This window comes from Centruroides sculpturatus, unplaced genomic scaffold (assembly GCF_000671375.1).
Source record: "Centruroides sculpturatus isolate CEXI.00-Female unplaced genomic scaffold, Cexi_2.0 scaffold139, whole genome shotgun sequence".
NCBI lineage: Eukaryota > Metazoa > Arthropoda > Arachnida > Scorpiones > Buthidae > Centruroides > Centruroides sculpturatus.
This window is the reverse complement of record NW_019384370.1, coordinates 56,259-127,788: the sequence shown is the minus strand read 5'-3', so window position 1 is coordinate 127,788 and position 71,530 is coordinate 56,259. Positions and strand designations below refer to the sequence as shown.

General features: G+C 27.7%; 3 protein-coding genes and 2 non-coding genes across 7 annotated transcripts; all 5 read left to right on the top strand.

Moving 5' to 3' along the window:
• Positions 1–1,962: 1,962 nt before the first annotated feature.
• On the top strand, positions 1,963–2,035 carry Trnar-ucg. The gene has a single exon. It is a non-coding gene; the product is annotated as a tRNA-Arg (tRNA).
• Positions 2,036–11,430: 9,395 nt separating this feature from the next.
• Trnas-uga lies at positions 11,431–11,512 on the top strand. The gene has a single exon. It is a non-coding gene; the product is annotated as a tRNA-Ser (tRNA).
• A 9,136-nt stretch (positions 11,513–20,648) lies between these two features.
• LOC111614187 lies at positions 20,649–22,314 on the top strand. The gene is made up of 2 exons (XM_023355571.1): positions 20,649–21,058; positions 21,236–22,314. The coding sequence occupies exons 1-2, from the start codon at positions 20,731–20,733 to the stop codon at positions 21,793–21,795; spliced, it is 888 nt and encodes a 295-aa protein (XP_023211339.1). The 5' UTR covers positions 20,649–20,730; the 3' UTR covers positions 21,796–22,314.
• A 2,408-nt stretch (positions 22,315–24,722) lies between these two features.
• LOC111614194 lies at positions 24,723–26,485 on the top strand. Of its 3 annotated transcripts, none has more exons than XM_023355578.1 (2): positions 24,723–24,843; positions 25,884–26,485. In XM_023355578.1, exon 2 carries the CDS (start codon positions 25,900–25,902, stop codon positions 26,404–26,406), a length of 507 nt encoding a protein of 168 aa, XP_023211346.1. In that variant the 5' UTR covers positions 24,723–24,843; positions 25,884–25,899; the 3' UTR covers positions 26,407–26,485. The 3 variants fall into 3 exon arrangements, with proteins under 3 accessions (XP_023211346.1, XP_023211354.1, XP_023211350.1); XM_023355586.1 differs by having other exon boundaries at positions 24,723–24,847; XM_023355582.1 differs by lacking the exon at positions 24,723–24,843 and adding an exon at positions 24,995–25,065.
• Positions 26,486–41,579: 15,094 nt separating this feature from the next.
• LOC111614331 (breast cancer anti-estrogen resistance protein 1-like) lies at positions 41,580–53,746 on the top strand. Its single transcript, XM_023355699.1, has 4 exons — positions 41,580–42,155; positions 46,445–46,702; positions 50,958–51,081; positions 51,176–53,746. The coding sequence occupies exons 1-4, from the start codon at positions 42,090–42,092 to the stop codon at positions 53,206–53,208; spliced, it is 2,481 nt and encodes an 826-aa protein (XP_023211467.1). The 5' UTR covers positions 41,580–42,089; the 3' UTR covers positions 53,209–53,746.
• Positions 53,747–71,530: the final 17,784 nt, after the last annotated feature.

Sequence of the window (71,530 nt, the reverse complement as noted above, 5' to 3'; positions counted from 1 at the left end):
TGAAATATGTGTAGATCTCGAAGCTAAAGCGTTGTTTAAAAATAAAAACCTCAGTGAATTTTGGAGCAATAACAATATTGCTACTAAATATCCCAAGCTCAGAGCAGAAGCCGAACCTTTCTTACTTGCATTCCCAACTTCATACATGGCTGAAGCTGATTTTAGCCAAGCGAACACAATTTTGACAAAACAGAGGAACAGATTGAACTTGGAAAACCGTGGTGATTTGTGACTAAAACTTACCAATTTTCAACCGAATATCAATAATCTTTCCGCTTCTCTTCAGAGACATCCATCCCACTAATATTTTACTATTTTAATAAAAAGGTATGTTTACATATTTTTAAGGCATTCAGTAGTAGTCGCAAAATGACAATAAGAGGTTTTTTCATCCAATATAACTAATGTTGTGTTTTCAAAGATAAGTGTGTATCTTACGTATTATGACATGTTGTACGGTTTAAGAACTGTAGGCAAATTTCCATCTATCCATAATTTTGCTATTATTTTTTAAGATTATAAATCAGTGGAAAATATCTCCTTTTTCTGTTAATGTTATTGGGTGAATTTTATAAAATATGGGAACTATAAATTATTTATTTGGGTTGTTATGCTGGTCTCCTTATCGCTTAACATTATAAATGCAAAAATAATTTAATGTTTTTGTTAAATACTTAACTGGGGGTCGATAAGAAGGCAAATATTCTATAAAGGAGTCGACGGGATAAAAAGTTTGGGGACCCCTAATCTAGTCTAACAAGCTAAACTTTCTATAATATTAAATACATTAGAAATACAATCTTATTTACCAAAGAAAGAAGTTTTTCGATAAATTAACTTTATCCACGTTGAATTTATCACCGATAAACCAACTTTCAAGGAAAAACCCTCTTATAGGAGTTTCATTTGTTATTTCCTCCAAAAATTTCACGTTTTCTCTTATAAAAGACGACGAAGCTCACCGAAAAATTAACATTTCCAGCTGCACCAATATAAAAGCAACATGCATATTGTACTCGTAATTTTATTCTTTTCAATTTTTACAGCCCACGCTTTTGTATTAGACAATTCTAATAATAAAAGATTCCTATTCGAGTAAGTGTTATTTTCTAAATATAGTAATTCTATATTAATTAACTAATTTTAATTCTGCTTACATGATTATATTATAATTGTTTTCTTTATTATTTTTTATAGCATTGACGATTTTGGCCAAGAATATATATTGGGTTCTAACGCTCAGTTTCGATTAAATAAAGACTTGGCCTGCAATAGTCAATATCCAGAAATTCTTGTCAGCAAAGATCAATGGAATTATCTGATTGCGGCTTTTTCCCAACAACCGAGTTGCGACGAAATTGTTGGATTTACGCATTCTCTACCACACGAAATCCACGAGAGGAATATCAAATTTTCTGCTTATTGTCCAACCGTTTTCGAAATAGTTAGAGACTCTTCCAATGATCAGTTTCGTCTAAAAGGATCGTGTTTGTATGAATGGTTAAGATGTAAAACCGAATATAAATGTCGGCTTCGGCAAGATGTTTGTTACTTTTCGAAAAGAATGACGAAAGTGTCTATTCCTGTAATTAGAGAAGAATAATCTGTGTGTTAAAATAACTAAATGAAAATTATATTTGTTTTTACTATTTTTTTTATGTTGACATTTTTAATTTAATTCTTATCAATGTTTAGATTTATTTATATTTAATTTTAAAATAAATGAAGTTTTTGAAAATTCATTTATTTAACTTGAACTTACTTGTTAGCTGGAAAAGTAAAAATAGTTAGAATTTATACGAATGAATATCACGCATCGAAAAGAAAAAAAAATCGTGTTTGTAAAAATCTAATGACCCAGAAACTAAACGCATTTTCCTCCTATTTTTATCTAATAGCGTTAACAATAAAGTAAAACGGCCATTATATTGTAATTAGGAAGAGAATTAAAGAACTTACGTGGTCCGCGTGGCCTAACGGATAAGGCGTCTGACTTCGAATCAGAAGATTGCAGGTTCGAATCCTGTCGCGGACGAATTTTCGTTTTTTTAATTTCACAAGAAAGAGACTAATACATTTTTAAAAATTTCTATCTTAAATGTTTTGCTTACGAAGTAGACCGATAATTTAAATTTAATTAAAATCCCATTGTATTTATGTCTGCTAAATAAGTAAATAAGTAAATTCCTAAAAAAATAAGTATAAATTTTCAGGAAGACTATAATATCATTCCCGAAAGAAGCTTTATGCACGCGTTTATTATTATGCTTGTGTTTAAATTAGTATCGGCTAGGAGTAAGCTTTATAAAAATTGTAAATGCTAATAACGAGTAAAATCATCATTAAGTCTGACCCTATTCGAGATATGACACGACCCTCTTTATCTCCCCACCCTTCGACCTTTAACCACCAAAATTTAATATCATCACTCTTCCTACAAAATTTTAGAAATTTTTGACAAAAAGCACAGCTTCAAACAAGGTGAACTAAATCACGCCACAAATACACACTAAAAACATCCATTCATACAGAAATAACCCCCGAATTGTTTTGCATTTCTCGACGTTTCAAGGTGTCCCGAGTCCATAAATGTAGCTTCACAGACCGCACGCCATCAGTGGGAACTGTCTGCTACTGAACAGTAAAAGCAAGATTGAAACACTCATCAGTGGTCTCCACACTGAAACGTTTATTATTCATTCCCAAGCAGAACAAAGATTCGTCGCTGCCAATCCGTGCCAATTTATTCAGCCACTTCAAACGAAGCCGACGATGTTGATTTGCTAATGACAGACGCTTAGCGGGTCACAGTGCATGCAAACTAGTTTCTATCGGTCTCCCACTAAAATTACGAGAAGGTTCTGTAGCATGGCTTTCTGCTGCTTCTGTATGATGAACAAAGATGCCATTTCAGCTGTTTCAACCGAGCTATTTGTCGAACCACTAGTCTAGATGACAAACAATTCGTCGAAACATTCATCCTGCTTCCCTCAGTCCTGTAATGCTGCCTTTGTCAAACTTCATCATTTGTGTGTAATGTCTTTATCTGCGTCATACGGGCATACTTGGCGTTTGAAAATCTTCAAACAACATGCATGCAACAATAAAAATTCTCAACACAGTAAACCACTGCGACCCACCCACTGGAATAATAATTTTAAGACATTTTGGTTATATTACTTGGCATGAAATCGGTCCACAACTGTAATTATTTACATACCTGTCTGATACATAGCTATAAGCCGCGCTATTGGGTAATAGGACAACTATATCTAGATACGAAATCTTTTTGTCAGTGATTATTTCATAAATCCCTCAAGTGGCAGTGGGCTGGACATATTGCAAGAAGAACTGACCATCGTTGGACATCTGAAGTTCTTGATTGGATACCAAGAGATCGGAAACAACCAAGAAGACGTCCTCACACTCGGTGGGTTGATGAGATCAAGAGGCATCTTGGCACAACATGGAAGCGAAGTGCTCAAAACCAAAGATTGTGGAAGAGGCTTGGGGAGACCTTCATCCTGCAGTGGATTGATAACGGTTGATGATGATGATGATGATGATGATGATGATGATGTAAATATTACAATAAATCTGTATAAAATCGAACAATTTTTCAAGATTTTGTGTTGATTTCAAATATATATATATATATGTTACTGTGAATGACCGATATCTGGCGAATGTCAACATTCTCTGGTGAATGTCAGCATTCACACAGTCGTTACGTGTATGTACGAAATATTTGCTAAATATCATTATTTCTCACTTACACCGGCAAATGTCGACATTCAGCATGCACTGACGGTGAATGTTGAATAAAAATATTTTTATTACGTTAAGACAAAAATGCATCATTTTAATATGTGAAAATAGGAGAAAGCTTAAGTAACAGCACATGTAAATAAACTGTTGAACCTAAAATTAACAGTACATTCTTAATCATTAAAGAAAACAATACAATAATAAACTTACGCATAAATTATGTGATTAACGTTATATAATGTTATTTATTTCAACAACTTAACTTGTTATGGCACTTTGAATTGCACAAGAGTCTTTTTCTTTTACAACTACACTTATTCGTGGAACACTTCTTTTGGCAATGACAGCGTGTATAGCCTTGCCCTCCACTTTTCGAATTAGCTGCAGCTGCTTCTCTCAGCGATATTTCTTGAGAAGAAATCTCATCTATGGAAAGTAACTTTTCTTTACAAATTACGAACTGATTACGTTATTACGTGATTACGAACTGATCTGTTAATGATGTCTTTTATTCGGATATCGCCGACGCCTTACCGACGACCCCTCTCATCCTCCGCCACTCGATCTGACAAATCGATCCTCATCTCACGGAATCAAAAGAACAAAAACGCCATCCAGTGACAAAGTGGTTTTCACCAAACCGTTGCCGGGGAAAAGAGGTACGACCTTGTCCTACCTCCGGCTTCGTTTCGACCTCCACCAAAGCTTATCTGTGCTTGTCGACATACACCGGCGATTGTTCGAATGTATAATAATATAACCAAATATTCGGACTTTCACCGACGTATTTTGTATGTGTCGACATTCTCTAATTTCGGTCTTTCACAGTAACATAATATATATATATATATTTCAAACTCATAATAAATACACAATGCAAGTAAATAGCCTTTTAAAGATTATCATAAATACTGTATAACCTTCAATAATATAAAAATTGGTTACTATTGCTCATTTACTGTTATAATTTTATAAAATATAATAATGACTTAATAATACTGACGTCAAAATTATCTGTTTTAAGAATTCCAAAAATACTAAAGAAAATTTTATTAAAATAAAAACGAATCATTAAATATACATTGACATAAGTAAAATTATTCATGTAAAATTACATACAAATAGCACTAACAAGTAAGTACAGAGTTTCAATGGGCAACTTCAACGTATCTTTTTCCATAGATTTCTTACAATTGGCAGACAAAGAGTACAATTCTTTCAGTAAAATAACAAAATTAATGACAGAAAGCATTAAAAACGTGGTGTTGATATTCAGATCAGCATGATTTTTTACTCTCATAAATATAACATTTTAGTCATTGTAATCTTGGATCTTGAAATTCACATCATACATTATATATATCCTCATCATCACGATTATCTTTCAAATTAGAAAACATTAAAGACTAGTAGTCCGGGACGCCCCCTAGTGGGCGTTCTTTACAAATTTCCATGAGGCACGGTTCCTTTGACTTTTTTGTTCCTATCAATATTGTGAGATCTGAATAGACCCTGTGACTAATTAATAATTTAATTATAAAGTTAAAATTTTAAAGAAAAATATTCTTTAATTTTGGTGAGAAAATATCGTTTTTCTAAACGTGGGAAATTGATAAAAAGTCACCTCCTTCCACGGAAGTTGAAACATCCTTTTGTTTTACCCTTATCTACTAACAATCTCAGCACCATGGGAATTGTGCACCTCGATACATCCCCTTTTCATCTGTTCACGTGAGGGAATTCGAAAGGCTGATTGGAGAACAATCGTGAGAAATAGGAAGAATTTTGCATGATTCGGGGAGTACGCCACGAAATTTCATATAAGGAATACGTATTCCATATTGGTTCCCTAAGGCCTTAGTTAGGAGTACGCCGAGGAAGCTCATAGAAGACAGACATATTCCATACCATCTCCTGAAGGCCAACGCCCAAAGTCGTATCCCTCAGAAGTGAATAATGAGTTTTAGAGAATAGAGAAGAAAGTATAATTATGTGCCTCTCAAGACCTCTCCATGAACTGAAGTATATGAACTGCAGGAATTAAAGTATAAAGAAACTAAATATAAAGAAGAAGAGGAAACCTATAGAGGTAGTATGATCATAGTAGAAAATTGTGAGCTCTCTCTCTCTCGAAATGTTTAGATTAATTATTCCATTGTGTATAGTTTTATTCATTTTGTCTTATTAAATTTTGTTTTATTATTGTTAAAGGAATGTCTCAACTGTCTGAATCAAACCTATTCCCTCTACGAAGCAAAACGCGTGTTAATCCGCGTACCGAAATTTGATTAACTGGTGTCAAGGATCCTGACGAGATCTAGAATTTATCCTCTAGATCGTTCTTTATATTAACAGCCCTCCTAGAAAAGTTAGTGAGCCAATCTTGAGATTGTGTGCTCGTAAGCTGCGTCCCTGGCTTCTCACAATATGCTCTACAGCTCCGTTAAAGTCCCAATGGTAAGATTTACCCTCCGAATGAAGGGGTGGCGACCCCTCAAACTGTAGCCCCCTGTGCGAACAATAAAATCAAAGGAACCATATCCCTACGCGCGACCCTTCGCGAGATATAAACCCTTGAAAATTCGTCTACGTCATTTCCGGTCGTGACACCGCGGTCAAAAGGGCGCCTACTGCGCGAAAAAAAATTAACGCGCGCTCGCGTACACTCGGGGGGTCGCCGATCCGCTCATTCGCGGGGTAAATTGTGGCAAACAAGCGGTCACGTGACCCGTAGAATAATTTTCGGAAGGCTATATCTCGGGAAAGGTCGCGCGTAGGGGTATGGCTCATTAGACATTTATTGTTCGCACAGAGCCACCCTTCATTCGGAGGGTAAATCTTACCGTCTCAATCGCGTCATACGGATCTATATTTCTACCTATTAAACATTCTATAAATAAAATTGAAGACAAAACTGTCCAAAAAGGATCACCATTTATTTTTTGTGTTCCAAGACTAACACATTTTCGGCGACTGACCTTTCTTTGTAGGCTGCTTGTCGCTGGAAAATTACAAAGAGTCCTTTTAAAAAACACAAACCACATCCAATTAAAATTATAAAAGTTTCTGATAAAGGAACTGGTGACATACAGTTGTCCTACTTACATTCATCTATACCTTCTTTTGGGGTTTTTGGCTGCTTTTTATCTACTAGAAATTGGCGCTGGAAAATGTAGATTTTTAGAAAAGCTGCCACCTGGTGACGATACATGTATAAATTTCTTTGTAAATGTTCGTCCCATGGAGAAATATTTTTAATAAAATTGAAGACAAAACTGTCCAAAAACAAAGGAGTAGGCTGCTTGTCGCCGGAAAATTACAGAGAGTCCTTTTGACTCTTTGTAATTTTCCGGCGACAAGCAGTCTACAAAGAAAGGCCAGTCGCCAAAAATGTGTTAGTCTTGGAACATAAAAAATAAATGGTGATCCTTTTTGGATAGTTTTGTCTTCAATTTTATTAAAAATATTTCTCTATCGGACAAACATTTACAGAATTCTATAAATACTTTAAAATAGTTTACAGTAGATCCCCCTATAAGACGGCTTCCTATAATTACGATTCCTATAAGACGGCGAAAAAATCGTGGTGGTATCCGTAAACAACGGTAAAAAACTCCTATAATTACGTAAAACGTCATCGGGCAGCCAAAGTACTTTCCGCCATCCAGCGCCACGCTACGGAGAGTTTAGGTGAGTAAGTTGAGTTTACTATCATCTGTACAGTATGTAAATTAGGTACCGTAAGTCTAATACAGCACTGTAATTTTATACATTTCTTGTGAAAGAAACATTTCTTATTCAACGACTATAAAAATTATTTCTATTAATGATGTCTCCAAAGTTCAACGAAGTTTTCGCAGAAAAATAACATCAGAAATCGCGGCCGCGGTTTGCTGCGCTGTTTCGCGACGAAAACAAGCTTGAGCAACGGCGATGTCGAATGGTGCACACTCGGTAAGTAATCCTACAATTTTTTGTTTATAGCGTAGTTTATACGGATTATTTCCAAAAAATATACGTATTTTGGAAATGTTGAGTCGAATTATTCTAGAATCGATTAATTTTATGGAAGAAAACCTTTCAAACAGCCATAGTCCGTAAACTTCACACGTGTCAGCCTGTGATTGGCTGTGATTCCTACAAAATTGATTCATAAAGAACGGAACGTATCTGGCGTCTTATAAGGGGATCGACTGTAATTTGTTTATTTACCTTTGCTTGTAAACCTCGATTTTAAATGTATCCGCCATTTTTTCAACAAATTTCCTGTGAGTCAATGCGCGACGTTCACTGAGTCACGGGATGTTGTAAACGTGCGGCGCAAGGTTAATCGAGGCATATAATAAGGCAAGGCATATAATAATTATTTATACTATTCCGTGGTATAAATAATAAATTCATATCAGTAATAAATTCCTATTACAAATAAAAATAATTTATTGTTAATTTAAAATCTTCGCTAGGACGCCTCTAGTGCCCGTTTTTGGCATACCGTTATACTACGTTCTCACACAATCCACGACTCACTTCGATCTCGATTTGCCTACAATCTGGATTGTGACTGTCGCTAGTCGAACGTCGTGCTGTTCGCACAGGCAGTCCGCTCGAGAAGAACCTGCCTATTACACGCGATCATAAAACTGACGTAACTACGCGGTAAGTCACAAACACCAACAAACAAAATGAAAGTTTTGGTTAGAAATAAATATTTTTTCTTGCTATACATCTAATAATAGACAGATGTCATCGTCTCTCCAGATGTCTTTTTTATTTCTCTGTCGATAGCCCGACATGTGTCCCGCAGCCATCTTGTATTTTCTCGCGCGCGTGGGATTGTGGGATCTCTCTTATGACTGGATCTAGTTTCGAGAACTCTCTCCAGTCGATCGCGATAGAACCTCGTTTCAGTCGAGAACTTCTTGTCTTTTGTACACAGTTGAATGAAGTATGAGTAGATAATGACAATTTTCCTAAGAAATAATTAACCTATAATACAGTAGTTGTCCTGCCAGATTTAAAGAAACTGTGGAAAATGTTTCATATATAACTTTTTAGAAAAATTTAGTAAAAAGTAGTTACCTGTTTCTGAGTATAACGTGGTGAATCAAATTTTTCTTTATGTTCCTTCACTAACGATATTAAATTCAATATCGCCCAATGAGGCCATTGAAAGGTGCTACGGTCATAATCGTCTATTTCTATTATTAAAAAAATATATATATGTCAATGATTTGAAACTGTCATATTAAAATATTAAATAAACATTTAAATTATTCTCTTAATACATATATATCTACATATAATACCTGGATTTACTGTAACAGATACGTTTTTGGTAACCATGTTTTCTTTTTCTTTGTTCTTTTCAATTGAATCAAACTTAATTTTTTTCAAATTGACATCTGCTGGTAATCTGAGTTCTTCCTCCATACCATATTCATATATCAATTTCTGGAAGAAGGCATCTACCGCTATTGAACCTTATAAAAAAAAGTGTAAAGATCATTTCAAACCTTTCATACAATAAATAATTAAAATTTACCATTAGAAATATTTTCTGCCGTGTCTTTTTCCATTAACAGTTGTAATTTCATTTGTTCGTACGAGAAACACACTTTTGTCATGGGAGCAGCCATGTTGAATCAACGCCAAGCTCGACAACGAACTAGCTAGCACTCCGAGCTTACCAATTTCGCTAAACATGACGTCACATAACTCTAAAGTAAACGCCAATGAGCACTTGGACGAAAGTATACAGGCTGAGCATGCTGATAGCAAATTAGCTCAGAAGTAAACGCACCCTGAAACGGTCGAGAGCGTTCGCACCACGGAACATTCTCCGACCTTAGTCACAATCTAGATCGAAATGCGTACGAACGGGGTATTACGCGGACGGATACCCGTTCAATGGGTTATATATATAAATGATGAATTTTTAATATTTATTTATTTTTTGCATATACTAAAGGAAATGTAACAAGACAATTGATATCTTCCCCGAAAATAACGCTCGTAACAAAAGATTAAAATATAAATAAAAAAGGATAACAATCAATAAGCATGATAAAGAATATACATAAAAACAAATGATTATGTATTATAAAGTAACCCTTTACAAATGTGTTTCACACAGCCCATATTCTGAACAGACCGATAGAAAAATGATCTGAAAGAAATGGAAAGCCTAAAAGATGGGGTAAAACGACAAGTTTGGTTACGAATAACTTGTAGATGAACTCTTAGGCACAGCTAATCAGAACGAATGATACAGTACCATGGAAGTCTTTGTATAAAAGTAAACACTCAAAGTATTTAATACATTCGGTAAAACTGGGAATTCCCAATCTGGACCTAGCAACATTAGCATTGGGAGTAAAAGAAAGATTAGAGAATCATAAAGTTCATTTGCATAACAGCATACATGATAAAATGAATAACCCAGGATATTTTCAATTAAAAATTGAATTATGACTATTTACAAAAACATTTTTTTTTTTTTTTCTGTAAATAGTCACTTTCTTTGTAAATAGTCGAGTCCATTTTTCATCCTTTTAACACACTATAAATGGTGTGTTAAAAGGATGAAAGATGGACTCGAAAAATTAAAAAATTTTTTGTAAATAGTCATAATTCAATTTTTAATTAAAAATATCCTGGGTTGTTCATGTTATCATGTATGCTGTTATGCAAATAAACTTTATGATTACCCAAAATCGCCACCAGAGGGCCTGAACCAGTTATATATTGTGCTAAAGACCATGGTAGTTATGGACAGAAATTGTAAACATTGTATTTAATGTTAAAGGACGCCGAATCCTCAAATAAAAGGTTGGCGTTTCGATCGTTTTTAACTTTGTGTTTTTTTTCGTTATAATTTATCACGTGTTCTGTGGAAGGCCATCCAAGCCAATATACTGTTACTTCTGTGGTGTGTTAAAAGGATGAAAGATAGACTCGAAAAATTAAAAAATTTTTTGTAAAGATTAGAGAGTTTATTTAGAATAAGAAATATTTTATTTAACTCTTTTAATATTTTTCGTAATTGGGAAGAGACAGCCATAGCCCATATTGACAAACAACAATCGAATATATAAAAAAAAATATTTAAAAATTTACTTAAAACTGTAATAAAATATAAGTAAATTTATATATTGGCATATATCTTACAATGTTTACGAATTGTATTCTCTCTAGTTCTGTCAAACCTGTAACAATCGAAATCATTTTTCGTTTCTAGAAAATTAAATGAACTAGATTGAATACCATCGATCCATAATCAGTTCAGATATTTTATAAAATCATTTAGTCGATTTATCTGTACAAAAAATTAAAAAAAATAACCAAAAGTACAAATTACGTACAGTATTTCCGTATCAAACCGGAAGTAAAATAGGCCTACAGTTTCAACAACAGATCGTTCCGTTGATGATCACAAGATGTATTTACTTCAATGGTTAAGTCAGCTTCATGGATTTCCGCCCAACCTTCTATCGTCAAGACAAGTCAGCTTTATGAACAGATCTATCAAACTACTGTATCTGGTTCAATATTTTAAAGTAATGTTTGGGTAGCTTGAATATAAAAAAAAATCATTATTAAAATAAACGTGACGAAATTTATTGGCATATCTTATAAGAATTGTCATAGAAATGTCTTTCGTAAGCAGTCGTGGCCGAGTGGTTAAGGCGATGGACTTGAAATCCATTGGGTTCTTCCCGCGTAGGTTCGAATCCTGCCGACTGCGAATAATTGCAGTTTTTTTTTAACTTTCATTAAACGTAATTAGTGTATTCACTATGATTTCTAGTCATCAAATAATAAGCCAAAAACGACGTCGAAAATGAAAATTTAAGTATAATTGAGGTTTCAGTCAAAGCAATAACATACTGCTAAATCTACTGGACGGCGTCAATAAATATAATTATATTCACTGAAATACTATTTATGAACTATCCTATAAGATTTAATTAAATGATACAATGTTTAAAGAACTGTTTGCGAACAAAATTATCTTCTTCTATACATATAAATATGAATGTGTGTGTGTGTGTGTCCTTCATGCATTACCACACCGTTTATCCGATTGCCGTGAAACTTTGAGAAGTTGTTTAATATACTCCTGTGAAGGTTTCTGGCGTAGTACGATTGCCACGAAGCTTTGGGAAGTTTTTAATACACTCCAGCAAAGGTTTCTGGCATTTATCCTAAGATAGATGGCGCGCGTTTACACGATCATTCGAGCAGTGTGTGTTCGATCGATTTCAAATTGTGAAGACCATTTCCCCCTTCAAAAAATATCAAAAAATATCTCTATATATGCATTTGTGAACTGTTATTTACGATATTTGTAATAATTTTTGTTTAATCACTTTATTTCAACTTTTTTTTGCTAATTATGTACTCGCTCGAACATCGTTAAAACCTTAACTGTACCCCGAACAACAACTGAAGTTGTAGGAAGAAATTTGCGTATTTTACCGATCTAGGTATCTCCCCTTTTCCAAATTTTAATATTGACTCAAAATAATTTAAAAAGACAAATTACAATAAAACGGTTTATTATCCAACTATCAGAAATTTCACAACACGCCAAGGAAGAGAGGAAGGAGCAATTAAATAATTAAAATTATAAAGGATTAAAAAATATATTTATAAAAATGGGGAATATCGCGCTTCTGACAATCGCTGCGAGTGTGTGGGCTAAATTTGGAGAATCCGTGCTTCTCACGAGTACAACTGTATGTGGCCGGCTCACGCGTCGGAAAACCTGATTTATTCGTGTACGCACCAGACGGAAAAACAAAAAATATCGTGTATCTACAAACACTCCAATAAATAAATAGAATTGAAACGACACTTTGAAATGTTTTCCCCCATGAAAATGAATAACAATAATAATAAGTTTCAATAAAAATGATAAAATGTAAATTGAATTTTATCATAACGAGTTTGCTTGAATTTCCTTTCTTCTGAGATCGCAGCAATGCGCGACGGATAAGCTAGTATTGAATAAGATCTCTTCTCTTTGATAATCAAAAACTTCACCGATATAATAAGTCTTATAATAAACAAGGTCCGAGCAGACAATATATACACAGAAAAGTAAAACAATAAGGACAAAGAGGCAAAAAAATTAAAAATTATATCCAATTCTTCACAGTAAGGATCGTTAACTCGGCTGTTCAACCAAGAAATAGTATAAACATACATCCAGTAAAATAATCAAAATACTATTCCACTTGTCTGTAAGTGGCAAGCAGGAAATTCCTTCTGGAGTTACACAGCAACAAATGCTAGGAAAACAATTCAACCAAAACGAAAATTATTCAATAAGCGCCCCATCTGCAACGGGTGGGAAATTCGGAGTCGTGTATACAACATGAGCGTACAAATATGCTATAGAATTGAATTAAAAAGCATGGTAAATTGAAGATACTAATAATATTAATGAAGTTCAACAGAAAGATGAAAATTGTTAAACTCAATCAATAATAAAATCTTAATAACGATAATAAATGCAATATGGAGAAGTTTGGTTACTTCGAACGTTTCTTCATTATATATTACTGTATTAATTAAAGATAAATGAAGATTCAATATAAACACATTAATAATTGTTTATTATTAATGCCATTTTTCAAAATATTGACATAAATATGTTATATACAGTACATAAAGAATGTATGGGTTGAATATTTCAAAAGGAGACGTAAGAATTCAGAATTTTACAGATAATATTATGTATCAATAGTAAGTAAATCATCGCGATCATATTACAGCGGATTGGTTCAACTGTTGGATCCCGAGTTCGAGTATCGACGGTAGAACATTTAAGTAAAACAAACAAAATTTTATTTATTATAATTCATTTGTGTGTGTGTGTGTGTGTGTGTGTGTGTGTGTGTGTGTGTATGGATAGCGCATTATGCGTCATTATTTAACTATAATTAACTTTTTATCTTATCAATATATTCATTACATTTCTCGAGTTAATGGTGGCTGATTAGGTTAGTTAAATTATAAATAATAAAGGACGAAAACACATGAAAAAACAATAATTTAATAAAAATTATTTTAATATATAGATCATTCTTCTCTAATTACAGGAATAGACACTTTCGTCATTCTTTTCGAAAAGTAACAAACATCTTGCCGAAGCCGACATTTATATTCGGATTTACATCTTAACCATTTATACAAACACGAACCTTTTAGACGAAACTGATCATTGGAAGAGTCTCTAACTATTTCGTAAACGGTTGGACAATAAGCAGAAAATGTGATGTTCCTCTCGTGGATTTCGTGTGGTAGAGAATGCGTAAATCCAACAATTTCGTCGCAACTCGGTTGTTGTGAAAAGGCCGCAATCAGGTAATTCCATTGATCTTTGCTGACAAGAATTTCTGGATATTGACTATTGCAGGCCAAGTCTTTATTTAATCGAAACTGAGTGTTAGAACCCAATATATATTCTTGACGTAAACCTTCTATGCTATAGAATAAATGAATTTTAAATAATTAGATGCTTATAAATCATTTTCATTAAAATTAATTTTAAATTTATTAATGTTATTATTAACTGTATCATTACTACTACTAAAAGCATTAGCAACATTTCATATGAAATCTAAATAAGTTACTTACTTGAATAAAGGTGTGTCGTTAATATTATCTAATACGAAACCGTAAGATATAAAAAATGAACAAAATAAAACTATTATATGCATGTTGTTCTAATGTTCTTACAGCTTCAAATGTTAATATTTCAATAATTATTTCACCTTTTATAAGAGATGACAGAAAATTTTATAAGAAAATTACAAGTAAAATACTCCTATAAAAATTTATTACGTAGAATTTATCAATTTGATTTTTTGTAGTGTTTACTAATTAAACTTTACTGCTTATCTACGTACTTTCATTTTGAATCTCCCTTGAAAAATAACGTTTGTTTTTTTGATAGACAAAATACAATACGTAACAAACACAAAGTAGCAATACGTTTATATATCATATTTATATATTTTAAAAAATATATAATTAAAAATTGTCAACATATCAATACTATATTTTTATAATAACAATTCGGATGTTACTAAATGATTTCCAAATTGAAAAATATATTACTTTTTTAACCAGAGGTTATGGGGCGTGTTTTACAATACAAACTTAAAAAACATTATGTTAGTATCGTTTGCTTTATCCGCATTAATATGAGACTCAGACTCATAGACAAGGAAAAATTCAGAAAAATTTTTATTTACACCACTATACATTTCGGGTGACAACTATATTGTTCACCTCTTTTCAGGCTTTTTTTTTTTTTATCTTACAAACATTCTTAAACCGTCGACAGGTTTTGACATTTCCATTCGACTGACATTGGCTGTCACGTTTCGTATTTCGTATTATATCCACCACCTATATGAAAATATATTTTTCTAGATTCCAAAAGAACTAAGACAAAATAAAAATTTTTGAAGAAAAAAAATCCCCATCTCTACAAATCCCAAGATTAAACTACCCAACAAAACATTTTTTTGTTACACCCTCGGCATTTAAATCGGTGATTTCCGCAGAAAAAATCCACCCGATTTCAAAAATCGCATTCAAATTTTCGTAGCACGCGAGGATGAAAAGATATCGCCACACTTTTATTTAATGATATTCATACAAAATAGCATATGAAACAGCATACATATGCTGTTTCATATGCTATTTTGTTTCATATGCTAAAATGATTTTCACATGTATGAAATACAGCATACATATGCTGTATTTCATACATGTGAAAATCATTTTAATGTGGTTTTGTTTGTTTATTTACATCGTTTTAAACTTTGACAGATAGATCAGAATGGGATCAAATTTTTATGTGAATATGGACCACGTTTCGATTTCGCAGGATATCAAAAGCCTTGCACTAAAAGCGACTGTTCTGTATGTTGATTTGCAATAACTTTAAGCTGTGACATGTACTGTACAGTACAGTATATTGTTAAGCACCTTAAAACGTTAAAGGTATGCAAATGTTTTAAATGCATATATTGGTTGAATTATTTGTATACAGCAACGCATTTGGTCATTGGTAGGCCAAAAACGTACATAAACTTATTGAAGATTTATTTTAATCAAATGTCATATGTCGGAAAAAATCTTAACAAAATGTCCTAGAACCTAGCAGCAAAAATCAGTTCCGGTTTAAAAAGATTTAAACACGACATTTAATTTAGAAACTCAGGGTATTAGTTTCGAGTTTCAATTGCTTGTTTTTCTTCACTAAAATACTTTCTGTGGCATTAATTCCTAATATTGGTGGTGCTAAGCCTATAGCATCTACTTTACATTGACAAATGTGCAGATACCTAATGCAGCCTACTGGCTTCATTATCTGAAAACTGTGACTTATGTGACATTTCCTTTCTGATTTTTGAAGTGCATTGGAATTGAAAATAAACTAATTTTATTTCTTCGGAGGTAAACATCAAGTTTGGTAATGTTATTAACAGATTTACGACTCTAGCTCACCATTGATCGAATGGATAAAACCACTAAACACTGGTAATTGGTCATATGGGTTGGCCAACTACTAGTGTTCAATGATTTTATTCATTTAGTCACTGACCAACAGGATGGTCGCAGGAAAGTTTTCCGGCCTTCTTCACGTATTTTCAATAGGGGACAGTTTTCCATAGTTCGTCTCCTCGGAAGTCATCTCTCCCTTGGAAAATCTCCTACATTACGTTGCCTTATCCTATCATATTCTAATTATTTCACATACAATGTGTTATATTGATATAGAAATCATTATCGATGTTATCAAGAAAACTTCAGTTACACTCTATGCATTAATAACAGTGATGAATCATTAACTACAATTTTGCTCATTACATTCAAACCTTGCTCTCAATAGAGTCAACTAACATAATGAGGAATGAGGAAAGACAGATACTTTCGGATCGAATCTCTACAATGACGGATACTTTAGAACATGTTAGCTGAACTACTTCGCATAGTTATGCTATAGAATAAATGAATTTTAAATAATTAGAAGCTTATAAATCATTTTCATTAAAATTAATTTTAAATTTATTAATGTTATTATTAACTGTATCATTACTACTACTAAAAGCATTAGCAACATTTCATATGAAATCTAAATAAGTTACTTACTTGAATAAAGGTGTGTCGTTAATATTATCTAATACGAAACCGTAAGATATAAAAAATGAACAAAATAAAACTATTATATGCATGTTGTTCTAATGTTCTTACAGCTTCAAATGTTAATATTTCAATAATTATTTCACCTTTTATAAGAGATGACAGAAAATTTTATAAGAAAATTACAAGTAAAATACTCCTATAAAAATTTATTACGTAGAATTTATCAATTTGATTTTTTGTAGTGTTTACTAATTAAACTTTACTGCTTATCTACGTACTTTCATTTTGAATCTCCCTTGAAAAATAACGTTTGTTTTTTTGATAGACAAAATACAATACGTAACAAACACAAAGTAGCAATACGTTTATATATCATATTTATATATTTTAAAAAATATATAATTAAAAATTGTCAACATATCAATACTATATTTTTATAATAACAATTCGGATGTTACTAAATGATTTCCAAATTGAAAAATATATTACTTTTTTAACCAGAGGTTATGGGACGTGTTTTACAATACAAACTTAAAAAACATTAATATGTTAGTATCGTTTGCTTTATCCGCATTAATATGAGACTCAGACTCATAGACAAGGAAAAATTCAGAAAAATTTTTATTTACATCACTATACATTTCGGGTGACAACTATATTGTTCACCTCTTTTCAGGCTTTTTTTTTTTTATCTTACAAACATTCTTAAACCGTCGACAGGTTTTGACATTTCCATTCGACTGACATTGGCTGTCACGTTTCGTATTTCGTATTATATCCACCACCTATATGAAAATATATTTTTCTAGATTCCAAAAGAACTAAGACAAAATAAAAATTTTTGAAGAAAAAAAATCCCCATCTCTACAAATCCCAAGATTAAACTACCCAACAAAACATTTTTTTGTTACACCCTCGGCATTTAAATCGGTGATTTCCGCAGAAAAAATCCACCCGATTTCAAAAATCGCATTCAAATTTTCGTACCACGCAAGGATGAAAAGATATCGCCACACCTTTATTTTATGATATTCATACAAAATAGCATACATATGCTGTATTTCATACATGTGAAAATCATTTTAATGTGGTTTTGTTTGTTTATTTACATCGTTTTAAACTTTGACAGATAGATCAGGATGAGAATCAAATTTTTATGTGAATATGGACCACGTTTCGATTTCGCAGGATATCAAAAGCCTTGCACTAAAAGCGACCGTTCTGTATGCTGATTTGCAATAACTTTAAGCTGTGACATGTACAGTACAGTACCTTAAAACATTAAAGGTATGCAAACGTTTTAAATGCATATATTGGTTGAATTATTTATATACAGCAACTCATGTACATGTGGGCGATCTATTGAGGGGTGATGCTTCCCGGGAGGACTTTCTGTGGAAAACTGGCTCTATTAGCTTTTAATAACGTGAAGAAAGCCGGAAAACTTTACGTGGACAACCCGTTGATAAGGCGCGAACCCACGACCAACCACAGGTGTTCAGTGATTTTATCCGCTCGGCCATTGGTAGGCCAAAAACGTACATAAACTTATTGAAGATTTATTTTAATCAAACGTCATATGTCTGAAAAATCTTAACAAAATGTCCTAGAACCTAGCAGCAAAAATCAGTTCCGGTTTAAAAAGATTTAAACACGACATTTAATTTAGAAACTCAGGGTATTAGTTTCGAGTTTCAGTTGCTTGTTTTTCTTCACTAAAATACTTTCTGTGGCATTAATTCCTAATATTGGTGGTGCTAAGCCTATAGCATCTACTTTACATTGACAAATGTGCAGATACCTAATGCAGCCTACTGGCTTCATTATCTGAAAACTGTGACTTATGTGACATTTCCTTTCTGATTTTTGAAGTGCATTGGAATTGAAAATAAACTAATTTTATTTCTTCGGAGGTAAACATCAAGTTGGGTAATGTTATTAACAGATTTACGACTCTAGCTCACCATTGATCGAATGGATAAAACCACTAAACACTGGTAATTGGTCATATGGGTTGGCCAACTACTAGTGTTCAATGATTTTATTCATTTAGTCACTGACCAACAGGATGGTCGCAGGAAAGTTTTCCGGCCTTCTTCACGTATTTTCAATAGGGGACAGTTTTCCATAGTTCGTCTCCTCGGAAGTCATCTCCCCCTTGGAAAATCTCCTACGTTACGTTGCCTTATCCTATCATATTCTAATTATTTCACATACAATGTGTTATATTGATATAGAAATCATTATCGATGTTATCAAGAAAACTTCAGTTACACTCTATGCATTAATAACAGTGATGAATCATTAACTACAATTTTGCTCATTACATTCAAACCTTGCTCTCAATAGAGTCAACTAACATAATGAGGGATGAGGAAAGACAGATACTTTCGGATCGAATCTCTACAATGACTGATACTTTAGAACATGCTAGCTGAACTACGCATAGTTCTCTATCAAGTAAACATATAAAAGAGCCAGAGATAATGAGAATTTTATTATTGAGGTTAATGGATATTTAAAATTTTTAATCTTAACTATGATTTAATAATTCGATGTCATTTCAAAAGAACTGACATAATTCGAGAAAAATTGTGACAAATACAAAATTTTTGTTAAAAATTTAAAAATTATACTTGATTTTCTAAAGTGATAAATTTCCTTTAGAAAACGAAATGCGTTTTTCCTGAGTAGAATTTATCATTGATAAAATAATCAGTAAGAAAAAGTTAACTAGACTCACTTATAGGAAATATTTTATAATTTCCGTATAAAATTTTGTTATCTCTTATGATAATCGAAACACTGTTTCCTTCAATTACGGATATTCTAATTATTTCACGTATGTGTTACAATTTTCTAATATTATACTCTAAAGTTTATCTTAATTAAATGAAGTTCGAATTTAATTTAAAATTGAATATATAATATCCAAAAATTATTTTTTAAATAAAATATAATGCAATTACTTGATTAAGATATTTTAAAACAATCTTAATATAAAATTAGTTTTGGATAATCAGTGAAAAACGTTTATTTTCTGACATTGTTCTGGATCCACTCAATAATCAATATCGATCGAAGAAAAAACAAAGAAATAATTCAGATGGCAAAGTATATATTAGGGTCTATCAGTGTGTATTGAATTGAATAATATCTGTTATTTTTCGGAAAAAAGTTATTAAAATTATTATTCTTATACAAATTGCAGACGAATTATCTACCGTATCAAAGTTCTTAAACGAAAACAATCTCTTAACTAATATTTTTTCGTTTACTATCTTGTAATGTTATAGTTTAACTATATTAAATTACAGTATGTTATAATATACGAGGGTTGATCAGAAAAAAACATTATAAGAACTTAATTTTCCTCTATATTTCCCTAAACCTGTTATGAGCTTTGAGAGGATTACGTCGCAACATAAATTACCTTTTGACACATTTCTCTTAAATTAAGGCAGCAATCTAAACGTGATCACTACACTGGAATCAATGTATTGATAAATACTACTTCAAAGGTAAAAGCAGATTGATGGATTAAAGAGATAAGATAATGCAACATGAGGGCGATCTGCCATCGGAAGATGCCTCTCGAGAGGACCTTCTGTGCGCAATTGGCCTCTATTTAAGTGTTATCCCTACCTAAGAATCTTCGTATCATTTCGCCATCACACTTCTCAATATACCAAATATTATTGCGTAATAACCATTTAACCCAATAATTGAATTATTTATTATTATTATTATTATTTTCTAACTACAGAAGAGGAACAAAATTTAAAGGAAGCTTTGATGACAGATTTCAGATATATTACATACAGAGATACTCTTCAATTTGTTATCTCAAAAGATGGGAAAACTATAAATATTAATGTCTTTTGTGAGCTTTTAAATTCGATATTGAGACAACTTGAGTTGCAGAATAAAATCATCAAAGTAGATCCAGAAGATTTGAAAATAAGCAAATTACCTCAAGAATCAATTACGTCTGGTTTTCCATCAAAATTAATTAAAGAATCGAAAAATATGCAAGAGGATTCTACAAATTCCAACACGCACAAACCAGAAATTAAACAACAGAGAAATGATAAATCTCTTCTACCATCCATTCAATGCCATGGTAAGTCAGATGTTTAATATGAGAATTTATTAACGGCATTAAAGGTTAGCCAACATTACGATAAAAATTCGTTTAATTTCTACTTTTAACATCTTTAATTTAGATAATTAATTTTTAACTTCTTTAATTTAATAATAGCTTTTTAATCTTTTTTCTTCCGTATGTACTGTACGATAGAAACCGAACTCAAGCTTCCAGTGGTTCAATTAGAAGATAAAAAGGAATTTCAGCTTAGAAAAGATTCAGATAAAAATAATTTAATTCCAATTTCCTCGTTGAAATCTCTAAATGAAGGGAAAGAAAAAACTTTACCTATGAAAGATACGAACGTTAATACTCAGAATAATAAACCAGATTATTTCTTGAGTGTTGACAATAAGAATATTTCATATTCAAATAGTTATGATGAAAATAGCGTAGAAAATGCTTCAGACAGAAGAAAACAACGTGAAAAAAGTGTTCGTAGGAAAATACTTAGAAAATTAGCTTCTCCTCACAAGAAAAGAAGATTTCGTAAGGAAGAATCGATAATTGCAAATAAAAGAGACGATGAAATATCAAAGAAAATATCTCTTTTGGAGAAAAAATTTGATGAGATTAAACAAATATTAGAGGAAAGATTTTATAAATTAGAAGAAAAAGTAACCACAGAAATGAAAAGGGAGAGAAAGAAAGGAAGTTTACTTCCTTCAAAAAGTAGTCAGTCATCCGATGACTACATGTTTAGTAAGAATTAGATCATTGTCAGATGACAACATATTCAAATCTCAATTGGAGGAGAAAATTCATATAAATAGAGGATACGCACCAAACACTCTGCACAATACTGCCTAACACATCCTCTAGTATCCTCTAATCTTTGATTTTGTGCCATATAGATTGAACTTCTGCCCAAAGGACAGGAAGGTTACAAGTCAAGAATAATATTGAGGTATTATAATCAGTACTTTTGTAAACTCTCTCTCTCTCAACCTTTAGGGACCTATTTAGTTTAAGGTTTAATTATTCATGTTTTAATCATAGCTAGATGTTATTTAGTTTGTTCATTTGTATTCTTTGTTATTCATTAAAATTTTGCTAAACTGGATTCTAGTTTCCTGGACTTCTGTCACTTATTCGTGTGTCTCCCCACTCAAACGAGCCCTCCTAATTGAAATAGTAGTAAGAATCACGAGTTGGGATGCATATAATTATCCTAACTGATGTCAATCTTGACATTAATCTTGATTTCACGATCTAGATCTTTCTTACCGCTCATAGGTTAGTCATCCTTTGACGNCAGTGTTTAGGGTCCAGTCACCACCGCTATGAGCGGCAACGGAGACCACTCGGCCACTGGTGGGCAAGTAGGTCCAGTTTTCCGTAAAAGTCTTCTTGCGGGACATTTTCTCTAGGCACATTGCCCAAGTATTGAGTTGCCTTATCCATTAATCGAATCTATTTTCTTTTTTTAAGCTCACAAAAAATGTATTTATATTACTAATGTTCTACAACCTAAAAAAGAGGGTTTTCCAATATCCGAGTGGATAAACTGGTATTTAGTTGGTTTTCATAATGGATTTGTTAACAATTTAGATTGAATAAGTTGTTAATTAATGGGCACACTTCCCGGTAAAGTGACTTTAATACAGCCGAATAAGCAAGTCAATAACATAATCTGTTTCAAATGAAACGGACTATGTCATTGATTGGCTTATCCGGCTGTATTAAAGCCACTCTATCAGGAAATGCGCCAATATTATTTATTTATTAATTTAAACAATTATAATTATTAAAGAAATAAATTAATATAAAGTTTCGTTCAAATATTCCTCATAGCTAAAATTTTAAATAGTGAAATCGATATTGATATCAAATTAAGCAAACCAAAGCAAAGTGTTTTCTTAAATTATTGCTACTTAATTGTTAAATATTTTTCCAACATTATTACTTTAAAAAAGATTTTTTTTTAAATATTTAATTCATTAAAATAAAACAAATACAGTAATAATAAAAAAATATTACAGTACTGCCTAAATGTAAAAAAAAACATACAGCGCCATCTTTTATCATTAAATGTAATTATTTATTTTTAAATGGAATATTACAAAATAAAATAATTATTTAATTACGTAGTATATACGTAAATATATTATAGTTAAGGAATTGTTAAGGCTGGACTGTATTGCACAGAATGCTCCGTGAAAACTAGGAACAGACCCGGATATTGGCACGATGACATCCTTTCTGTGTTCAGAATCAAAAATAAAAATCTCTTGACAAATTCACTATTTTAATAGATTCTGTCACATCGAAGTCGATGCAGTAATTGCAGTTTACACTTGCAATGAGTTTACGACACGTATAGCTGCATTCGATGATATTTATATATCATTCTTGGCAACTGACTTACACTATACAAGAAATAAAAATTACTATAATTTATATGAATTTTTAACAAAATTACCTTTTTAACCTTGTAAATTTTCCTTAAAAATTTTATTTTAATTGATGTTAATTATTTAGAACATTCTCTTAGTTCTAGATTATCTGCATAACATAACCCAAAAGAGAAATTTTTGATAACTATGCACTTGTAACTCGTATTCCTCCGAATTATAATGAATTTCTACGTAAAAAGTGATCTTAATTTGCATGATTCTTTATCTACGTGAACGCTCCAGGAATAAATCCCCGCATAAATCATAAAAGCATTACATGATCAGATTGATCACGGGTCTATTACTCAAAGAAATTTTATCAATAAATTGGAATTTTCTTAGAATTTTAATTGCGTATCTCTTACAATGATTTATATTTTTGTTAAACTGCAATAATGGAATGTGTTTGTGACCGAAAACTTCTAAAGTTGAATAGCATTGAGATAGATGAGTTATGTATTTTATGTCGTGAATTAAAATTAAAGAAGACATCTTAAAGATTGTTAATAAAACAGAATGTTAGACAATTGTATGATTAAGAATTTGGGCAATAAAGAATCGAATATGGTAGAAGTAGAAAAAAATACAGTAACACTAATCTGATATAAAATTGCATTGATGGATTTGGATTTTTATTCGGTACCTTTTAAGTAAAATTACAAATTTTCAAAATACTTTAATTATGTCTGCGTTATGCGGTATTAAATTTCCTTTTAAATTGTCAAAAATTCAACTTTATTTGCTTAATATATAAAAAGAAATATAAAATACTATCGGTTATATTTTTATTACAAATGGACGATCGTTTGAACATGGCGGATCATTAAACATTTCAATTTCAAAAAAAAAATCCTCAGACATGTTGTCAATTTAACGCATAACTGATGCCATGGTAAGTCAGATGTTTAATATGAGAATTTATTNTCGTTCAAATTTAATTTTTAAACGTATTTTTCCATATATAATTCGAATTATGTTGCTCAATTTTTTTTTTTTTTTTTTTTAAATGGCGAGAATAAAGTTACTTATCTGAGAATTTAGTCACAGTTTACATACAAAAAATAATTCTTAAAATAAATCCGATATATAAGATTACATATTTATATTAAAATTATTTTAAATTGTAATTTTTTAACCATGTTACATCACATAAAATTTCAATCTTTTTACAGTTTTTACAATGTTATCAAAAAATAAAATAAAATATAATATAATCATGTGACTGATACTGTCATTAAGTTTAAATTGATACGAGTAATCTCGAGAAAGAATGACACGATATCGACATTATTTTCAAAAAAGTAAAGGTTCCTAAATACATTTTTTTCCTCTAAAAAGCAAGCATACTTCAGAAGAAAAGGATAGGTAGGTCTGTTTTAAAATATGTATTTTAAATATATAAGTTAATTGTAATTGTTTTGTTTGTAAAATTTAATCTAGTTTTATGCAATAGATTTTATAGATATGATTAAGTTTATACAGTATATGTATAGATGTATACAATAACTTTGAAGTCTTGGGTAGAACAAAGTCAAGTTTCAAGGAGAAACATTTGACTTTCCTTTTGAATCTTCGGTTCTTCAGACGGTACCTGAGTTTATTGATACATTTTTATTTTTAAAAATTAATTAAAAAATAATAAAATTCTTTGAATTTAGAATTTATTTACAAATACATTTTTGTGTAGGTTTATTATAGTTTTAATTTTGTATATCAGCTCCTCATTTTTAAGTATAATAATAATCAATTTTACTGTAAATTATAAAGAATTTCTAGCAATGTTTTTATTAATAATCTTAATTAATTTTCTTTTTAAAATTATTACAATATTTATTAATAATATTCCAAAATTTTCTTAATGAAAAATTCATTTATAAATGTAGACAATGTAGTTACATGCCATAAAAAGTATTTACACTGAATTTTTAAAAATTTTTTATCAAACTTATGCTAATGTTATCTAGTTTTAAGAATCTATTGATAAATTATACGTGAAAATACTTCTTATCAAGAGAACTTTTGAACTAAATATGAGATTCCTTAAGCAAATGTAAATTTAACGTATTTATAAAATTCATTTTAAATTAAAATAGTAATTTATTAATAATCTTATAAGAATAGTAAAATCTTTTAGGAAATTTTAATAAACGATTTATTAACTTAAAAATTATTTAATCCTAAAAAGAACTTTAACTATTAAAAACTAAAGGTGTTTTTAGCATAATTGGCAAGTTAAGATTTAAATAAAAATAAATTGTTAACATTTATTTTGTTTAAAATAATAAAAAGTCATAAGACTAAATTTTTTATGCTTAATTAATACTTTAATATTAAGAAATAATACAATGAAAATTGACAATATTTTTTATATTATTAAAGGTATTAACAAAACTTTTTTCTCACAGATAAAAATGGTCGATAATGGTTTATATTTATATAATAACAGTTGCTCTAGCAGTGATTTTCTTTGCTTTCTGCTGTTTTCGTTGTTGTTTCTCCCGTCGAGACACTGGAATTTCTGGAAGTGAAAGTTCGCTATCATCTGAAAGTTCACTCGATTCTATGGAATCCGAACAAAGCAGTCAGTCTTTTAATATAATAGTAAATGTTCCTCATTCTTTAGCTTTACCAGAATATACTCGAGTTGCTGAAGAACAACAACAACATTCTTCCCCCCGTTGCCTTACAACAGAGGAAGAGACATTGCATTTTGTTCCTAAGGAAGAACATTTGCATCCGCCACAACATTCTCAGCGTACAAAACCAATTTTACCTACAATTTTTCATTCAGACAGAGCCTTAAATTCTCCTCCTTTTGCTCCTTCTCCGTACGAATCATCTTATAATTTTATATTAAACTGGATTCATCAGACTTTTCCATACGTGTCATCTAGACATGTATTGAATAGAACTCATCAAACGTTGTAAAACTGTATTTAATACTTTAATCAGCCAAACTTTTGTAATACGTTTAACTAAATATTGAATAATAATCTTTTTATTCTTATTTACAATTATTTTATTTAACATTATGTAAATAAAAATATTATATTCATATATTAGCATTATATATAGGTTATATATATATATTTATAAGAATATTTATAAAAAATTCTCTAATTTAATAAAAATCTTTTTTAACTTTTCCTTTACTTAGGATAAATTATTTCTTACTTTGCTATCGATATTCATCTAAGTTACTATGGAAGAATATCTCTTCGCAGGAATTGCTGCTCTATTATAAATTCATTAGCCAATTTAATATAATTTAGGAAAGATATGCTCCAAAAGAGTGTTTTTATCATAGATAAAATGCGAATGAGTTATATATAATTTAATTTACGTCAATGCTTTTCACCAATTATTGAATAAGACGATGTAAATGTAAGAATAAAAATGGCATTCAATATTGATTTGGCAATGAGTTAGATCAAATAAGAGCAAATTTGATATAAAAATAATTAATTTATCCGTTTCATTTAATCAAAAATTATTACTTTTAAATATAGGCTATATCAAATTAAAGAAAATCCATTTTATTTATGATGAAACGAGGTAAAGTTTTTGTTTATGAAATATAAAATAAAAAAAAAATATTCAAATAAAATGTTAAATGGGGAGTGCATTGTTTAACACTTAATTGTTGCCTTTTAATGTTTGAATAGTCTTCCATAAAACGGATTTTTATAGAGGACTATTCAAACATTAAAGGAACTATTTATGGACTATTTAAGTTTATAAATTTAAAAAATATCATAAAATTTGTCTATGAAAAATCTAAACTCAGTTCTCACTTTCCAATGTTGCTTCCTGTTTTTTTGGTATTCTCAATACTTCTGATTGATATTTAAATATTTAAAATATAATTTTTGCAATTTGAAGTTTTAAATATCAGCTTTATATCTAAAAATCCAAATTACAAAGCTTCCGAAAAGCTTCAAATTTAATAATTAAAATTAAAATTTATAATGTGTTATAAAAGGAATATTCGGTATGAAAATCTACCTTCAATTAATAAAATACATTCTAAAATAATGTTTTATGTTTTTATTACAATAGCTTATAATTAATATTAAAAAGTTTTATCGGTATGTGCATTTTAAAACACACAGTAACATATTGGATCAATCATAATCTGTGTGCAAATATGTATAAATTACATTTTAATGATAGATAACTACAAAATGCTACCAATATACACTTATTAAAATGAATTTCTAAATTTTATTTTAAGAAAATAATAGGTTATACCATTACTTGATGAGTTATCACCATAACCCTCAAAGTAATGGAATGATTCTGGAGATCGAAATAATGATTTGAATGGAATATGATTTAAAAAAATCTATATTTTATAGGGCCTACAGAACAGTTGAAAAAAACTTGATAATCTTATAATAGTAAATATAAATTGCTAAATTTATATAGTATATTTATTATTATAATTTACAAAAAAAAACATTTGTTAATGAATTAAAAAGGTTACGCGGATAAAAAGGATTTAAAATTACATTAATACTTGTATTATTGATATATTTTTTAACTTGAAAACTCTCTTGTTGTCTTTTTAAAATGAGTTTTTTAAATTGTTTTTTTCGTTTATTCAATCTAAAAACAATAATGAAGTAAAGTAATCTACCAACAGAAATTTGAGAATGTTTATATTGACTTTTACCGACTTTTTTTTTACAGATTCTGCCTTCATCTTCGTTCCATTAAATCGTTAACTTTTATATAAAAAATAACATCAAATGCGAGTAGTTTCGTAAAATAAATACAAAAGTTATTCTTCAATATCATGATAACGTTTTAAATATTAAAACAGGCGACTATAATTAATAAATTATTAAAAAATTATAGCCTATACATAAGTCCAATTTAGGATTTTTTTTAATTTTATTTTTGCGAAGGTCGAGCAGAATAAAAACTAAAATTTAAGTTTCGAAAGATACAGAGAAATTTTTATTTTATAATATAATAAATGGTACAAGGATAATACTCAAACAAATCCAGTACACAGGGCAATCGAGAGTTTATAAGAGTACCGGGTTAGAGGGGTTCCATTTAACTTTGAATGAATGAAATGTGTAAAATTTTTAAAAATTTTCTTTTAGTAAAAGTTACATTAATTATATAGGGGTAAGGTTTTTTCGAGCCTTTTTAGGGAAGGAGCTAGGAAAAAATTCCTAGCTCCTTCCCCACTCGAGAGAACTTGATGGAGAATCAACTACTTTCAACATTTCCTATAAATATTAGATTTTATTTAACGTCATTACGTGTTAACATTATTTTATGTTGCGAATGTTTCAAAAAATGCAATTATCTAAATCAGTAAGTGAATAGACGCACTGACGTAACCAAGATGAATTAAGGGACTTAATACACCCCCCCAAAAAAAACAAGTTTAATAAAAAAAATTATAATTGAATTTCCTTTTTGTCAATTTTAATTTAAATAAATATCGATATGAATTTATTGTAGTTTGGATGCTGTAAGAACATACAAAAATAATATAAGAACTTATGTGAGTACCATAATTTTAGTTTATTTCTTAGCCAAATTTAATTTGGTGCTTGCCTCTGAATAAAAAAAAGTAATGAAATTCTCCTCATTTTTTGAATAAAATCTCTATAGTTAGTTTAGAAAAATTCGCGATTTTTTAAATTTAAATATATAATTTCAAATCTATAAGGTAATATTGAAATGAATAAATATACGCTATTATCTGAGAGGTAATGTAATTTTATTGCTTATTTAAATTTAAGCAAAAACGAGTTATTTTATCAGGGATTCGGTATTTTCTGATGGACCGAAAGCTAAATGAGTTAACGGTGATTCACACGAGCTCGCGTAGACAGGAAGAATGCACTTAAATTTACACTATAGTGTTTCATTCCAGGAATGAACAGGCAATTCACGCTAAATCTATTTCCTATAATATTCCATCTTTCGTGTTCACATCAATGAATCTCTTATGACACGTCATACAACATTTCGTGTTCTCGAATGGGATTTCCATTGTGAATAAACTAACTTTAAATAAATAAATAAAAAATACAATTAAATTTTCACTGTAGTATAGAAATTATAGAAAATTTCTGATAATTTTATTAGTTTGTTAATCCCTTACAATAAATTATTATCTCTAAAAACGACTATTTTTAAATAAAGAAAAACTGGAATTGGAACACCTTTAAATACTACAGATAATTCTTATCAGTGGCTATTAATATAATTGTTAATTATGTTTAAAAAAAGGAAAAAAAAAGTACTTTTCCTGTTCTGCCTATTGCTATGAGTTAGCCACTGATGTGAATGGAGCCAAAGAGACACCACCTCTCGAAAATTTTACCTGGGTCACAAATAAAATAAAAACGAATTAAATCAACTAATTGCCATTATTTAAATGCTTCGTTACACAACTTACTGTTAATACAGAAATACAGTTATGTAAATGTTTATAGAATCAAGTGCTCAATATCAATCCATGAATGAATTTTCTGGCTATTTTCTAGCATTCTGTGAACATGCGAACATCTCTGGCTGTACTAAACGAGTCATTGGACGATGAAGCAGTTTCGTCACGTACTTTCATAAGTACTTATTAACAATTATGAAAGTACGTGACAGAAATATGGCTCGAATAATAACACATATCTTGAAAAAAATTCTCTGACACTTCCTTTCGTTACTGAAGTCAATGCAATTCTAAATCAGTGTTCAATACAAATTTAAGTGGTTTATTAAGACTGCAAAAGAATTCTTTTCTTTATTTTATATACACGAAATATTCTATTATATATATACTTGATGTGTTAAATAATATAACAAAGTTATATCATTAATATATTAATATAAAATTTGTAGGAGATTGCACGCGAATGTTAAGAGTTTAATTAATTAATGATAAAAATTTTATGAAATTTTCATCTAAAATTATAAATTTACACAATATTTCTGTATAAGAATTTTATATTAAAATTTTATTTATACATAAACCAGATATTATAATAATACTAAATTATACATACAGTATAGGCTACTGTATAGGGCCTATATATATATTTTAAAATTTCTTAAAAGTTTCTTAAAATTAAATACAAATATTTCTAACCATTCAATATTTATTTGTTTCTTCTGCACAAATAATTATTTTATGAAGAAACGTTGAAAATGTTTATACTTTTGACTGTTTAGTTTTATTTTTATTCAATAGATGGCACCATTATACTAAGTACTTTATTTTTCTACGTAAACACTGAACTTTATTAACTATTGTTGTTATATTCTTATAATTCCAAATATAAATGAATAAATAAATATAAAATATAAACATAAATGAATATAATTTTCCCGAAATTTTATTTAATATAAATTATACACTATTACATAAATACATTTTAAAATATTTTATAAAGTTTATTATAAATATACATTATTTTCTTATTGATTTATTATCGGTGGCTTCAGATTTTTAAATATTTTAATATTTCAGAACAATATAAGTAAGTTAGATAAAAACTTTCACTGTACTGTACAATTAAATATTAATATAAATGAAGCTTTTTAAAGTAATCAAAGAGGGATATGTATCTAATCTATAATAGATTCAATAAATCAATGAAGGGGAAGAGCGTGCATGAACAAATCCATGCCCGAAGCTATGGACATAAACGTATATGCTCGAGCATCCGCCCACACGACAAGTGAGATAATCCACGAGCTACTTGCACATACTACATCAATCTTACTTATCACTCGCTGTCTACTTTCTACTGAAAAATATCCGGAAAATGAGATCTGGTTGAAGAATGGATGACAGTTTTCTCCAATAAACTAGGCCATCTGTTGCTTCGCTTTTTTATTTCATTGTTTTTTTTTTCAACTTCTGAAAATCGTACAACATTGATTCACGGCAGTGGACAATTGTATTGATTCTGTTCTGTCATATTTTGTTTTGATATTTTAACAATAAAATGTATATATATATACACAGCTCAATCTGTATATTGAATATGTTATATATCAATTCACATATTTTTATTATTAAATATAATTCTAAAGATTTTTTTATTAGTATTATTAGGCTATTTACTAATATAAATTTCTATAAAATTATACTGTATTTGCTTATTTAAACGAACATTATACACGTAATCAAAATATAATTCGTGGAACTTCTCGTAATTATAATCGTGTCATGGAACTTTATACTACTTTATCAAGGGAGGGACCAACGGATTATGGACATAAAAAGTGATCTTTTTAATTAAAATAGATTTTCTTTTTCATTAATTTTTATCTGAATATAATTCTGATACAAATATTTTCTTGTTTTGAAGTTTGTAGCTTTAAATTTTTTGTTAATTTGACATTTATATGACTCTTCACAACTAAGGATCAAGAGTTAGAACTTACCCAATTACCATTCACTTTACTACACGAATGTTTATTGGTTAAATTCTTCTTGATCCTTTATTATCAATACGAACATATGTAATTTATGTTAGTCCCTACTAAGCTTGATTCTCGGCTACACTAATGGAATTTTGATATTTACGTTTGAATTTTTATCAAAATATTGAATATATAACATAATATGATTAAAACTTTTTAGAATAAACTTATTCCTATTAATCTATTTTTAATTCTTTAGGATGGAAGCGTTTAATGCGACATTCGTAACTTATGAGAAGCATTTGCTTATAGAAATTTCAGTTTTCTTTTCAAAGATATAAAAGTTTTTTTATGTGTAGGAATAATATAATTATTGTAAATGGCATATATAAATAAAATATTCTGTATAAACAATGCATATTTTGGCAATTTTATGCACGTTTTATGTAAATTTTAAAGACTGGCTTAGACTAAAAAAAAACTACATTAACCTAAAAATTTTGATTATTCTTTATTGAGACTTTTATTATTGTGTTTATCACACTTTACCTCACCAGTAACTGTGTTTTTTTCATAATATTGCAATTACTTTCATCCCTGAAGCGTGACGATTCTTACTTTTAACCTTGGGAGAGTGGCGTTTTGAATAGACTGGAAAAGGAGGTTTTCAGCAATTTTTATTAGGTAACTTGCAATGCTCAAAGTTTATTGGGTCAAACATTCAATTATCCATTTTCCATTCGTTGAACCAGACAAACTTTAGAAAGTTGTCCTCCTTCTCCAACTCTCTTATCCGTAAATAGAATTTATAATGCTTCGTCGATTTCTTTCTTCACTGAACTTTACAGCTGTTTTCTATAGAATAAAAATCTTTCTCGTGACTGCCATTCAAACACTCGCTGATAATATATAAATGCTTGTTTCTGTATTTCAATATAAAATTAATTGATTGAGATGAGAACAATTTCAAACCATGTCAGGAAATTTTATATATAAAAGGAAATAAAAGTGTTTGTCCATATTTGTTCTATATTTTGACATTTTCTTCAGGTTTTGTTGTATAACTGGTAAAAATATATATATATGTCGAATGTGAGTCCAAGTCTAAAATTAGGTTCATTTCTGTAGATTGTTGGAAGATAAAATCTAACTAACTGAAACCATATTTGTTTATTTACTCAGTAAATCTTGCAGTTACGAATAATTCATAATGGAAGGATATACTATATAAACTGTACATCTTCTATTGTATATTTATAATATAATATTAAAAATATATGTGACAATTAATACATATTAAATAATCAGCGTTACACGTTAAAGGCATAAAAATTTTTAATTTCAAACAGTAGGCCTATCAGTAGCGTAACCAAAAAGGGGCCTAGAATCCAGGCTCTTTACCTTTGTAAATAGGTAAAAGAAGAAACATTCCAATATGACAAAGGCTTTTACTTGTGTATATAATATCGACGAGTTCATTCTTCATAGTGTCTACATTCACAGTGATACAAGGGGTAAATGTGGGTTTGCACGTTCTAATTCTGGTACCCTCGTAAATTCATTTCTATCTACGCTACTAGGCCTACTATATAGGCTATATATATAATAGGCCTAGTAGCGTAGATAGAAGTGAATTTACGATTTTAAAAAAATTACTTATAATTTTAAATAAATAATTCATGCAAACTGTTATGTAATTTATACAAACTGATTAATTTTGACTGAATATTTTAAGATATTAATTCTTCTTCTTCTCCTCCTATTAGAAAATGCATCATTAAAATTGAATAACTTTGTACAAGCGACTAAACTGATTTTATTTCTTCATAAAATATTTTTATTACTTATAAAATCCATTGAAACTTTTATAACAAATCCAACAAGTTCTTTTTTTTTTAAGAAGAAATTTACTGATAAATGAACTATCGCCTTATCTATAAATAATATTCTACTTATAATTGAAGTATTTACATTATCTCATGGAGAGTACAGAGAGAAAAAACTTTAAAAATAATATATAAAATACCTTATTTAACGTAGAAAATTCTAATTTTATACATTAATTTAATTGAAATAAATTTTAAAATTTTATCTCGCACATTTCTTTAAATCAAAGAATAATTAAAGGAGGAAACTTTAAAGAAAAAAACCCCAATTCTAAGAATAACAAAATAATTGGATAATTTCAAGGTTAATCAATATAAAATGGTTATATTTATAGATTCTATAACACTAAAATAAGAATTTTTTTTTCAGTTGAACTAATTAGAGTTAGAGATTGTAACTCTCATCCTCTTTTTATATATTTATAAGGCATTAATTTACGTAAATTGAGAATTAAATTCTTAGTGTTTAATTTGGCTACAGTACAAAATAGATTTACTAGAGGGCGTAAGACACTCCATTACCTATAAATCATTAGATAACGGCTTCAATATTATTCTTATCTATAATCTCCTCCATAACTTTCCTCAAATGTACGTGTTGTAACTACTTAAAGTGACGTCACAGATAAGAAAAAGTTTTTTATAACCCCATTTTACTAAAATCTAGAACATTGTATAAAGATGATACTTTTAAAAATTCTATCTGCTACATGACAGTTATCCAATAGATTTACTAGAACCTATTTTCTAATAAAATATTTTATTTAAATGAATATAGACATATAAAAAAAGGGGCTTTTATAAATGTAAAAAGTTTAAAATTCTCATAAAAATTTATCAATATAAATCACTTCATTAGAATTTATGAACTGATAATGATTATGAAAATGCAGTTTTACTTATATTCAAGTTATTATAAATATTTGTGGTCAATTTTCTGAGAATTAAATTATTTTATTATTATGTGATAAAGAAATATTAGATAAATATTCACTAACTTGCAATATATTTCGAAATTCTGATTACCCTGTAACTTCATTTATGATAAACAATCTTAAATAAAATTAAATTCTTTGTTCTTAATAGAATGCATTATACTATTTTCGTTTCTTTTTTTAATTTAAAAATGATTTTATATGTTTAATTTTAATTACCTAATGCCAGAAATAAATTAATTTATAATTTAAAATCGAATAAACAAATAAGAGAAATAAAAGTCATTGATTTAATAATATAAAATATTTTAATTAACAATTAAATATAGAATTATTAATATTAATTATATTTTTATTAGATTTATAAATAGAATTTCTTGGCAGAAATTAATTAATGATTAAATGGAGAATTTTTTTTTTTAAATTAAAATGTCCTTTCTTTAATTAATAATTTTTATTTAAAATATATTTTCTGAACAATTTTAAATACAAACCTTCTATTTTGTAACTTTGTAACTCAGATTTATAATGACAATATACAAGACTAATAAAGTGAAATCTGAGTTTATGTGCTATAAATAAAATTTCTGCAAGGTGATGTTACAATATGTAGTATTAGTAAAGAACTTTCTTCTTTCTTTGAGTAACAAAGAGAGTTTTTTGCAGACACCGCACAATGAATGTTCGGGTCTTTTTGTTCGATTCTTTGGTTACTCTTTCTGTCGTCATTCCTTTCCTTAACCAAGAGGGGCGACTAGGGACACCACGCCTACAGCTTTATCTGTTGCTTAGAGACCACTTCATCTGAACTTAATGGTCGTTCCCCCAAAAGAAAGAAAAATAGACGCAAAAAAAAGTGGAAGCCACTGTCACAACACTAAGCAGAAGCAAATAGATAGCGTGGCCCGGAAGAAAAAGTACTCACTGAACATTCATTCTGTCGTGGAAACAATTTAAAATTTTTTAAAAAAGAAAATGAATAAATGCAATTCAATTTTGCATGTAAGCTGACGTTTCTTCCCAAGATACATTGTAAGAGAAAAATTGAATGTAGTAGGCTATATCTTATATTCTTCTTTTTGTGTGTGTGTGTGTAAGTTTACAATGATCGTGACTCATCTTTGACTTTGATAGTGACGGACCCTCTTTTAATTAGAAAAGACATCGATCCCGAAGGGACTGCAGTGGAAAATCAATGTTTTTCCTATACACCTGCCTAGAATATATTCTCTTGTTTGAACACCTGCTAGACTTATTCAAATTTATCCAGATAAAATATTTACATGAAATCAAACACAGCACAATAAACTGAAGTATTATTGTACAAATTCGATTAGAATGCAGGATGCTATGAATTATTTTTCATATTTAGTCCTACGTGCGTATGAAGAAATATGTTAAGAATTTATTAAAATAAAATTAGATATTTTTTTTATCGATATCCTGAAAAAATGAGATGTTTTATATATAAAAAAAATCGATAAATTTTTCGAAAGTTAGTTTATCTACAGCTTTAGTCGTTTCATTACTTCAGTCCTACTTTAGAGCGGCATCTTTCTAGATAATAGGATCCGTTAGGAGAGATAAACAATTTAAATTCCTTTTAAAATATTTTAATTGGTAATTAAGCCAAATATTAAATTAAAAAAAGTTAGAAAAATCGTTATATAAATAATATTAAATTTGACACGACATTATTTCATCTTGAATGTGAAAATGATGTAATGGTTTGTTCAGAAATGTATACAAAATGTTATCTTTTACTTCCTTAGTCAGAATTCCTTTTTTTTAAAGTGTTATCAACCGTAATAATGTAAATTGTTCAGTTAGACCACACAAAGATATCAACATTCCCAGATGTACTGTAATACTAACCTTACCAAGGTCAAAACATTTGAGTGAAATGTTTTGCCAGCTAAATCCGGGACAAGCAAAGTAATCTTTATTGTCTTTATGTATCTGTTTATCCGGTAAGAAATTTATTAAATTTTTAATTTATTTTGTAATGTTATGTACTGTAGCATCTCGAGAAGTGTTTAAAGCAAATTAGTGAATTAATTTTATTATTATTTTTTATTGTTTTATGTTTATTTAACCATAAAGAATACGCCATGTTTACGCTAAATCTGGTGATATTTAAAGGCCACAAAGATAATAAAACTAGGAAATAATATTAATTTAAATGTTTTAATTAAAAAATATTTATATTATAACCTTTTTTTTTGCAAAAAAGTGAGTATAATATTTAATAAAGTAATTGCTACAGTCTGCTATTTTTTAATTACTTACTCCATAATTTTAAATGAAACTTGACCCTTATTTTATGACCTTAAAGAGAATCATTTCATTTATAAAACTCTTTTGTAGAAATATTCGATATAAATAATAAACATAATTCTCAATAAACTATAAAAAAACAATAAATACCAAAATAGGGTGTGTTGTATATTTTGACAGGTACAATACACAGAACACCATAAGACCACCGACTATTTAGTAGTCTTGAGATTTCCCTTTTTCTGTTCTCTATTTATAGTTTCTACTGGAATATGAGACAGTTTGGGTTAGAGGTCACGGATGAAGGGAAAAAAAGACTTGTGTTCTCAGATATTAAATATGGCGCCAGATTCTGGGAAATGTGTAGATGGGGATGACATAGGAAAGGTCTAGCGAATCCTTTCCCACAGAAATCTCTGATAATTTGTGAATGATTTAATCTTTATTAGCTAAATTTCTCGTTAATCATACAAAATTATCGAAATTTAAGATATGTATTTAATAAATATTCAGATATAATATTTCAGGAAGTTCGATCAAGGACACAGGAATCGGATATACTTTCATTCTCTAATACCACTGACTATAAATTTTGAATATGTAAATAGACTTATTTAAAAGTACATAGACTCTAATTTAGTCATCTATCACTAAAAGATTTTTTTAATATTATTTTTTTTTAGTTTTTTACATGCCATTTTTAGCCAACAGTTACCGAGATCATTCATCTAACAGGAGACTTAAATCTTATCTCGATAGTAATCTGTTCATTTACTGTATTGGCGAACTTGCTATCACGTTAGCATCTAAATTCTAAAATGAAAATAAATTGTTCAATAAATTACGGTGGGAGTTTCAAATTGCTTAACAGAATTTTAATGTTTTTTTCTCGAATGCCTAACATTTGCATATAGAGTATTTATTGATCGTTTCATTCTTTAAATATAATCAAAGAAGTATTACCGAACTGTTTAGGAATCCATGTTATAAAGATCTCTTTGTTTTTAGGAGTAATAATATCCTACAGGAAATGAACAACGAATGATGGTTGATGATGATGCTTGATTAAAGCATAATAATAAATAAACCGAAAGCAAAATGTTTTTATACAGTTGTGGTAGGTGAACGAACGTTTTCAAGATGTGAGTGAACACACGTGCGAGACAGCACAGCGGTTATTATATATCCGGGGCTGACAACTCCCATCTCTTCCTTTGCAACCCCGCAGAGATTTGTCAGAAACATCCTCTCACCACAAATTTCTATCCAGTTCTTACATATTACCCGATTTATAACGTCATTTTCTAGCTTCCAAAATTTAATATAAATTCGATTTTATGCATGTTACTACTATAAAAAACATGAATTCTACATAAGAATAACCACGTTTTAAATAATCGTTTTTATAATTTAAATTTGTTCAATAGTAAGAATTAATGCATTTGAAATATGCAAAAATTTAATAAAAGTTTATCATTTTATTAAAATTATTTAATGTATAAAAATTGATAACAATTTTTCTATAAAGAAGAGGAAGCTGGAAAAGGAAGCTTAAATTTCCTCTCTTTTCGGTCCCTTGGGAAAATAAGAAATTTCTCAAATAACATTTATCCATTATCCAATTGAGGAGTAAATGTGTTTTATCATGTAAAAAAATTAAATTCTCGAATTAAAGTAAGTCGTACACTGTTTTATTTTTTTAAAAATTTTTTAGAATGCATTTTTGTATTTTCATAATAATAATTATCATTGTGCATAATTTATAAGTGATGAGGTAAATGATCAGCTAAAACTTGACATTTGGGTTTTATCGCACGATTTCCACTCCATTGTTTTCTCATAGCAAACGACATTCCAACTATACAACAGGAAGTTATTTTTTAAAAGTGGAAGATTATTTTATGGTTGTGACTATCGCCTCTGGCTAAAGAAAAGAAAAGAAAAATCAGGGGACATTGTCCTTGATACTAGATCCGGGTGAATTTTTTCCATCTGTTTTTATTCCTCTGGAGTATTACAGCAATACGAAACGAAAAGACACATATACCGAATGTAGAGATACAACAGTTTTATCCACCTACCCCTGAAAGGGAGCAAACCGGCAATAAAGCCTCTTCAGCTTGCAGGAAGTGAGTCACTAGTGACGTAAGTTAGAGTAGATTGAATGAATTCGTTCAAATATGTAACAGAGTGGAAAATATTTATCCTGTGATTCGTTACAAACGTCAGAAAATGTAATAGATATGCAAGGAATTAATTTAAAATACACAAGTTGCACAAGTCCAATTTCAATCTCGCGCTGATTTCTCCATGCTCAAAATTGGTATGATTATTACTAATTCTATTTATGTGGCTTTTTGCTTTCGGTTAATGGGATCAATTTTCGAATTTGAATGGTTTGAATTGCAAGCATCCGAAAGTGAATGATCTTCGACCATTATGCAATTTGTAATGTATGAATTCGACGCATTGTACTCAATCGATTTTAATTGACTTAAGTATAAATTGTCAGATGATTCATCGCATTTGGTGGGAAAATACATAAAATTTGCGTAACTATTCCGTCAACGAAGAGAAATCAATTTCCCTTTATAAATTCCAATTTTAGACATATAAATCCAGCATTCATCATTTTCAAAACTCCATCCTCTCTCGCTGTCAGCGAAAGGCATAACATCATTCACGAATGAATAATAGAAATGCATATAAAAAGTTGTTTTCTAAGAATTAAAGAAAAAAAATATATTTTTATAGTTTTTTTCCGGAATAAATATTAGCAATACCCTCTCACGCTACATTAAACACCGAGGAGAGTATACCGGAAGTATTTGTCACTCAGACATCTAGTAAATATGTTCTTCCGGTTAATTCCGATCTCTGGATTCTATTATAGAGTTTAATGTAAATCAATAAGAATAAAAGAATGCAGGAAAATGAGCAATTAAAGGTCTGTTAAACTATTTAGTTACATCCCGACATCAAACAGAAGTTGAACGTTATCATCTGTTGCTGTTCTCCAAACAGATAAATCATTCTGTCTACCCTCTTCAGCCGAATGGATCCCTCCATTTCCGACCACTTGCCGACGTTTTACTCTCTCTACAGGAGGTATCCACACCCTCACTGTCGGCTTACTTGAATCCGAATCGTTCTATTTTCCATAAACATCAATTAGGAATTGCCTGCACAACGTATCATTTCCACGGAATTGATAAGAGAAATTTCCGCTATCAATTTAGATTATAATCCGACAATTGAAAATTCGAATTTTAATAATCGAATTCAGGAAATGATCGTTTTCTATAATCGATTTTCATTCGATTTACTGATTAATCGTTACAAACAAAAGAAATTTAAAAGACTTTTCAAAATACCATTTTTATAACCGAGTACAGCAATTTATACTCTCTGATCAGGATCGTACCTAATTACATTTAAGTATAAACTAATTAAATTCGAGTGATTAATCGTTTTGAAAATCATGTAAACTGTTTAATCGATTTCGTTAATTATGCTTTTCAATGGTAACTAAAAGCAAAGAAGTAAAGCTTTTGATTTCCTAATTGAAAGCGTTTCAGCAATTGATTTATTACTTCGCAAGTATGTTGTTTCTAAAAAAAACCAAACTATCGATTTTAATAATCGATTATTTTTTAAAAAAATCCAGCATTTGAATTAAATGCAAACAAGCATTGATCAGTTCATTTTTAAAATTTATTTATTTTATTTTAAAAGCTTATTATATTATAAAAATTTCAATCCAAACAAAAAAGTTATTCTAAAATTACAAGTAAATAATTTAATAAAGGATTTAAATAAAAAAAGAAAAAATACGATTTTTACTCCAGTTTTTTATATTTATTTTTTAAAGTTTTTAAATAAATTAAAATATTTCTGTGTTACATAATCCGCATGTAGTTTCAGTGTCAAATGTAATACGATAAATCATGTATTAAATAAGCAGACTTTAATTTAAAACATACAAGTATACTATTCTACTACTACTATTAGTAGTAGTAGTAATAGCCGATTAATTCTTGTTGCAACAATTAATTCGTTACTGTTTCTAGTTCGAATAAGTTATGTATTCTACTCCACGTATTTCACCGAGCGGATGTTGTTTAAAACATTATTTCATTTATCACCTTTATACACCTTTTGGCTTGCGAAATATATGAAAATAAATACAGTTACATTTAAGAAAATGTTTTATTAATTATCATAAATGCAAATGATTAACTGTAAAATGCAAGATGCGTTAGCACTTTTTACTTTCTATGAGCTAAACACACGAAGGACGGACGTATCAGTATTGTTTGCAGCAAGTTTTAAAAACAATTTCGTATTCCTTAATATATTATTGTTTCATCTTTCATGCACTTTTCGAAGCAAAATATAAAAAAAATTTAAATTTTAAAGTAAAAAAAAAAAATTAAGTATAGTTTTAAAAGAATACGTGGAATGAACCGTTATTTATTTTCAACGGTGTTTCGTTTCACAGAATTTGATCCTTTCAGCAACCAGTTTGTACTCGGATATTGTATTACAATCGAAACAAAATCAACGATAGAATAACAGGCATATTCTTATATCACAGACGGAATATTAAACTAATGGAGATAAATTATTCGTTTTATAATCAGAAAACATAATTGTGTAAGCGTAATTTTATTATTATTATTATTATTATTATCATACGTGGAGTACCGCCGACATTCGACAATAAAATGGAACAATAAAATTATTTGTAAGTCAACCTCAATGACGAAGTGCAACTGGCAATCACAGGCTTCATCCCACGTCTTCCCACACGTACGACCCGAATGGCGCTTCTTTCAGTCACGTGACCCGAGATTGATGACGTCATGCAGGCGCGGTGTAGCAAATCGTCGCTGTTAGCCGTGGTCTAAGCAGGAAGGAGTGCACACCTATTTACCTAAGGTTCTACGTTTCTGCTGGCAGAACGTAAGACTAGTAACAGTATTAGTTATGTAAATTTAACATGTGTTACGAGAATATAGTTAACTCGTGTGTTTCGCATTTGGAGCCATCATGTAAAAGCTGAAAGTCGAACGATAATGTTTACTTGAAACCAACGAAAATTGTGGTTTACATCATGTTGCCCACTCCGTCGAATTGCTGCAATTTAGCCAAGGATTCTACACCGGGGCGTGAAAGATTGGTAAGAATTAAATAATTGAATTTCTGTTAATCCTCGTACATGCATATTTGCGTGTTGTCGGTTCGAGCATTAAAAAAAGAAAAAAAACAGCTGTTCTATTATCCATTTAGATGCGAAGCGTTAAGCGTTATGTAGCACGTGAAGCTCTGACGTCACATTTCGTAATACCAGTGGGAAAATTTTCCTTCTACATCGTTTAAGCTTAAGGCAAATGGTACTCCTTTAAGAGGTGAATCTTCCTCTCAGCGGGCAAATGGTGCTTGAGGTTTCACACATTCGAAGGATGTACTTAAGTTTGTTACTGGAGAAGGCACGGTATGTGGAGAGGTTAGAATTAACAGTAGATAAGCCTTTTGTGATGTCAAAGTGACACTGCACCGGAAAACGTCCATATGGTATTCCTTTCTACATTGAGAATTTGCCGATAAGTGAAGTCGAGTAGAGATAAAAAAAAGGAAAGTATGTGCGCTGTTTCTATTGACTAAACATCGATAATTGGTCGCAATTAGCCAATTAAATCGCCTATCGTTAACCAACAAAACTTTTTATATTCACATATCTCTACTCTTGTTAATGGACGTTGACCCGACACTTTCCATAGATCTATATTGCGTTAGAGCAGATTATGTCACAAGCTTTATGATATTTGATATTTTATCAAAACGGAGAATAATTTTGTAAGATTTTATGAAATATCAATGAGAAATACGTTTAGAATTTGAGAAAAAAATATATATATATTTTTAAATTTACTAATTGATTTCATTAGTCAGAACATTTTTTTCGTGTTTTCGGTCGCGATTATTATAATACGGTTAAATGATTCGAACAAAACCAATTCAATTCTCCGCGAGATATATCACGTGACGTTACCATAGAGACCGACAGAGCACGTGACAAGTTGCCACTTTATGCCGTCTCGATGCTATCTCCTTCACTTTGTTCAATGATATCACTAAATATAAGACATGTTCTTGGTCGATTGTTCGCACGTAAAATGAAAAAAAAAAGGAAGAAAAAGTAAACTCCTATTTAAATATAGTAATATTTATTCCGAGAAAGAAGCCCTTATCAATTTTAAAGTGTTATCTTTTATTATTATGTGCAATTTGATAAGATTATATTGCTTACGAAATTTAAAAAACAGACAATTATTTTTCTTATGCATTTAGTGTACCGGTAAGGAATGGAAGATTGCTGCAGTTTTTCTTCCTGATCATATTAATAAAGTTAATATGATTTTATTAGTAGGATAATTATTATCTTGCCGTTTGACCTCATTTATAAAATGGATCAAATAGCTGGGGATTGAAGACTACTTAAACATTCTTTTTAGTGGATAATCAATTTTTCCCCCTCTTTTTATTATATTATATAAGAACTCGACAAATTTTAGTCGAGTTTTAATTTATTTTCTTTGCTTTAAATTTAATAAATGTTTTCGAAAATAAACATAAAACATGAAAGGAATTATTTCCTAGAATATTTTAAAAAAGTCTTTAACCTAAATTTTCCCAGAACACCCATTGAACTGAAACAAAATGATAGTATATTGTACTCTGAATGTTTTTTTTAACCTGTAATTGAGATATAGAACATTTTTTATAGTTAAATTCCTGGCTGCTGTTAACAGATAAAAGTTGGGAATGCTGTATTCTGACATAATAGAATTCCCGCTACCAACCATTAACAGTGGGTGACACGTGATCACTGTGGGACAAATAACACTACCAGTCTCAGTCGGAAGAATGCAGTAGACAACATAGGTCAATGTTTACTGTAAGGGAGAACCCCGTAACCTTGAACTAAAAAAAAATCTCGTAATCTCCAACATCAGGTGTGCCGCCAAAGAGAAACACGCTGTCTTTAAACAAAACAATCGTAATTGTGTACATCAACACTAACGCCTTCTTTCACACAATAATAGGTGTTTTCCCTTCTTATATAAACAACTATTTCGTGTTTCATTCTTAAAATTATGCTTTGAATAATCAACTCCCGACCAGACTTGTGTCGAAATTGATCTCCGGCACGTGCTATATGATGAAATGACTCATCTTAGCGTAGTCCCTAGAATATGACGTCAGGTTAGGCACGTGATTTGGAAGGGCTATTTTTCGGTCCCCTTTGCGGTGCCATTGTTCTCTTCAGAAAAAAAAATCTTTTCAGTTCAGTCGAAATTAAGTGAGGGGGAAAAACAACTAGTTTTGTATTATATTTTTTCTTCTTCACAAATTAATCTTCGGCTCTTAGCAAAGTATCGACTGAATATTTAATGTGTCGATCGAAGTATAATATGCAGTTGTCGAATGAATGTCGAGGTAATTTTCTAGATGATGCATGATCTTAACTTTAGTTGCAACGCGTAAATATTAAATAGGAAACCTTAACTTTAAAGTTTACTACATGCCGACATCGTATATCGATATCAGCTGCAATGGATGCGAGCAATAATTCATTAATATCTCATTTATTAATTATAATTTATCGGTTGTGAAGTAACCGTTGAAGGCGGTGTAAGACCAAAAAGTAGTTATTAAAATGGATTAGATAAAAGATTTTAGTATAAATTCTTATTCATAACGTTCAAAATATATAGTATTAAATTTTCATTAATTATGGATTAAGGCAAGTTTTATTATCCGTATTTATAAAAGATTTATAGCATAAATTATCGAGTAATGCAGTCGAAATGCTGAGGCATCCTACCTAAACAGAATTGGATGCTTTGAATTTTTGGTGTCAGTTTAATAATATCGTAGCCGTTGTTGACTGACCCAATAATAGATGATCTCGCTTGATTTAAAATTGTTCGGTGGTTCCCACCATCTTTTGGCCTAGTTTATCCTCTACCGAAAGCTTATATCCAGTTTCATTAAACTTTAATCGTGCAAGTTTATCCTTCGTGAATCATATAAAATGGAATTTTCTACATGAATATTTCAAAATCGTGTGCAGTTTATTTTGTTAATTAGTCAGTGTTTTATGCTCTACATTTTTAGAATAATTTCAAAATAAATTCGATACGAAGTTAATCAAAATCAAAGACTAATAAAGATTTTGAAAGTATGAACTGAAATTATATAAACCAGATTTCAATAGTTAAACCAAAATAAATTAAATGAGGTTTTTATTATCGAACCCATTAATTATTACTGTATACATGTTATCTATATATTAAATAAACATATACATGTACTGTACACATATATTACATAAGTAATTGAATATTTGACTAAATAATTAAGTAATGACAAAGGGTATACAATAACTGTTTATTAAAGAATTAAATTTTCAGTTTTTTAAACAATGTACAATGTAATTATTAGTAAATGCTGTNTGAAATTCCTTAAATTTTAACTATTTTATTTTTTAACATTAAAATTTTGAATATTTTTAAAACTATTTTTTATTAATTGTAAACCTTAAAATTCAAATGATAATAATTAAAAAAATGAAAGTTCTAAAAAAAATATAGTGAAGAAAACAAGAGAAGTGTGATATTTAATGTTGTTGACTGCTCTGGTAATAAATGTTAACTTCCTCATAGTGGGGAAAATTATGAGCAGAGACTACATATCTGGCAATCTGTCTGTATGAATGAAAGTGAAAGAAAACAGACAACTTTGATATTTAATTGGGTTCTTTGCCAACAGTACAAAAAGTCTATTATCAGTCCTGAAAGACAATGAATTACATTGTACTGATTTAATGTCATCTGTGATAATTACAATATAAGGAATGTAACTGTATATAATTTTTAAAATTTATATTGTAATTGAATTGAAATGTAACTTATGTTTTTAAAATAAAAAAAAATTACTTAATAAATACATGGTTTAGCTTCCTGTAACTAACGAGATTTGATGAAAATTTATTTTTGTTTTTCTAATAATAATCAATAATTCTTAGTATCTTCCTCACGTTTTCATCATTATCTCCTCTTCTGTCAAAAGTTGTTTTTATGCTTGAATAAAATAAAACATTAAATACATACAAATGCCTAAGTTAAATACACAACTTAACTCATGGATTATATATGACATAGATGAATTAACCAGCTGTGCTTGGCATTGCCATTTTGATTGAAATATTTAAATTGATGTTAATGTACGTATTTTCAAGAAACATGCTCAATCAGTACCTTGTTTTTGAAGAGTAAGAACTACAATATTAACATTTTTCCCCCCTAGCAACTAATAATCTTCAATGTTTTAGATTAGTAGGTCAATATTCATTTAATTAATAATTATTGTACTTTTAATTTTTTTTAATTTTATTTTTCGCAGAATTGTCTGGCCAAGGCACTGTACGATAATATTGCTGAAACCCCAGATGAATTAGCTTTTCGTAAAGGAGATATATTAACTGTTCTAGAGCAAAATACAAACGACCTCGAAGGATGGTGGTTATGTTGTCTTCGAGGAAGACAAGGAATTGCACCAGGTAACAGATTACGCCTTATTCCTGGTATGTATGACCCAACAGGTATGGGTTATACAGAAGGTCATTCCCGTAGAAGAAGCTGGCAAACAAATGCCAACATGGTAAGTAAATTACTAATCATTTATTTTGCAGTTTTGTTAACTAAGAGTAAAAATATTTAGCAACGTGGAGCAGTGAAAAAGAGAAAAACATAACATATGCTTTTCATTTCTAGACGATGGGAAATATTTTCGCTCTGTCATTATTACGCTGACACCATCCAATTATCTCATCTTCGATTATTCGCGACCCTAAATTTTCTAAAATAGGGACTGTGCTTGAAGTTTGAAAGGTATTGAATCATAGAATGATTAGTTGAGCTTATTAACGTTTCAGTTTAGAATTCTTTTATAACTTTCTAATTGTATGTTTCCTTCCGAATCTTAAAAGGTCTAATATTACTTTTGTTTTATATTTACTCACTTAGTTAACCAGAATTGTTGAGTTTCTATATAAAACTTCAGCTAGAATTCTATTATGTTAATATGTATTTCATATAGGCTGAAGTTTACAAGAATCTAATCTTGAAAAGATGGAATATTATTTGTGTTTACGTTGTCTTGTCCGCTGTTGAGAGAGAGCTGAAAAAAGCGTTAGCTATACTCCTTGACTTATAAATTTCTAATTTGGTAAATTATTCAATAATTTAAAAAAATAACGGGACATAAAACTTTTAGAAAAATGAAATTTTATGTAAACAGCAAAGCGTTGTACAGATGAAAATGTTTTATTGATTATTTACAGAAGAGAAAAAAGTCAATAATGTCACTTTCCTAATCATAAAACTATATTTTATATTTATGAAATTCCTTAAATTTTAACTATTTTATTTTTTAACATTAAAATTTTGAATATTTTTAAAACTATTTTTTATTAATTGTAAACCTTAAAATTCAAATGATAATAATTAAAAAAATGAAAGTTCTAAAAAAAATATAGTGAAGAAAACAAGAGAAGTGTGATATTTAATGTTGTTGACTGCTCTGGTAATAAATGTTAACTTCCTCATAGTGGGGAAAATTATGAGCAGAGACTACATATCTGGCAATCTGTCTGTATGAATGAAAGTGAAAGAAAACAGACAACTTTGATATTTAATTGGGTTCTTTGCCAACAGTACAAAAAGTCTATTATCAGTCCTGAAAGACAATGAATTACATTGTACTGATTTAATGTCATCTGTGATAATTACAATATAAGGAATGTAACTGTATATAATTTTTAAAATTTATCAAATAGAAAATTGTTTAGTCTTTAAAATTGTGACATTCATTTATTGCTTATTGTTAATACACTAATAGTTTATATAGAGTGTTTAAAATAAGAAGATAATAAGATTAAAATGAAAAAATCTTTAATTTTATTTTTAAAAAGTATTTTTATTTGAAGTGATTTTAATTTTAAACTATTTTCAAAAATGTGTATATCTTAGAAGTTTCTTTATGAAATTATAATTATAAACATTGCAAATAAGTTTGATACTGTTCAAAATTTAAGTTTTAATGGATAAATTTTAAAATATGATGATATATTATGGTTTTAATTTTAAAATATGATGATATATTATGGTTTTTCAACTGACTTAAGTAAATATTTATAGATTATAAATAATGTTCTGTAATTATTCAAAATGAAAGAAAAGACAAGAAAGCAAAAATAATCAATGATTTTTCATGATACTGTATTTTATTATTTTATCCTTATTTTGTATTTATACAGTATTCATTTTACCGCAATTAACTCAATAAGACACTTTTTATTATAAACAGCAAATAAATAGCCTATACTCAAGATTTCTTTTTGAATGTGAGATGTTATCCATTATTCAATACCTTACATCTCTGAATAACTTAATTATAAATATAACATGCTCTAAAAATTACATTAAGAAAAAGTTGCTTCAGTGTTAGTCAATTCCCAATACTGTGTTAAGTATCTTGGATTTTCTGAATTGAAGTAGACAAGTTTCTTCTTTGAGTCTGATTGATTTTGATTGTTAAATCTGTTTTTCTGAATATATCAACTTGACAGTTCAATTAAGAATGGTTGTCAAAAGAATTTTCTGTATTAATCGTTTGTTGAGTGACATAAAAAAATGACTTTGCAATCAAGATGATGGATTAAGGTAATTCTCGTTTGTTGAAATAAATTTATTTTCGATTATGTTGACTACATTTTGATATCTTATATCTTTCCAATTATGCTTTTTCTTTTGGTATGTCTTATAAGTTGAAAAATTTAGTATAGTTCGAAATCATAAAATTATTTCGAAAATTAAGATATTTCACTATTTCTAAAATGAATCATTCATCACTTTAAGCATTCAAGTACTTTTACTTCACAGAACGTAAAATTAGTCTTTAAATTATGATATTCAAATTGGTTATGTGCGATTCTCAGTATTTATGTTTATTTTATTATCTTGAATCAAAATCAATAAGATTTATAATTTATTCATAAAAAATTTTAATCACAGTATTTTATGGATTATAAAAAGTCATAATCTTTTCTGAGTAGGCTATTAAATTATAGAGCATATTTTATTAATAGTTTTTAAAGTTACTGTAACGGAGGTATTATCAGTGAAATGCAGTAACGAAAACAATCTGGTGACAATATCTAATAGATTTTCTTCATACGTTACATTATAATTAATGCTTCTCAATCAAATGTTTAATGTTATAAAATATAAATACTAAATAAATCTTATTAAATTACATTTTTAATGTAACAATATATGTAATATTATAAGAATGCGATTTACTTTTATCATCTGTATGATTTACTGAAAAGTTACTGCACAGAAAATGTAATGTGACGCTAAATCACATAGGTCAATTGTCGAAATCCAAAAGCCGCCGTTTGATGACAGTTGAAAATCGATTTTATATTGAAAGCAGTTGATGTCTTTTCCTGAAAATCGCGAGTAATTTAACATCTTTTCTTTCGCGATTCCTTCGATCTAGTACAGTACATTACAAACACCGAGATAGGACCAACAAATATCCAGATGTGGAATATGATGAGCCTATACAAAGCAACGTGTAGATCTGAATCCCTGATTTCCTACCCAAAATCATTCATATTCTGAAAGAGAACTACATTCTATCCTTGTCCCTTAAGCAGTACATCGTATTTGAGCATGTGTATTATTTTGACGTTAAAATTCTTTTATATTCTCAATTATTTGATGGTCATTAGTCATAAAAACGCAAAATATTTAGGTTTTACGTCGAAATCATTCCAAACCGAACCATTTTTTTTAGAACTTAGAATCATTGGCACCAGTTTTTGTGAATGAATACAATACGTAGCCATGAAAAGTAATTGATACAATTGTTTTTGTTATCTGAATGATCGCTTCGTGCCCTGTAAGTGATGAGGTAATAAATCCGCAATACAAACGCTCTTTTTATTTCTATTAAGATACATTTTAAAAAACTTTTCTCTGTCATTTTAACTGAAATTAGAAAGCAGATACAAATTGAAATATAATATTTTGGTTCTCAGAACTACATTAATTTAATAAAATTAATCGAAAATAGCAAAAGAATTTTAAACCAAAAATCGTAAGATTTATAAAATTATATTTTCAAAATAGCTATTTTTCGTTTATAATTTTTAAAACGTACCTAGTACTGCGTGTTGTCGGTTCGAGCATTAAAAAAATAAAAAAANATCTAATGAAGTCAGTAAAATTAAAAAATGAAAATTAAGTAGACTACTAAAAATATTCTTAAATATGAAATAATGAAAATAATATGCTTTATTTTAAAAAATAAATAAATTTTTAAAATGTTCTTAACTATTTTAAATCACTTTATATGCAGATTTATTTATAACAACTCTTAATGGCTTTTAACTTCTTATAAATGTAATTTACTAGAGATTGCTTAATTAAAAGATTTAATCATCATGTGTAAATGTTTACAAAAGAGTATTTTAATATAATTTAATATTTTGTTTTGTTTTGCAAAGTTTTAGTTTCTTTATTAATATAGTTAATTTGTTTAATATAATTATCAATTTGAATAGATTAAAGTTTTTCAAATAATCAATTATGAAATTCATTGTCAAATTTTATATTGATTTTATCATTTATAATTACTTAATAATTAGTATACAAATATCTTTGTAAATTAATGTTTAATAACAAATTTTAATTGCAATTCTTTAAATATTTTTAATATTAAATAATTAAATTATACAGATAATAATTTGCAATTTTTAAATATTAAAATTGATCTTATAAAAAGCATATACTGTAATTTGCAAGATAGAATTATACAATTAATAATGATTTTATTTTTTAAATAGGTTGTAACACCCCAAAAAATTGGTAATGTTTATCTTTATGATGTTCCAGCAAGTGCTAAATTGACAGAAAATTATGATGTTCCTCCAACTCATACAATATCTCGTACCTGGCAAGCACAAAAAGGTTCTGAATTAACACAAACTATATTAATTAATTTTTTAAATATATTGTATATATATATGAATTTTATGGTTATAATTGTATTTTTTTGTTATAGTGAATTCTTTTGATAATCCACCTAGTCCAACTTTATTAAAGAAACAAGCAATGTACAATGAACCAAAGTCAAATAAGCCAGTATATGATATTCCAAGATCAAGTATTTCACCTTTTAATAGTTTGAGATCACACACACCATTATCAGATAACTCTTCCTTGGGAAGTGCTTATGATGTACCAAAGAGTATTGATGAGGCAGATATTTCTTCATATAACATTCCTCCTGCACCAAGACCAGTTCAAGATAAGCAATCATATGATGTACCATCAGTTTTTCTTTTAAATGTTACAAATGCTTATGATATTCCACCTTCCAGTCATCCAAAGTATACATATGATGTTCCTCTTTCACAATGTTCCAGTGGAATTTCTGAATTATCTATTACATCATCATCTAATGTTTCACCTTCAAGCAGTCAGACTAGCTTGAATTTGTCAATGTCTAGTTTATGTGAATCAAATCGGTCAAGTATGGAACAACAACCTCAAGAATTATATGATGTTCCACCTATGGGTCCACATCGTCCTGTTGAAAGTGATCAAATTACATCAAAAATAAATTCTGCAATTCCATTGCCTAAACTATTTCCAACAGAATTATATGATGTTCCAACTAATAATGCACTAGCACAGTTTTATGATATACCACCAACTCCACTTCCTGCTCATAAAAAAATACCAGAAGGTGTTTATGATGTACCTCCACAAGTAACTAGGGACAGCAATCAAATTTTGAAGATTGAAAATTCTGTTTCATCTGATTCATCTAAACGATTATCTTCAAGTAGCACTGATTTAAAAGATTTTCCAAATATTGAAGGATCAGAATTAAGATTAGAATTAGATGCTGCTATGGAGATGCTAGTTAAACACCATCAAGAAGTACAAAGTGCAATGATTAAACTTTTCAGTTTTGTAAATGCAACTTGGAAAAAACAAGAGGATATGGAAAATAAAATGCAAGATATAAAATTAGTTTGTTATAGGATAAAAAGTACACTTCAAGATTTTGTTAACTTTGTTCTTGGAGCATTAGCAAATTCGATGCATGCTGCTGATAAGTGTCTTAGTCATAAGTTAGCAAAATTGATAAAACCATTGTTAGATTCAAATGAACTTATAGGAACTTTATGCAAATCTTTAGATGAAAAAAATTGGAAAATAACTTTATCAGTTGAAGATGATAATTCATATGATGAACTTGATCAATTAGTTGTAACAGCTCGTAATCTTGTTGAAGATTTGAGACAGGTTGCATCATTTATACAAGGTAATTGCACTCTAATCTTTAAACGTTCACCATATATTGTACAAACAAACTGTAATAAAAAAAATGATGATAATAAAACAGATTTTTCCAAAAATGTTCAGTCAAGACCTTTACCACCCACTCCAAAAAATCCTGCTAAAGATGAAGTTAATTTGGAATTAGACAAAAAGGACCAAGTAAATGATTATGATTATGTAAATTTGGAATCTAAAGAAGCTGTTGAAAAAGAAAATGAAGAAATTAAAGCTTCACTTCCAAAAGAACTACAAAAATCATTTGAAAATTTAATCAAACAGTCACAAATTCCTGTGGAAAGTGAAGTAAAAAATTATTCAGTAAAATCTCAGACGAATTTAGATCCTAATGATCAACAGTTATTAGAATTTTATGGAGAACAATTTGAAATTCATTTATCTTACTTAACAAATGCTATAGATGCTTTCTTAATGACAATAGAAAGCAACCAACCACCTAAAGTCTTTATTGGCCATAGTAAATTTGTTGTAATTAGTGCACACAAATTAGTTTATATTGGTGATACCATATACAGAAATGTTCAAAACAATGATATTAAAAGCCAAGTAATGAAACATGCAAATTCTCTATGTGATTCTCTCAAAGAAGTAGTCAATTCTACAAAAAAGGCAGCAGTACAATTTCCATGTATAGTATCTGTACAGGAAATGGTGGATTCAGTTGTGGATGTTTCTCATTTTGCTAATGATCTCAAACTTGTTATAGTTCAGGCAACTAAATTTTGATGCTACAGATAGTATTTAGGACTAGATGTTGTATTATTGTATATACTGTTTTCATATATATATAAGCTTATAATAAGAATATTTTATACTTTTTTGAAATTATCATCTTATTTTTAATTTTTTTTTTATCATGTGGCCATGTCAATGGTATTAAGTATGTATAATATGATAATTTCTGTAATTCTGTAGTTAAATATATATAATGTGTCTGTTCTTATAATTCCAAATTTATTATAAATAGCCAGGAGCCTGCTGGCACAGGTGAAAAAATCTATCATATTTCCAAAAACTTCAAAATTTATGAGGTGTTCTTCTAAACTTAAAATGGCCTCAACTAAAATTGGTAATTAAAACATTTTATATTACCATATTCAATAAAAGGGATACATAAATACATCTCTTAGAGTGAATGGCTAAAAGCATTTATTTTTTTGGAAGCTGGCTAATTTTTAAAATATTTTTAAATATTCCAATTGATATTTTAAAATATTTATAAACATGAAAAAATTTTTGAGTTTAAAAAAATGCATAATATAAAATTTTTATGCAATAAATTATATACAAGTATATTCCAAAACTTTTTATGTAAGTTTTTGAACTGGTTTAATCCAGAAATAAAAAAACAACATATCATTGACTAATGAATCATAAAAAAAATCCACATAAGGATTCAGTTAAACTGTATTAGTAGAAGCATTATTTAAACTAATTTAAAATATATCAAATGAATTGTTGTGCCAAAACTATGAAAAGTATTTATTGATCATTGCAGTAAACTTATTTCTGATAAACACTGGTTTGAAATATATGGATTTACAGTACTGTATATTTTTAAACAGTGTTAAATGGTTTTGGGACATATAGGCAATAATTCCTGTTTAGCTTGATGAAAATGTTTGTTATATGCAGTAGGCAATAATTATATACTATAAACAACAATATATTTATAAAACAAAATAGCTTTAAAATTGATTTATTCTTATTTTTGTGATATCTTTTCATAGATGCAAAATAAATTTTGCTCAAAAAATAAAAAAATCGCTAATAAGTTTTCTTATTACAATAAAAATTTGTGAATTTTGTAACTATTATTTCTATTGTATAAATGTCTTTGAGTATAAATAAATATTGCTATATTAATTAAATCTATTAATGGTTTTTATTAAAAAAAATACATTTATATATAATTTTAAGTTCTTTATTATATTTATGAATTTTCATAAAGACTCTGTTTTTAGTTTAGTAAAAAATATAAAAACTTTTTCAACTTGTTCAAAGGTTTTATTGCAGGATTTTTAAATTCTGTTTACAAAATTTATTTAAAGTTTATTTTCACATAATTATAAAAATATAAAGAATAATATTAATATTAAAGTTTTAGAAAACAAATTAAAAGGATATAGAATTTCAAATGTTTATATAAAGAAAATAAAAATAGTTTTTACCTTAAAAAATTATATATATTTAAGTTTTTTAAAATAAGATGTAATTTTACATTCATACAAAAATTATTATACAAAAAAGACCTCAAGCTAAGCATTTCTATTACTAGTAATGATAATTGTAAGTTGTTAAAGAACTCAAAAATATAAAACTATGAAATACTAATATTACTCTTAATTAAAGCTTTTGAAAATGAGAAGAGTTATACAGTATAAAAAATAAAATTCTGCAAAATTCATAAGTTTTCAGCAAAGTAATTTTGTTGCTATTTTGAATTAATGACAATGCTAATATACATCAATAATTATAAATATAGATATTTTTTCACATTGTCATCAATTTTTAAATTCCATTAACTTAAAAGTATATATAAACAATTTGTATAATCTTCAGTTAACTATTAGATCAAGTACTAAGTTATAAACTTCTAACGAGAAGACAAGTAAAGGAGCCAATTTACAAACGAAGAAATATAAATATTACATTGAAAAATTTGAGTCTGAAATAGGTGACAGAATGAAGCTAGTTCAAAAGGTGGGTTTCAGTGAAATTTATAATAAATTAGCAAAATTTTTAATGACTATATTATCGAATTAAGCCCTCATAGAATTAAATACGTAAACAAAATGACATCTAAGTTTAAACAGGAGTTTTTTGATCTGGACTGTTACAGGGCCAAGAAACAGACTTAAAGAATATACTCTGGCATTATTCCGTAAAAATAGATCAAGAGAACGATTAATTGAATATAGTGGTTCAAAAAGAAAATATAATAACCTTATAAAGGCAAAGAAAAGAAGGTATTTTAACCTGTTGAACAAAAAACTATTAATAGACAAGAATAATACTTTCTTCTGGTCAATGATGAAAAAATATCATCCGAGGACGGGATGGAAAACCAGGATCATATCGATTTTGTATTTTCGGATGATATTCAAAAGGAGTGATGGGCTAAATCCCAGTAATTATAGGTAATTAGAGACCCATTACTCTATTGTCTACATTAAGAAAAATTTTTATACCAGTTCTCGCGAATAGGTTTGATCAATGGACAAGAATGAATTCTTTGATATCTAATTCACAATTTGCATTCGTCAAGAGGAGTGGAACGGAAGTTGTAACTTTTGTATTGCTCTCAACTATTCAAATTCATCTTTCTAGAAAAAGACTCAAAGTCTATGCAGCTTTTTTAGATCCAGAAAAGGCCTTTGATTCGATATCAATAGAAAAACTATATGCTAAATTAAAAATACATGATGCGGATCCAATATTTATAAAAGCGATAAAATCTTTATTTGGTCACTGGTTACAATTAAAAGTGGTAGAAATATTTATTCTCCTTTTGACATATGCGGAGGTCCCTTGCAAGGTGACCCATTATCACCTTACCTATTTAATTTCGTGATCCATGATATTGATAAACAATTCAAAAGGGAAGAAGATGGAATTCCATGAAGTTAATAGGAATTACACAAATAATTGGTATAATAAATTTAGTCTTATGTTGGCCAGATATGGGATATCACATATATTATTTAATAATATATGTGATATCCCATATCACATATATGTGATATGGGATAATAATACAGAATACAGAAGACGATTGGAACTTCGGATTTACTACTTTAGTGGAAAATATGTTTAATAACTAAATCGACCAAGAAATGAAAAAAATTACAGAAGTCAAAATTTCATTCATGGTATATTAACAATTTAAGTTTTCCTCCTTCGAACGATTATATTAATTTTCAAATCCAATTTAAGATGAAAAGATTTTATATGTAGCTTAGATTGAACAGTTTTTATGTAGTAGTCGATGCGAAGTATCCAAATATTAAGAATAGTCAATGCAGGATGTGTCAAGATCAATTTTCTATCTACCATTTAATTTGTACATGTAATGGATATATAAATTTTAGAGATCAATTCGGTATTTCTATTTTGACTGCATGTAAATCTATAGAAGAATTTTACAACAAACTATTTCAAATGGGTCCAACTATGATAACAACAGTATATAATTTTTTAAACGAGTATATTAAATTGTCAGTGGACTACGGCGGTAATATAGAAAACGAGCCTCAAGTCTGAATTCACTGATTTAACTCTGTTTTTTCAAGTTCTACGGAAAAATTTCCAACATCATAGAAATTATATATTCATATTAGTTCAACTTTCTGTTTGTAGTGTGTTAATTTATTGTACCCCCCTTGTAACTAAATAAATTCCATGATAAGTTAATAAATTTGAATTTGTATTATCATAATTTTTTCTGATTATGAAATAACTGTGTAGTCTATCATACATTACTTACATTTTCTAAGATACCAAAAGAAATTTTAGTTTCATATTATTATTGTGATTTTAATTTTAGAGACAATTTACAGAAATGTATTTAAAAAATGAAGTCTGAATGAACTTATGAGAATAAAAAGTTAGTAAAATAATACATAAATTCATGTTAAGTTGTAGAAGACAATCTGTTCTATAACATTTTAAAAGTTTTTTCATTTGATAATTAATACTATATTGGAAGTAAAACTTCAAAATAAAACAAAAAATTAAATTTACTTTGTCCTATATGACAAAATTTAAAAACTATTTATTTATTATTTATAGCTTGTAAGCAATTTGTCTCTGTCTTCTGGTTATGAAATCAATCTTAAAACAATTTACAAATTTAATAATTTAACATGAAAAATAGATGCTAAATTTTTTTATATATTTATAATTTTTTCTATTCACAAATGATATTTATTTCTCTGTCAAACTTTCAATAATTTTTGCATGGGATAAAGAGTTAAGCAAGTTATTATAGCTATTAAAGATTAAGTATTTATGCAAGTTATTATAGCTATTAAAGATTAAGTATTTATAGAACAAAATGATCTGTATGTAATTTTCTTATCTAAATATTAATTATATGTATTATCTATGTGATGAAAAGGCTATTTATTTCAGTATGAATTGCTCTTTATTTTGTGCATTAAGATTCATGAAATGAAGATATGACTAAATATTCATTATACTTTCATAAATACAATATATTTCACAATATAAAAGTGGAACATGATAGAATGAAATAACAATTTTGTGACGAATAGAAATGCAATGTAATGAGTTACATCAATAGTTATAGAAATTAAATTTTCAGCATCTTCAAATTTTATATATTGAAGAAATGCGTTTACTCTCTTAAATTATTAGAAAAGATTTTAAGTAATTATACGTAAATTTTGAAGTATTTATAGTTTAAAAAAACATATTNTATTTTATTATATTCAATACTATTATATTGATTATATACGTATATATTAAATGAAATTTAGATGGCCTGTATAATCTAAAAGTGATTAAAACTTTTACTTTTCTATCTTTATGTTATATTATTTATGTAATATATATTTAAATTTATATTACAATAATTGGATGATTTCTTGTACAATTAATTTTGCTTGAATTAACAACAATTTAATGTTTGTTTATTTAATAAATAATTTCACTTCTGTCAACAGTTTTGGCCACCAAATCATTATTTTTTTAAATTGTGTATCTAGAATAACCAAGATTAACACAATATTAAAGTAAATATTATTTTAATTCTTTTAAATACAATTTTCTCTAAAAGCAATTTAAAAATATATTTTTTTGTATTTTAATTAATTTATTTACATAATTAATTAACGCGTAGAAGATTCAAAATAGGTTAATAAATTGCTTGCTTTTATCAAAAATAAGTTAATATGTATGGAATTTATATTCTACATACTGATGGCAAAATGTAAGGATAATAAAAGTTTTATAAAATTAATCAAATAAGGAATTAGAAAGCAAAATCGAACAAAAATTATATTTTTATATATAAAATGTAACCATTAACAATCGTTCGTCTGCAATTGTTTCTTCCTTTCTTTACTATAATATTATGAAATAAACTGTTTATTGCAAAATTTGACACGGAACTAAACCAATAAAATACTTTAATATTTACGAATTAATGACGTTTTCACAACGTATAATGTACTGTACAGTACGTATTATTCTATTGGATTTTCAAGCTTTTTATACACGAACAATGACTACGATTTTAATCTTGTTTCCTCTTAAACTTTTTTACAAATAGACAATTTTCATTTCCTTTATTTCTTTCATTATAGATTATACGATATATTCAGTGAAATTATATTCGTTCTAAATAAAACAGTAAATATCAAAACCTGTATTTTTGAACCTTTATTTGTTTCATGTTTTATATTATGAATTAAGTTTAGATATATTTTAAAGATAAGTATATGTATATTTATGATTCGAATTCTATTACAGAACTACTATATATGATTATATATAATAACATAGAATTATCAATTCCAACCGGTAAGTCTTGTTAGAATTTAAATGGATTGTATTTACATATCACATCATAAAAACATAGTTTGAATTGTCGTATAGAACTGAAAGAACAATAGCGTAGTTTTATTTCTCTACTAAATAAAAAAATATATTTATATTTTAGATAAGAATATTCGCTACAAACTCTTACACACGTTGCATTATTCCTTGACCATTTCACTTCGGGTCAAGGAAACCTTATTGTTTTCTAAACTCATAACAACAATTTTTTTCTCCTTTAGAAATACGTTATATCTATTTATATAATTATTTAATACCACTACAATTATAAAACCAATTACATATATTTACGCCTATATAATAACAATAATAATAATAACAAATTTCAGGAATTTAAAAATTAAATTAGAAATTATAGGCTACATTTTTCAGAATATTATTATATATAAAATTATTCGATTCTAGTGATCTAGAACGTATTGTACTGGAAATATAGAATATTTCCTCTTTTTTCTGTAGATTTTTTTTAGAAATTAGAATGAAAAATTCTTTTATGTAAGTATAGTTTAACAAGGTATTGATATTTTATAACAGGAAATAATTTGTATTTGAATATAGCTTTCTTATGTACATAAAATGCTTTAATTATAAGTATTTTTTACTTATATCATAGTAATATTTAAACGATGATTGAATTACCTTATTTAGAGTTCTATCCTTACCATTTGCCAAAAATTTCACGTTTTAAGATTAAATAGTTTATAATTTGTTTTTGTCATACTTGATATTCATAATATAATGTTCGTAAAGATTTAGGTTAATTGGCTATCATAAGCAGCATTTATAATATATAGGAATAACGTTGTGACGGCGGAAAAAGGAAAAAAATATATAATTAATCAAAGACTTTGTTATTTATAATTTATTCTATCTGAAGAAAGCTTTTTTTAAAGCCAAAACGCGTCACATTTTTATAGAAATAAATGAGAAATTCGTGTCAGATTTCTTATGTAAATTGTTGGAAAATGATACGGATAAAACCCTAAATAATAGGGTTTTATCCGTATTTAAATATATTTGAACTGATACGAATAAAACCCTAATCGTATCAGTTCAAATATATTTAAATACAACATCGTATCTACCAATTGAAGAATCTAGTAAGAATATTTGAGATAATTAATTATGAGGTTTGCTCATAGATATAATTTCATTTCCCTTGTCTTAGAAATATAGCCTACAGGCCATTATTCAATTTTTATTAATTTTATATAGGTATAAGGTAGTAGTAAATACAATATCCTTATTTGATTATCATTTTACATAAAACATATTTTCTAAAGTGATCAAAATTACTAAAAAGTAATTACTATAGATACAGTTATGTAGGAAACATCAGTTCTAATGTAAGTAAAAAATTATGTGTTAAATACATTATAAAATTGATAGTTACTTTTTACTTTAGTTTTGTAAATTTCACTCAAATTTTATTGAATTTCTTCTTTGTAAGGAAATATCTAATAAAGTTTTTTTTTGCCTAAATCTGCATTTATTATTAGAGAATTTTATCATAAATTGTAATACAAGTATTTATATAAACACCATGTTTGACAATAAAATTTACATAATTAAAATATTTGTATAAATAATCAATATTTGTGATTGTGATTAATCTTTTGCATTAATAATCTGATTTCCAAGTATATTTCCGTTTCCTAAAACTATTAATTTTACTGATCATAATTATAAGAACATTCTACCAGTGATGATTCCTTGAAAATAGTTACTTTGTATATAATTCTTTTTCTCAAATCATTTAAAATGTATTAATTTTTAAAATTAATACAGAAAAATTGAGAGAAATAATAAACTTAATTAATTATGGTTCGATTAAATTCAATAAATATCTTCATTAAAAGTAAAAGCTATAAAAGTTAGATGTAATTCCGATCAGTTTTAAGATAAAATTAAACAATAAATGCTTTGATGACGAATTGAGTAGACCTAATTAGCAGTTAAATTCATATTAAATACGAATGAAATAATTGGGTAATATCAATTAATTCATTCTGTATGAATCACTCATCTCGTCAAGTGATTATTAAGTTCTTGCCATAGATTTTTTAAAGAGAATACATTTATAGTCTTTTCATAATGATTAAAATATTCAATATATTCATTAATTAATGCAGTATTTTTTTAAAATTTCTAACAAACAGGGTATATCATAAATGGATATCTTAAAGTATAGATAATCGCTTAATTCGGAGTAAAAACTGGGTGGTTTATAACTCAGTTAACCAAATCAAGAAAGTCAAAAAATGTATTAACTAAAATACTAAAATAAATTGTTGTATTTGCTATAATATAGTAATATTGAATGCAATTACAGTATAATACAAAATTAAATATAATATACAATGCTACAAACGGTTTATTGATTATGAAATCGTTTTTCTCACTCTTAATTTTCTTAAAGAAACTATAATAAAACTTTAAAACGGTTAACAATTTGACCGACTTTTTGGCCACCCTACACACAATATATAAAATATATTGTAACTTTTTGTTCTTTATATTTTTCTCATAAATACAAATATATTTATTTATTTATATTCGTATATCTTTAAATACTTGAGAACTATCCATTTTTCTTTTCCTCTACGCTGAAAAGTGCTGCATTGTTTATGTATTACTACTAATATATGAGATTATATATCAGGATATAACGTTTGATAGTGACAAAATATCGGATTTATTCTCCCTTTGTATAGCTAAACTTATCGATGCTGTCAGATAAAAGAAACAAATATTTAAAAAAAAATACATTGATATGTTTTTTTAGTGCAGAAAGCTTGATTATAATTTTAATAAAGATTATTAAATAATTTCATAAAATATAAATATTAAAATGTGCATTATAATTCATTAATTATTAATTAACTAAGCCCAAACACAATCTAAAAAGGCCAGTTACTTCATTGGAAGAAATCAATTTTAACCGTAATTAATCTTAAAAATATATAAATATTTTGGTTAATTGACTTTTGAACTACCCTGTATAACAAATATAAATGAATATACAGTATAAATGAATATAAATATAAATGATTTATATATATATTTAATTATTTTAACAATTATTCAGAAGTAAAATCATTAAATTTGTTTAAGAACATTTAAAAAATTATTAAAATTATTTCTTTCATAATAATTTATATACTTTTGAAAATAGTACAATTAGCTTTTAATCACATAGCAAATGTTAATTAAAAATTAATTTTTGTTTTCAATTAATCATTTTTTTAATAATATTTCTATGAAGAATTAATTGAAACAGGGAAAAAATATCAATTCAATTATCATTAAATTATCACAACTCTAATTTTTTTTTATTAAATAATTTTTATGTGGCTAAAAAAAAGAATAAAATTAAAATTTTCCTTCTTTCTTCCTTGCAATTTTGCTATCATTATTTTACTATTTTTTCTTCTAAAGTGAACAAACAATTTATCTACAACTTAATAAATGGTAAAATTTATTATACTTGTATCGTTTTAATTAAATAATAAATATATATTTATTAAATCTTCTATAGTTAATTTATAACAATTAAACAAAAAAAAATTAAAAATGTATTTCATTTTTATTCCTCTAAATTATTTTATCCTTAACTCGAAGCATCAAATATTTATATGAAAAATGCAAATCACCCTATTTATTCATTCATAAAGTAATTAAATGATTGATCTTTATTACGATATTTTAAGCAGATTATATAAAATATTCAACGTCAAGATTAAAAATTTTAATAACGATCACTTCATTATTGATTTTAAAAAAAAACAATTTAAAAAATGTGGAATTTAAATGCTTCATTTAACTTCGTAATATTAGGTTTTAAGTAATAATGTTAATGATAATTAGTTTTTGGTGGTAATGAAATTTAATAATTAATGATAATTACTCCTGTCTTATTCATAGTTCTTTTTTTATAGTTTAGATATGTTTAAATAATTTAAAATTTTAAATTATGAAATTAAAATGTTAATTAAATATCAAATTTTCATTTCGTTAATTAGAATTAGCAAAATTAATGATGAAAATGATTTAAATTAGAGCAGAAGCTATACAATTTTCATATAATCTTATTAATTTTATGAATAATTATAATGTAAACAAATTTGCAGATAGTTTTTTGAAGTTATTTTAAACGTGAAATATTTATTTACAAAAATAAATGCGATTTAAATCATTTAAAAAAAAAACAAAAAATGTCTCTACCTGATCGCTCGATTTACGGCCTTTTACATTTATAGTCCATTTTTTTTAATGTATGTGACCCGGTTTATACGACTTGTATTTACGACAATGTAAACTAATCTAAGCGCAAGTAAAATGTAGTTTCCTGTAAACTCAATACACGTATTCTTCTTTTAAACAATATTAAATTATTTATTTTTTTTTTTACCAGGAGAAGTTTTACGAATGAAATATTTTTTTACATTATTCCAACCAATTCACCGAAATGATGTCAAGTTATAAAGAATGTAATGTCAACGGTACGAAGACGTCTATACTGGATTTTATGATGAATAACGTAATTACTTCAAACAAGTTTGTTTCACAATATTTAATAAGCATAAAGAAATTTTCTTCCATAAAACATTTTCACTTCAAGAAGTCTCGGTCAATTCAGTCCAATGTGTATAAAGAATTCACCTTTTCCGGAAGATTAAATCTAAATGGTCTTTTCAGTAATAAATCTTTAGAATTTTCAAATACTTTTTACTGAATGCTCCTTTTGGCGTATGAATTAAGGTGTTTATTAGAGGATCATTTATTTTTCCTTTATCTTTTAAGTTAATTTCTTATTTTTTCAACACGTTCAGAAACTGGAGCATATATTTATAACAATATTTCTTTAGAATACAAAAAATTCAGCTTACTAAATAAAAGGAAATTCTTGTATTTGTATATAATAATTGTTTAAAAAACATTTAAATGTATGTCAAAACTTAAATGAATTAGCAATTTCTGTTTGGAAATCCAATACTTTTAATATAAGGTGTGTATTAAATAATCAATTTTTTTTAATTAATAATATATAAGCTTATTTTCGAGCAGGAATCTCAACTTAAGTGTTATTTTGGTTCGCAGTATTACAATTAAAATGTACTCATTTAAACATTAAACAATTATGCGCTCGAAAATCCTACAATACGAAATTATATTAAACTCAAATGCATTATATTGATTTAAATTAAGACAATATTAATGAATTTATGAATATTTTAGTGGGTCTATATCCAAAATATTTTTTATTTTTCAAAATCAGGTAGGGGAGGACCGCATTTGGCCTGCGGTCTGTTCTGCATCTCCTATTTTAGACAGTGTAAATGTAATTAAACACATAATTTGTTAATAATAATATTTTAGATACTAATTAGGCTATTTGATATTTATAATAAATTAGAAATGAATATTTTTTGTTTATTCCTAGTAAAATCTATTTTATTTAAATTTTCTTGATGACTGTTTCGAAATACAGTAAATTCTTCCATGACAGCCTGTTAAGAGTGTGAATAAGCAGAAATCAAGTAACCAAGTAGAAGAGATTAATTTAGTAACCGTTAAATGTGTTAGATGGCAGCACAATACATTAATAATAATTAAATTAGCATGTCAGAAATATGTTAATGGAACTTAAAATTTAGAATAATATTTTAATAGCTAATATTTGCTATTATAAATTCCGAGTTATTTTCTGTCTATTATCCTATTTCGTTTGAATACTCTGTAAAATGTTTAAATTCTTACAATTTATACTATATAGATATTTTCTTAACTTATATTTATAAATCATAAGTGGTTATTTTATTACATTTTCTAAAACTTGAAAGATTCAAAGTACATCTTTTGTCTTGTATCTGTGGATCCAGTTAGCTACGTATCCACCCATATTCGTATTACCACCTACAGATATCATTAAGATAAATTAAGATATAAGAATAATTACTGAAAAAAGATTACAAAAGTAGTTAAAATTACACAGATAACTTTATTACTCATATCTTTTTATAACTCAGTTCAAAATTATAACCATCTGAGCAGCAAAGTATTCTTTATATAAAATTCAAAATATTATAATACTTTAAATTTTGTATATGTTGTTTGGTTATTTATTTATTTGTTTGTTTTAAATATATTTGAAATTTATTTTATTATATTCAATACTATTATATTGATTATATACGTATATATTAAATGAAATTTAGATGGCCTGTATAATCTAAAAGTGATTAAAACTTTTACTTTTCTATCTTTATGTTATATTATTTATGTAATATATATTTAAATTTATATTACAATAATTGGATGATTTCTTGTNTTGCAATCTCCAACGTTACACAGAAAATGCTAAACAACACTTAACAACAAATCAGTTATCGATTGGACATTCTTCGTTCAACTGAAAGAGCACATGTTGAGGTTCACTGAATGTACGCGAGACAACTTCAACTTTTGTATTAATTTTTATAATAAAAAATGCCTAATATTGTGGTCATTTGCTAATTCATCTACTGTTTAATTTTGAAAATCATATACTGCAATTCATTTCCTTTTTTTACTTCTTAATCGAATAATTGTCACAATTCATGGTGACGAAATGCCCCACTAATTACTTTGATACTAAAGTATCAAAGTGCTTAGTTAGTGCAGCAGCAAGAATTATTTGTCATAAAAATTGTTTTTCTTTAACTTTTGATTGATTTTCACCATATAAACATGTACAAAAAATAGATGAATAAAGTGTGATGTGTTTTTTAAATCGATGTTAAATTACTTAAAATAATATAAATTAGGAGTATAGTTCAAATATATTTTTTTCAAGTTTGGAACATAACGGCTGTGGATATGGTTGACTTGAAACAAATGTCCAGTTTTTATGTTATTTGTTTTCTGATTAGTTTACAGATTTGTAACAATCGCCATTGAAAATAACAGAAAAAAATACGATAAAATGTTTATCTAATGTTTTTTGAAATTATGGACTTGACTGTTTTTGAAACCGTATAAATCAAATATCGACAAAATCTAAATTCTAAAATATATTTTTTTCCTACATTAATGATCGTTAATGATCCTATTCCGATCAATTAAATTATTTGATCATGTGAATTCGAGAAAAAAATGAGAATCGAAAAGTAATGAAAGTTGGACAATTTTCGTTATGGTCATTTTTTCCATGACAAATTATTACTGAGCTTTATTATATAAAAGATGTATATAAAATATATGTGCACAAAATAAAATATTTTTATGAACATTCTATATATATATAAATACTTATAAAATTAGGAAAAAATGATTAAATCTATTATAATGAATTTTAACAATACTAAGGAAAATAGTTTTATCATACCAATTTCATAGGATAGCTTTATCTTAAGCAGTGGATATCAGAAAGAAGTATTCAGAAGGATCGTCTTACATGATGAAGCCAACTTCTTGGATTATAATCTTGATTTTATCTTCTATTCTTTGTAATGTAAAAGGTGGATTAATCGTATAATACTTTAAAATTTTATATTTATGAGTCTTATTTTATATATTTATTCTTTACAGCATCTGTAAAAGTTATTTCAGATTTAACGGAAGGAATGGAAGAAGAGGCGAGTAATATATTAAATCCGTTTCATAAAGTTGAACATTTAGGTGATGAAGCATTTGGAAATGACGAGAGCAAGTGGAGAAAGAAGAAAAAGAGATGAAGGAAGAAATGGTGTAATACATGGAATATTTTATACAAAGATAAAACAATGAAGTAGGGAATTCATTAGAGAAATATGCGAAACAATTTAATGCAAATGACAATATATTGTTTAAAAGCAATAAACTTATTTTACACTGTTCGTATGAAATAAAAAGAAATTCAAATTTATGCAATTTTTTTAATGACTAAAATGACGAAATTTAATAATTTAATTAAAATAATATTTATTAATTTTGGTTTTATGATAAAGAAGTGTGCTATAACTATTAAGTTAATATATTTTAATTATTTGAAACTCTATCATATAAAGATAATAAAATTTTGTTTTACCGATTAGTTATAATTAAAAGCGGGACCATGGAAAGGTAGGGGCATGGGGCATGTGCCCAAGGAGCCAAAATTCCAAAATTGTTAAATGGGCGAATTAATAAATTCATAGAAAACGGGTATGAAAAATAATACGCATTATATTAATAAAAAATGTTTTTAAAAATGATTTTTAAATTTGTAACAACAGACTAATGAAAGACTTATCCAAAAGGCGCCATATTTAAGTTTGCCCATAGCGTCAAATTCTCTAGCAACGGCCCTGATTAAGAGTAATAATTATTAATTTAAATATTAAATGTTCTGCATTTAAAAAATTTAATTTAGATATTAAATTAGAGATAGTTATTGAAAATGTTAATGATTATTGTAAGCATTAATTTAAAATGAGTTTGTAGACGAGTACAGTTATGTTAAACGAAATGTTAATTAAATAATAATTATGCTAAATTTTATACGTTATAATTTAATTGCTGAAGTATATTGCTTTTAATAACTTATAATAACAGATACAAATATATTTTGTAATAAAATAAAATAAAATTGACGATTTTTCACTGAAAAATAATTAAAAATATATAATGTAAATGCTTTTAAATTTACTTTTATATTTATATTTTTTAAAGAAATTTATAAAACATGGATATATATTTTCATTTATATGTTTAGTTGGCATTAAAAGTTGAAATCTGAGGAGTGCAAATACTGTATCTGTTATCGTCGACCCGTGTATAAATTTGTAGCTAATCCAAAATACTTATCGTTTTCTAAATTAAATTCTAAAATATCATAGAACTGTATCCATCCTTATTAAAATCGAGATATTAAAACAATAAACGAGTTAAATGTATTTGTTTTATTAATTAATATAATAATTATAAACAAGTTTCTTGTGAAAAAATTATATAGGGTGTCCGAGAGAGATTGACATTATTATAAAATTTCATTAAAAAAACCTAAGCGGTTTATCGGAATGCGGTTTGAGGTAAAAGAAAGATTAACTCAAATAGCTTTTTATTACAAAAATTAATACAAGAACTGAATTTGTTTTGCGTACATTCAGTGAACCTCAACGTGTGCTCCTTTAGTTGCATGAAGAATGCGCAATCCACAATTGATTTCCCTCCAGGTACTGTTTCAACAGGACGGTGCATCCCCTCACTAGGCGGTTTCCTTTGTAATTTGCTTGGTACAGTGTTTCCTGGACCATGAATTGGCCTTGAGGACCAAACCATAGTCCCCTAGATCGCCCGACATAATCAACTTTTTGTGCGGTTATGTGACGTAATATTACTGTTTTGAAATAAAGAATAACCCTTGCAATCTCCAACGTTACACAGAAAATGCTAAACAACACTTAACAACAAATCAGTTATCGATTGGACATTCTTCGTTCAACTGAAAGAGCACATGTTGAGGTTCACTGAATGTACGCGAGACAACTTCAACTTTTGTATTAATTTTTATAATAAAAAATGCCTAATATTGTGGTCATTTGCTAATTCATCTACTGTTTAATTTTGAAAATCATATACTGCAATTCATTTCCTTTTTTTACTTCTTAATCGAATAATTGTCACAATTCATGGTGACGAAATGCCCCACTAATTACTTTGATACTAAAGTATCAAAGTGCTTAGTTAGTGCAGCAGCAAGAATTATTTGTCATAAAAATTGTTTTTCTTTAACTTTTGATTGATTTTCACCATATAAACATGTACAAAAAATAGATGAATAAAGTGTGATGTGTTTTTTAAATCGATGTTAAATTACTTAAAATAATATAAATTAGGAGTATAGTTCAAATATATTTTTTTCAAGTTTGGAACATAACGGCTGTGGATATGGTTGACTTGAAACAAATGTCCAGTTTTTATGTTATTTGTTTTCTGATTAGTTTACAGATTTGTAACAATCGCCATTGAAAATAACAGAAAAAAATACGATAAAATGTTTATCTAATGTTTTTTGAAATTATGGACTTGACTGTTTTTGAAACCGTATAAATCAAATATCGACAAAATCTAAATTCTAAAATATATTTTTTTCCTACATTAATGATCGTTAATGATCCTATTCCGATCAATTAAATTATTTGATCATGTGAATTCGAGAAAAAAATGAGAATCGAAAAGTAATGAAAGTTGGACAATTTTCGTTATGGTCATTTTTTCCATGACAAATTATTACTGAGCTTTATTATATAAAAGATGTATATAAAATATATGTGCACAAAATAAAATATTTTTATGAACATTCTATATATATATAAATACTTATAAAATTAGGAAAAAATGATTAAATCTATTATAATGAATTTTAACAATACTAAGGAAAATAGTTTTATCATACCAATTTCATAGGATAGCTTTATCTTAAGCAGTGGATATCTTAATTTTTCCGAAACAAATATTTCATCATCTGTGAAATATTTGTTTCAGTTGTGTTTCAGTTCAATCTTTTTAAGTTTAAATAAACGAAAAAAAAATCTATATTTATTATTGCATTAATAAAATACTGTACATGTGAGATATTTATGTTACAGATGTATTAAGATAACATTATTTTCCTTAATATTTCTGAAACATAAATAATTTACATCCACTCCATCAATACAATAGCATAAGATATACAGCTTTTTGTTTTATTTAACCTGTTCTCCATCATCATCTTTCTTACTGCTTTATTTCCCATTTTCATTTTATTACTTCTCCTCATTTTCCTCCTCCTCCTCTTCCTATACATTGCTTTATTCACTCGAATATTTGAATTTTTATGATAAAAACTGAGTTAACTTTCTAATTGTTCTTTAAAGGAAATACCAGAATTATCAAAGGCTTAAAATAAAATTAACGTGAAAAATTTATTTCGATCTCACTTTTATATAAAGTGACAAGAAATTATGTTAAAGCAAATTTTTCAATAAACTTTCAAGACGATCATAAACTGAATAAAATGATTTATTAAGCAATTTAAGAAATTTTATAGAAGATGAAATGAATGTAATTTGTATTATTAATTAAACAACTAATTTTGAATGTTTTGATATTTATTATGTAAAATTATTCAAATCATTTTCTGCAATATTGAAGCTATTTTTATCATTGCATTTGTAAATTGATAGGCATTTTCATTTGAGAGTAATTCGTTCCAATAATTATTATTATCTTTAAAAAAAATTTAAAACAATAAAAAATATTTAAAACTTAAACTTAACATATTTTTTTAATCATTAATAATATAATTTTTATTGATTTATTCAAAATAAAAATTTATAAAAGAGTTTATTTTTTCTGAAGAAAATTCAGAAAAATATTTTTAATCTAAAAATTTTTTTTAAGTTTACATTTTTAAAAATTGTAATGAAAATTTGATCAATATTTAATATATTTTTTCGAATAAAAAATGAAGAAGGTGGTTTTAATTTTTTTTATTTTTATTTGTAAACGGATTGATATTTTTAATATATTTTTAAAATAATTTGTATATAAATTTCAAGCATTAAACTATAAAAGAAGCTAAAAGATAGAAGAAAAAAACATAAAGTTATATTTTTAAAAATATAAAAAGAAAAAGGTTATGAACGTTACATTAGAATTTATTTCAAAGTTAGAAACTTAATAATAGAATAAATATAAAATTTGCTTTTTTTTAAATCTATAAACATCTTTAATATTTCTTCAAACAAAAAAATTAATAAATAATAAAATGACATTTCTATAATTCCAATGCCACAAAACAAAAGAAAAAAGAAAAAAATTTACATAAATTTAATATCAATCTTTCATAAAACAATGGAAGAATTATTAGCATAAATAGGACTTAATATATTTAACGTTTCCTTTGTGATCTGTTGTATCAATATTCATTTTTCAATAATTAATAATTAGCGCTTTTAATAATATTTGTACCATAAATTGTAAGTAAAAGTAAATGCTAATTTAGGCTAAATATTATATTAAACACACTTCATCGGAGATGATACTAGCCTAGCCTAGAGCCGTTGGATACAAATATCTGGAATAACGTCACAGCTGATAAAGATTACACACGTGTAGGTTGCTGATAAAATTATAAATGTTAATTTTAAAAATTAATTAGGGTATATTTATAGGACAAATTACACAAAAATTAATTTCCTTACAACATTTTTTCTTCCTTTTCCTTTGAAGATAATGCTGCAGTGAACTATAGGAGAGACTAAACATTTATTAAAGAGAATATCCTTTTGTAAATTTATACTAATAATTAAAACTCTTATTATAGATTTGTTAACTTTAATTATCATGTTATAAATGAACTTCCATTATTCCTAGGTTTATAATATATAGTTTAATTTTAAATTTTGGTTACAAATAGTGTAAACAACCTAACAGCCATGCCTGACACTATTCGGGCGAAGAGTAATAAGAATAAATATTT

Bases quoted from the DNA above. Each gene is read 5' to 3' on its own strand.
- LOC111614331 (XM_023355699.1), top strand. From the start codon at position 42,090: ATGTTGCCCACTCCGTCGAATTGCTGCAATTTAGCCAAGGATTCTACA. The intron at 42,156-46,444 runs GTAAGAATTAAA...TATTTTTCGCAG, and splicing joins CACCGGGGCGTGAAAGATTG to AATTGTCTGGCCAAGGCACT. The intron at 46,703-50,957 runs GTAAGTAAATTA...TTTTTTAAATAG, and splicing joins GGCAAACAAATGCCAACATG to GTTGTAACACCCCAAAAAAT.
- LOC111614187 (XM_023355571.1), top strand. From the start codon at position 20,731: ATGACAGATTTCAGATATATTACATACAGAGATACTCTTCAATTTGTT. The intron at 21,059-21,235 runs GTAAGTCAGATG...ACTGTACGATAG, and splicing joins ACCATCCATTCAATGCCATG to AAACCGAACTCAAGCTTCCA.
- LOC111614194 (XM_023355578.1), top strand. From the start codon at position 25,900: ATGGTTTATATTTATATAATAACAGTTGCTCTAGCAGTGATTTTCTTT.